The sequence below is a fragment of the Macrosteles quadrilineatus genome, unplaced genomic scaffold (assembly GCF_028750875.1).
Source record: "Macrosteles quadrilineatus isolate MER2022 unplaced genomic scaffold, UCM_ALF_1.0 Scaffold_3__2_contigs__length_128488019, whole genome shotgun sequence".
NCBI lineage: Eukaryota > Metazoa > Arthropoda > Insecta > Hemiptera > Cicadellidae > Macrosteles > Macrosteles quadrilineatus.
Genome location: NW_026542596.1, coordinates 39,408,108 through 39,469,055, shown reverse-complemented (window position 1 = coordinate 39,469,055; position 60,948 = coordinate 39,408,108). Strand labels below are relative to the sequence as shown.

The window sequence follows — 60,948 nt, the reverse complement described above, 5'->3', positions numbered from 1 at the left end:
AGCAACATTTCTAAACATCGCTTCCTTTGGCTGGTGTGAATATTTGACTTACTATGTGTGTTAATGTCTTAAAAATCCATCTTGGAATAATTATTTGATGAAGTTTGTTATTCTCACTATAGGCTATTTAGGAATTTTCATTAATAATATTTTTTTACCAGACCGTCACAATAAGAAGACATATGTAAGATGAAATTAGGATAATAACATAAATTATATTTATTTGTTCAAAGAGTAAGTATATGAGAAATTAAAATTGCTTTCTATAAGTCCATTGCACTTTATCAATAAACGGTATGTAAAAAATGTTTTTCTATCTCTACATTCAGAACCTTTTAGTATGCTAGATAAAAAAAATGGATCTTTGCTTGAAAATCCAATTATTAAACTGATTTATAATTCATACACGGTTTATAATCCTCTTTGTGTGGTTAAAATTTTGTAACGAGTTTAGTATCATATGGTTATATAATAGTAAGTAACTCACTTACATTCAATTGAAAATATATGTTAGTAAATAGTAATAGGACAACTTCTTTAAAAATGAAGCCAGTAAAAATTGAAAAGGTGATTTACCTCATACTTGTAAAATTTGTAAGTGAATGTGACCACTGGCTCAATAAATGTCAATGAAGTAGGTTTAGGGGAAAATAATAGTGTTGGTTACAATGTAAGACACAATTTTATTCTTCATCGTCTTATTTTACAAAATGTATAACAACTGGCATTACTACTGGTACGTATTAAAACTTCCGAACCATGACTCTTTTCACTCCAGCCATAAGTGAAGTCGAATTCGAACGAGATATCGAGTAGTTTAGGCTGAAACACAATATCATATATCACATATCGCATATCAAATATCTTAGAACAAATATCATATATCAAATATCACACAGCAAAAGAGTTGGCATTTGACATTCACAACAAATGCTTTGTAAAAATTAATAATGTCTTGCTAGTTACTTAACCAAAATAAATGTTTGTGAAACATAAAAATTGTGGGATATTAATATCCTTTTTATGGCCATTTGGTTACTATCAGACCCCATTACCATTAAAGTAATCCCTCATGTAGGGATTACATTTTTTATTATTATGGGGTAAAATTTTTAGTTAAATTAACATAATAGTCAAATAAATACAATAGTTTGGTAAAGATGAAGCTTACAGTATATTATGCAGTTTTTGAGTCTGAGCAGGCAGTATTTGATTTTTATTTCGTATCCAATAAGAACAAAAGCATGTAATTTTGACATATTAGACCATGGTGTAGTTCAGAGAGGCTATGTAAACATTTTGTTTGCTTGGCTTGTAAACACTAAATTTATTGATAAGGGAAAAATCATAGTTTTTTTTTTAATTGAACTTATTGAAAAATATCATACCCATAAAAACTTACTGTTTCCATCTTAAAGCTTTTTTAAAGTACTAAAAACAGAATACAAATTAATTACCAATACGAAACAAACAACAAACACATGCAATGTTAAAAATAATTTAAAAGAACAACTAAATAAAAATAAATGCAATAAAAGTAACACACAATGTTTCACAATTGAATTACATAAATTATTTGCAGAAGTAGTTTAAAAATGAAGTAAGAAAATAATAATCATTTGTATACTTTTTAATATAAAAGTCCACTAGATGGATGTAGTAAAGGATAGTGGACAAGTACACGGCTCAAACATTAGAATTTCTTGTCAAACGTAAGCAACATTTATGGGTGTCTGACCTATCAAAACCCATTCATCTATTTTAACACATAAACATTACATTCATGCAAAAAAACACACGTATTTTTACAGACATTTCCATCTTCATAACAAAAATAAAATATTTACTATTATTAAAATATGGCCTCTTCTAATACAATGCTTCGGCGAGACAAAAGTGGCAACACCGCATTCACGGCCTACCGAAACAGCTGTTGCACTAATTCATAATGGAGCATATGTGCAAAGTTTAGGCTTACACGGTTGTAATTACATGTTATTGCCGTAGCAATCGGTCGGCCGGTGAGACGCTGCCACACATCAACACCGGCCTTGTATTAGAGGAGGTTATGGTTAAATACATGCAGTAGGCCTAGGTTACATTCATGCTAACACCAACGTAAAATATCTGCTTTAAGATATTAACTACACAATTTGGTTAAAAGTTACAAAAAACAGGTGAGGTGACTGGTATGATGATTGACATTTTTGTAGAATAACATAAAAAGCTTAAGTCAGTTTCATCACATTGATAAATATTTATTGGTTTCATTTCTGGTTAAGAGTCTGAAAATATCAAGTCTTAGTAGTTTTACAGCTAAAAATGCATTTCTTATCAAATTTAAACCCATACAAGAAAATAGTGTGCGGTTGAAATGATTTAAGCAGGAAAGCTTGTCTATGTGCTGCTAGTACAGGATTATATTTGTTTTAATTGTAGGATTTTTTACCTAGGTACTAGAAAACGATTACTTTTAAAATTCAACATGACCTTAGTAGTCATAAAACTTAAAACCGTTAAAATTAAGACTAAATAATCAAGTAAAGGCAATGCAGCTTCTTTAAGTAAACCGAGGAACTCAAAATTAAATAAAACTATATACACATATGTACAACCAGTAAAACATACAAAAAACTTACGTGAACAAATCTGTACTCATCACAGAAATTAGTAAGTGCACTATTTACAGTATGTACAGTACTATGGTAAACAAAATTTGTGGAAAAATTGATGAGGCGAAACAATAGATATTGAGTTAAATCTTTAAAAACCAGTGTAAAATAATCGTTTGGATCCGTTCAAAACCCCCAATTTTAAAGCAATTGGAAAACACTTAAGTTGTATTTACCTTGTTATATTTAGAAAAAAAATAAAGTGGTATAACGTAATACTAAAAAAAGTTTAAAAACTACGACAAGAAATCAAATTGTTTTTAAACCGTAAAAAGATCTTTGTCAATCATCACTTTTGTCACCTCACCTCTTTTTTTGAGCAGATTCGTTGTCGGATTCGGTGATCTTTGATATATCGTTAGACTTGGTTCTCTGCTACCATGCCCCAGCCCAGAGGGTTGTCCAATATGGCGGCCACCATGGGCCCGCTGTACTTAGGCTCCGCTGCAACACACCGCATACTCACCATAGGCCTGTTTTTGATAGGCCTTATAGGCTTAGGTAATTGATAGGTTATATATAACTGTTCCATTAACTGGGGAAGCTCTGAGTGTTCGCCAATTTCTTATATTTCTGATTGCAGTTGATACTTGGACTCATCGTTTGGACATTCTGTCAAACATGATATGAGATGAGGAACAATGAGACGCAGTGAATCCGTTTAAAGATGAAAAGTATGCATCTAAAAGTAATTTAGTAAAATATCTAAAGTAAAAAAAAGGTTTCCCACGCACACCCTAAACATGATCTTTAAAATCTTAAAATCTTTGCTCTTAAGTGTCACAAAAAATAAATACATGTCTGTTGACACTTTCAAATTATTTATCGTACTTATTGAACGTTAAAAATCTACTAGAAAGGATGCCTGAATGAGATAAATTACTTAATGAAAATTGAAATGCAAAATTATTTGAAGGTTGGCAAAAGTGTTGATTATTTAAAGACTTTTGCAAAAACTGTTACTGACTCACTGCAAACATGTTAGTACCACACAGCACTTGTTGAATACCTGGAGCCTCTGGAGCTGGGGCTGGAGCAGGCTCGGGAGCAGGGGCTGCATCAGCAGGGGTGGGGGTAGCTTCAGCAGGAGCCTCCGTGGCAGGCGCTTCAGCAGGAGGGGCAGGTGCTTCTGCAGGTGCGGGAGTATCAGCAGCAGGAGCGGCTTCGGCTGGCGCAGCCGCGGCTTCTGCAGGAGGTGCGTCAGCAGGTGGCGCTGCAGCATCGGCTGGTGGCGCTGGAGCTGCCTCAGCAGGTGCATCAGCGGCAGGTGCGGGTGTTGCGTCAGCAGGTGGGGGAGCAGCGCCATCTGCAGGAGCCACAGGAGCACCCTCTGCCGGTGCCACTGGTGCAGGGGCCACACCCTCTGCTGGTGGCGCCCCTTCAGCTGGTAGGGGTGCTGAGCCATCAGCTGGGGGTGCTTCTCCTAGGGCTGCAATAGTGTCACAAACTGTGTCATTCATGTTATTCGTTGAAGATATGGTAACAAATTAAATTTGTTTGGAAAATGAAGTGAGAACATCGACATCGAAATAGTTAGTTTGAATAAACTGGCTCTCTGAACTTACTGTATAAGTTTGATGATGACATCTGCGTTAGTTTGTGGACATGCATCTCCATATTTAAAAAATCCAGACCAACCTAGCAATACGATGTCTAAGGGGGTTATCATGCCATCTAAGTCCATACCCCAATCTGACTAAAATACAGTTGCTGCCATGAATAGCATTATGGTTAATCCTTATGTGTATAATACGTGATAACACTACTTCTCCGTTAATAAAAGATGGATTTTTACAAACGATGTGTCAAAATTAAGTATTTTTTGGGTAGACGCCCCCAGCAATTGCTGTAATGAAAGTCTTCGGGCTTCGCCCCACAGGCCATCAAATTCCCAATATATTTCTTATACTAAACAAACGAATAATTTGTACTGATTACAGCTGTTCATAGTAAACACATTATACACAAAAGAACGTTCGTTTTCAGAATGAGTTCGTTATCAGTTTCGATAATTGGAGTGGAACAAGCGTTCGTTTTCAGAGTGAGTTCGTTTTCAGTTTCGATAACTGGACTGGAGTGATTGATTACATTATCTTTAAGTTGCTTTTAAGTCATCGGACATTTTTACCGTTATTCGTTTTGAAATAACACCTGTAATACTTGCAACTGCTCGAATTCGAGCAACAGGTGCACTAGTATTCTGTAATGCTGATACCCACTGAACAGTTTCGAATATGGTTAAACACCAAGCATTAATTTCTCGACTAATGTAAACAAATATTTTCTCCATATCTTAACTTTTCTCCATGTTTTAACATGGGGAATTTAAAGGCCACTGGGGCAGAGCCCTGATGTCATTTTTTAAACGCTTTTTATTGCACACTTTTATAGTAATACACGATTAATTATGTAATCGCCTTTCTTCGGACTATCATCAACTGTTTTTTGACCCAAATCATTTACTAATAGACCTATGATCTGGGAAAACTATGTTTTATTTGTGATCTTCAAAAGTAGGCCTACATCAAATAAAAAATAAATTAACTGAATAAGAAAAGATTTTGCAAGTTCCAGATCAAACTCAATGGTTTCAAAAACATGCACATGAGCACATAGAGCAGTTGTTTTACTCTTCTATTCAGTTTTTTATTTGTTGCTTACCAAGACCGCCCAAATCTAAACTCTGAGATCTCTTGATGGACGCCTCCACTACGGGTTTCAGGTATCCAGGAGGTACTTGTTGTACAGTGTCTATCATTTTCTTGACTAACTCCTCCACTGTCAGTGGGCAGGCGGTTGTAATTGCTTCCTTCAGGTACTGCCACAATTCTGGAAACCAAGGTGATACATGGGTTAAATAAACGCGATCAGCGATCTGACACATACTTTCTCCCTCAAGCTTGTTTACCTTTATCATTGGTAAGCGGTAGGAGTAACTGTGATATTTTATGGTTAAATCGCGAAAGTTTCAATAACTTCTTAACTGTAATTTTATGGCGTTTTGTTTAGAGTTGAAAGGGCTATAACATAACAAATATGTGAATCATATTAGTTTAGGTCGTATTTGTGAAGATTATGGAGGTAATATTTCGCTATTTAATGGAACTTTATGTGAAATTCACGTTAAAAATCAAAATTTTAAAGAAATAAAAAAGGCTCCTAGAGATGCCATAGATTTGTACCCACATACCAAATGTCTGTAACTCTGTACTCATCCAAACACACAAACAAGCACACACAAACACTCACATTATTAAATTAGAAAGACACTTTTCTTGGTTCATGGGGACCCAAAATGGATCCCCCCAAATCTCAAACTCGAAAGTTTTGACGAAATCAATACTTTCTCCTTATACTAGGTTTACATTTTTTCCGTATAGGAGGAGAAAGCGAGGATAAAAGAATTAAACAGCGTTTTTAATATTTTACAGGATTTTTGTACCGAATCTTAGAAACCCTATCTATTATATAGTATTTATTTACTCCCTACGAAGTAGTTACTTATTAGCTAAATGCATAGGTTGGATTCTAAATGATTTCAAGTACCGTAATACTCGAAAAATATTATAAAGAGTATAGTTTGGCAAATTTAATCTTACTGGCCAATAGTGTACTAATTGGTAGTGAAATAATAATAAAAATAACATTAGTTGGTTTCAGTATATTGAAAAATATTGATGGTAAATTAATGGTAAATTAAATAATGTAAAGATTTTTAAGTAAAATTTCCACAAAAGTTTCAAGTATGAAATTTGAAAATTCAAGCAAGGTTAAAAGTTATTTGGTTAATTAAAAGTATACACGTATGTCTGAATATATTTTGTACATAATTTGTCGTTGTAAAAATTTTGAATTCGTCCCCAGGTATAAAAACGTCTTTTGCATAAATATTGTCATTGAATCTGTTATTTATAACGTGACATTAATATAACGATTGTTCAAACATACCCTCCTCGGTGTGTTCTGGTTCTGGGGGTGGGGGTGGTGGCTCTACAGGTTCTGGTGGTGGTGCCTCGACTGGTGGCGCTCCTTCTGCTGGTGGCGCACCTTCGGCAGGTGGTGGGGCGCCTTCCACTGGGGGTTCTCCCTCGGCAGGTGGCGCTCCTAGAATAAGGGAAAATTTTAATTTTTTTTTACTTAACAAAAGGTTGACACTATCATAGGTTACAATCTTTCTCTGCCGAGATTAGCTTTATAAAAATAAATATAAATTGATAAACATTGAAGTGAGTAGATTAGAGTTATCGCCTCTCTGCTATATTTATTGCTTTATGGTAGATTTCCATATAAAGAAACATGCAAGTAAAAAAAAAAAAAAAAAAAACTATTCTACAGAAATGAAGAAGTTGTCTCTACATAAACACAAACTGAAGCTCAATATTTTGTTGCAGTATTTATGAACGACTTTTGAATCTGCAAATTAGACGCTTTTACATGAATAATTTCAGAAAATACGACTTCAAAAACTTCCTTATATTTTTACGCTAATGCTGTGGACATTTACAAGAACTTGCTCTTACCAATAATAAAAGAAATATACATAGTAGTGGTATAATAAATTTATTGAGCTTTCATCAAAACCCATCTTCAGCCTTTGGTAACAACATATCAGGTAAATAAACTATGATTTTTTATGTTTGTTTATAAATTAACATATGTTTGAATTATTTTAAAATTAAGTTAGTAGGAAACAAATTTGTTCTATATTATGTAGATATCACAGTTAACTTATTATTGTTTTACCGATATTAATTTTGTTCGTGAACTTAATGTTAACTTAGGCACGAGCCCGGGATTGTTTTTTACATTACTTCAGGCTAAACCTATGGGTTGTAGCATTATCACTTAGATAAAATCCATTGGTGATTTGATGGGATTGGGACCCGGGACCTCAGGGACCGAAGTCCCGCGCTCTAACCACTAGACCAGCTCACTCTCCAGCTTGTATGCTATGTATGTTAAGGGTTGTTTCACTATACCCTCTGCAGGTTTCTCTCCCTCGGCCGCAGGTGGCGCTCCTTCTACTGGTGCGGCGCCGTCTACTGGCGCTGGCGCAACCTCGGCGCCCTCTCCCGCCGCAGCCTTCTCCTCTGCCACCTTCTTTTCCTCTGCCTCCTAGATATTGTGTACATTAGTTAAATACAGTATTTATATTCATCTGCAGTGGTGTTTTATTTATTTTAGTGGCAAAACTGATATTGTCTTATTCTTTAATGCGATTTATGTCTACAGCGCTTTAGTTTATTGTCTAGAATAAATATAACTATGCGATAAACTTAATGGGACTTGAATGAAATATATACGTGCAAGGGAAAAAAGAATGTATTCTTTACAGATTTTGTGTTTTTTGTAGTTGGCATAACAATATCAATCCCAAAAAAACTTAAATTTTTTTGATTATTTTGTTATCAATAAACCGCAAAGAAACATATTTTATAATATCTTACTTGGTTTTGACACAGGAAGAAAGCGGAACTAGCTGCAAACTTGTTCAAAGTACTATGGTGTTGTTTCATCTAAGTATTTTAGACAATTATTACATTTTCCAGGACTTGAAAAAATACATGGACCCTTTTTGTTAAATGGAAATTAAATAACGTACACGAGGCACAGTTGTTTGTGAAGTAAGCATCCAATTAAGTGGCAATGACCAAAGTCAATAACCTAATGCTTTGGGTATTTTATGTCCAAAAACATTTCTTACTGCGAAGCAAAACAGCCAAAGTTATCCTTCTGTTCCAGTTCAATTAAATTAATTTACTCACCACCCTACAGCAATTCTCACCCTTTTCTTTTTCTGGAAAGAAAATAAAGTTGTTAAGTAGGCTAAAACAATTTAAAATTACCTTTTTTAGTTCAATGTTTACAAAAGTAAAAGGTATTTGCGTAATATAAAGCTGAGTTTTGCATTTAAGGAAACTTTTTTTGCAGGTAATGTGATGCCCAAAACCCAATAAATAAATATAATTGTAATAATAATATGAATATTTACTGTTTCAATATAATTATTGTTCTTAATAAATTAATACATTACTTTTTACTTAGCTTCAAATGTAAAAGAATTCTTTGGAAAATTTACCTCTTCATCCTTCAGGATAAAGTCTGGCTTCTTGACCATCTTCAATTGGTTTCTGAAGTTGTATTCTGCTGCTTTCCTCTGAAGCTTAGCGAATTTATTTTCATACTTGGACACCTTCTTTAATACTGGCTTTTGGCTGTAATGATATAAGCACACATTAATTGTTTCTCATGAAACATTTAACAAATTTGAACTCATTAAACTAAAACGTTCAATTTTTGAATACATTGATGAATACAATTCTATAACAAATTGACGTAGGAAGGACCAAACAATTTACCTCCTATCGACACATTTAAAAAATTTCTCAACGCTCTTAAAACAAAGGATTTTAAACGTTAAAATTATGAGTAATTCCTAGAAATGGGTCCTTCTACTTGTATCGAAGAAGACACCGCTTGCTCATATTGTTATTAATTTCTAATATATCACGTTAAATAACTTTGTGTACAATTTTTTAATGTGCTGGTAAGATGGGTTGATACAAGAAAATCCATCTTATGGAATAATATGCTATATAAAAAACACATTGTTCAAGAGAAAGTTAAAGTGATGTACTTTTTGTTGGTTATTTTTGGAAATGATGATAACTGTTATATGGAATGCTGTAAAAAATATAAAAAAAATAATAAGAGCCAACACAAAATATTACTTGACTGTGTTAAATTTAGTCTTTCATTTCAGTTTAAAGCTTCCAGCAATAGACTCAGTACTAAGCCGAGAGAAAGTAATATAACTTAAAATATTTACTATTACACTTTCTAAACAACAAAACGAGACAGCAGGTTTTCATCGAATTCTTCCAAGAAATTCAATTCAGCGATTTTTTCTATTGTAAACGTAATGCGCAGTTTATATTTGTTGTTTGTTATATAATAAGTGTTTTATATAATCGAAGCTTCAAGCGTCTTAAATCAATAATAACTCATTTTCCTGTCAAACAGTTATAGTACAATATATTGTAAAAAATCCAATTAATGGTTTCGACGAAAAAAATCCAAATAACATATCTTTATTAGGATTTTAGCTTTAAATTTAATATATTATTTAATAGGATTTTATACATGTGGAGATATTACTAAGCTGAATAAAATTAAATACTCACAACTTTCCTCGTAGGTCGTTTACTTGAGAAGTGATTTCTTCAATCTGCAAAATAAACACACAAAAATAATTTGATAAATATAAATAAATTCCATGCTGTTTATACATGTAGTTATACCGTAGATTTTCTCATCATGTTGCGGAACGGTATATACTATGAAACGTTATTTTAAGTAATGCATTCAGAACGTAAAATTATTGTTTCTTAGGGTAACGTAATATAGGGAGTAAATTAAGATTTCGTTGGCTTAGGCCAGTAGAAACTTCATTAATACACTATTCATTATGTATTCATGGAAAGTCAAAGTCATTAAAAGTAAATTTTGAGTTGTTTACATGATATGTACGGATTAGTCTAGAACGAAAATACCTTCTCAATATAATTAGAGGTTTAACCTATTTGATCATTTTTCCATCTAAAGTGCTGTAATATGAAATAATTAAGTCAACCATAATTAATCACAAAGTTAGTAGGGTGGGACTACTTTAATGTACTACGTTAGGGTCTAAAATATTACCTTAAAATATAAACTTCCAACACAAGAATTAAGTTAGTCAGTAGTCAAGCTGAAACATCTGATATCTTGAATCTATCATGTGATTTGATATTTTAAATAGTGATGAAAATCATACAGAACAAAAAAATAAAACAAACGCTTGTGTAGTTTAAGTTTAGAACACTAGTATCAATATTTTTGATAAATTATTATCAATCACCAATTGAGATGGGGACGCCACATAGATATGTACTCTAACCCAAGTATAAGAGATGAGTGAGATGATCTGTTTCACTTCGTTACAGAGCTGTTTCATTAGACAGACCATTTATTTAAAACCCAATGGTCAGGGATAGCTGGGTCCAGTTTGAAACCATCAAAAAGCTACTAACTTTGTTTAGAATAGAACCGGTGACTTTTTGATTGTGAGGTGAGTAGTATAAGCACTCGGCTACCCAGCCAGTATTTTAATGTTTAAGCACATACATCTTAAGTTCCAGCCAATTGACTTCTAAAAACAACCATAAATCATCTAGAAATCATAAAAATTACACTCAGATCTATGTATTGTAGTTTGACAGTAAAACACAAACTTGAAAAGTACTGTACTTTTGGTTTGGGTCAAACTTGGGCTAGTTATACTTCAAATTGAGTTATTTCGACAGAATTGTAGGAGTAATTGTGTGTTTTATGTCGCTTCCACACGTACCACATAAGCTTGGAACATAAATTGTCGTTCGAGTTCCCATTTGGCGCCTTCCAGTCGATAGAGTCTGTTCCAGTATTCCTCACAGACCTCCGCAATGTCCTCTGGAATTGTTAGAAAATGGTTATAACATATTTAAACATTTTAAATTAGATAAGCATTATTTTTGTCTTCGACCATGGTAGAAACAATTCATTCTAACCACATTTCAAGTTGTACCTACAACGTTGGCATGGGAGCTGGAGTAAAATATTGTTACAAGTCAGGAGCCCCGCGCAACAATAGCCAGGCACCGTCTGAAAAGGATTGTTTGTCTACACGGATTTCTCCGAACGTGCCAGTGACAGACAATAGACCCATGTCAACGGACTACCTCAATAGGGGCCCAGAAACTTCTACCGTTCTACGGCGTAAACACCTTTGTCTAGGCTACTAGGGGTCTCCAGAATGTTCCACGGCAAACTTATATCAGGGACCGTCTTCCGGCCCACGGCAGTTGAGTTGAGTTGAGTCTTCCGAGAATCGGCGCAGCAACCGCCCGTCGGTGTTAGTGACCAGTGCTAGTGCTAGTGGCAGTGCCGCAGTGTAGTGATGGTGTAGAGACAGTGTAGTGACACTAGTGACAGTGTAGTGACAGTGTTGTAACAGAAGTAGTGATAAATCCTGTAGAGGCTAGCTGTAAGTAGAAACATTGTAAATTAGTTTAGGCATTAGCTAGGTTTAGATAGGGTTAGTTAGTTGTTAGGTAATTTTAATATTTGTAAATAGAGAATAATACGTGTAAATAAAAAGGTATTATAAAATCGCCAAGTTTTTATTGTAAGAACCTGTCAAGCCCGCAACAATATTCTAAAGTTATAAAGATATATTTAAATATATTTGAATTAATTGACTGGTAATTATAAATTATTTTTCTGAAAAGATTATTTCATTACTTTCAGCTGTAGGAGTTCTCTATTACAGAGGAAGCTCCCTTGCTAATATATCTTTTTCTTTAAAAGTATAAAAACATATTGGGGAGGCCTGACTATTGGGTCACCAAATAATTACACAGGTAACTAAAGGGCATCAGCGATCTAACACATACTTTCCCCCATTAGCTTGTCAAAACCCCTTATAATGGGCAAGGGGTGAGAATAACTATAATGTTTTATGAGTAAACTTTCGAAACGTAATTTTTACAGCATTGGGGGTTGTACATTTTTGCTCAGCGTTGAAAGGGACATAACATATCTAATATTAATTGAAGTTTACAAAAAATCTAACTCGAAAATGTTGATGAAAATACTTTCCCAATGTACTATGTATACGGGGAGAAAGTAAAATCAATCTGTAATGTGTTGTGACTACCGTAGGCCCTGAGGACCGTAGCTCGCGCTCCAACTGTAAGACAAGCCACTATTCCCTTCATTTATACATTTCGACAAAATATTCACTGCTCATGAATTCGTAAAAGATGTTGAATAGTAAGTTAATTAACAACATAACAGTATATGTTAGATACCTTCCATCCCCCATTCAAGGTCCTCTGGTTCTCCGCATCGTTCTTCGATGATCCTCAACCTCTGTTCCGCCTGTCGCTCCTTCTCCTTCTGAATTTCTTCAGTTGCCTTCTTGCGAATGAAAAGCTGTGAAAGATAAAACATAAGTAAAAGTGCTGTTACAGAAACAAACTTTTTTAAAGTGATAAGCTTTTCTTAATATGTCAGAGCTAAGAAGGTTAGAAATAATAGCATTCAAAAAAGGTCATACGTTTTAAAAGGAAGTTAGAGGAGTGGCACTGTTACCTTTGGTAATGTTTGTCACAAACGAAAATGATTTAACAGAAACGCTACGGATGATTGATAAAAAACTTTTTTGTGCCAAGATTCGTTCAAAGAGAATGTGAAAAAAATTTGAAAGTGTTTTAGACATGCGTGATTCCATTTAAGTCTAAATACTATCAAAGAAAATAAAACCATATATGCCCAAGCAAATTTCGGTTGGTAACTTTTTACTAAAATAAACCCGCCAAGACCTGTATTGCAAATCGGGGAAAATGTGCAGCATGACCAAAAACATTTATGAATTATGAACTTTTAATTCAAACTAAAACGTATTGACGATTGTTTACACCAAAAATTTAATAACTTGTCACATATATGCTGAGCAATAAGAAGAACCTTTTCCCAATAATAGAAATAAAAATCTACTATTCTTTTCCAGCTAGTATAAAGGATCTAAATCAGCTAAGAAGTAAGATTTTATAAAGGGCTTCTCAACGGGGAAGATTTTAAGGGCATATAAATGCCTTTCTTATACTAACTCCATACAATTATGGGTAAATATTTTTACAAGAATTAGAAAAAAACTGTCTCAAATTCTTACCCTGAGTTTCTTCTTACGCTCTGGTGTCATGAAGCCCTTCTTGGCCCTCCTAGCCTTGGAAGCTTCCTCCATCTTGGCTCTTAACTCCGCTTTACGCATCTCAATCGCGATCTTCTTGCGCATTTCCTCCTGGAAAACAATAAATCAAGCTTGAAGTAATTATTAAATAACATTCTTAAAACAATTCCAATCAAGAGGTGGAAGTTGGACTAGAATAATCAATACATTTAACAATTAATGAAATTCGTTGAAAATGGAAGAGGATTTGTGGTGAGTAACGCACGTAGCAACAAAATAATTTTATCGCATTCTGGGTGTGTCTTTAGAATCTCATGAAATCAAATCAAATAAGTTTTTTTCTATGAATATGTTTTGTTTAATGTATGTAGTTTTGTTCATTTATTAAAACTTTTTAAATGTTTCTAGTATAAAATTGGATTTTATTGTAAATATTAAATCCTCTACTAAAAGATAATCATTTTGATTTATTTTATAGGTTAATGAATTATGTTTTCTAATGTTTCATTTATATAATAATGAGGCACTTACTTATCTATATCAATAGAACAATAAATATGCTTAATTCGAATCAAGAACAAAGGCTATAATTACCTCTTCCTCCCGTTGTTTTTTCTGAAAACAAAAAAAAATAAAATCAATGAATCTTATGTGTATTCACATTCAATATTCACTATCATCCTAGATCTTAGAATAACGTGATATTCTATTAATGAAATAACATATTTCAAGAGATCCAACAGCAGCGGAGAGCGTTGAGCTTTACTATTTCATTTTAGTTAACCTAAAAAACTAATTCAATATTCTATGACGTATTTTAGCAAAGTCACAGTCACTGCAATATTTTTATTGAATGTTAAATTTTTAAGTATAATTACCATACCAATGAGTACTAAAAATGATACATTTGAATAACCATGTATAAAGTAATAATTTTGGTAACACTTTTAAATACTAAATTTGTATTTGTATTATAAATGCAAAGGTTAGTTAAATTATATCATTTCTTCATTTCACTGCATGGCTACCAAATAGAAAAAGCTGTCAAGGTTACAGTGTAATTTTGCACCGGATATTACATTTCAGTTTGTTGGTTTTGAAAATCCGACAAGATTAAGCCATCATCCCTCCTTGAAATGCATGGAAATTGTGTAATCCTAATAGGATTTTAGGAACCAAGATTGTATTTAGTCTCATGCATAACTTGTATGGTAAAACTACCATTGAAAACCAAAATTTAAAATGTATGATTCATTCTTAAACATATTAACTTGGTTTATCAAAGTTTTGACATAATACTTTCCCTGGTTAACTAATTTCATAATACCGTACATAAATTACTCTGGCTATGATGGCATTAAAATACTTGATTAAATTTTGTAATTTACTTGTATAGTTCTTTTACGTAGTATTCCCAAGTAGAGAAATAAACCTCTTATTTTTTACAATTTAAAATTAATTTAATGCTTGTGCATAGCCTTTTCTTTAGCAATCTGCCTACGCCATTCGCTATAGAATAAAGGAATATCTTTACTTTTATACTAAGACTTACAGAGAGTGTAGTAATAATCTTTTATTAAATTAATTATTGTTACTAAGTAATATTAATGTTACCGCACGATATTATCAAGAACAATTTAACGAGTAATGTATTGATACAGATTACAGAAGAATCTTGGAAAATACTTGAATGTTAAATTTTACTTCAGAGGTTCCATAAAGTTCCAAAAGGTTATAAAATGTATAATTCTTTATTAAGGCTAGATTTAGTAAAACAATTCAATTTTCTCAAAAATAGGTTAAAGATAAATACTTTTCCAATAAACATTCCAGCACCAACTGATTGGTGAAGTTAAAACTAACATTTCCTTAAATATAAATGATGTCGGAGACATTTGTAGAAATGTTATTACAAGTTTGGAGCCAACGATGTTGTTTGCAAGCTAATTATGCTCATTGAAGTATGACAACTCGAACAAAAGAGATGCCAACACATGTAGGAGTCGGGTCACAAACAATGAGAGTAACTCTCGAGCAAAACTTCTAACTGCCAATCGAACTAAGTTGATGGTAATTACCAATGAGTTTGAAACTTACCAACATTGCAGCCAGCTCTTTCTGCAACAAGGGAATCACTGTTAGAGTTTCATTGAAGCCCATTCAAAACTCGGAACTACTTTGGTACTTAATTTTGACATTGGGGTCAGCATATCCTAACTTCGGTTTACATTGGTGTAGTAAGATTTAATAAATTGAATATTGAAAGTTTGTGATTTAACATTTTCTAAAGTTATAATTATTTTAAAGTTATACGCCACAGAGGAGTAAGATACCGTGCTTCTCTGAGAACATACATACGTTAGAATGACGCACGGTTGTTATACATAGTTAACCAAAAGGTCAATAAAATCATTTTGTTAAAAACCAATAATATGTTTTCAAATCCTACTGTTTTACCTGAGTAAAAGTACAACTTCTTACAATTTAAGATATTTAATTTAATTAAGTGATAACAATTTCTAGACTAGACAGTTTCTACACATTGTTTCTAGCAAAATTTATAGACAGCTGAAACAGTGGTAAACAGAATAACAAAAAAATATACGTATGAATATGATGCAAAAGGGAAATAAATCACATTCGTAATAAACAATTAAACACATTTCAGCATTTCAGCTAACACATTTTAAAACGGAGTGTTAATAGTTTTCAAATAATAACCCTTAAAAATAAAATTATGTACATGGTAGAATTCGGTACTTTTTGTATTTAAATGAATCAAATGACACAAAATATAATTCAGCATGACAAATTGACCGATTGAAAACATGTTTATTTAATCATCTAACTAGGCCCATCAAAGTTAGCTTAAAAATCTTTGGGAGAATTGAATGAAAAACAAAAAAAATTAAAGATATTGATTGGATCTCAAAATTATAAATACAATTTAAACTCTCTAAACAAATTTTAATTTCCATCCAAAAAATAACAAATATTGATGTGAACACTAATCCGACTAGAGACAAATTTAAATATCCTTCACAGCGTAGCATCAAGTTCCAAATACAATATGACGACTTCCGTTACCTCGTCTACTGGTGGTGGAGGGGGTCCTGCGGGCACTGGAGGCTCGGCCGGCGCAGCGGGATCAGCGCCTTCAGCAGGTGGCGCCCCATCAGCCGGAGCTCCCTCTCCACCCTCCGCAGGGGGTGCTCCGTCGGCAGGTGGCGCGTCTGCTGGTGGCGCGTCTGACGATGGCTCAGCGGGCGCCTCTGCAGGAGCCTCGGCGGGGGCTTCAGCTGGTGGAGCCTCCTCAGGGGCTGCCTCGGGCGCAGCTTCTTCATCTGCCATGTTCAAGGATTATTTTCTATCTGTAAAAAGAAATTTTGAATTAGGAACTTATAAAATTAGGTGATGTTTAATTTTTGTATCATATAAAGATCAAATACTCATTATAAATCTAAGAAGCATGTATAAGTTGGTATAATCGAGTAAACTCTGAAGAAATAAGAAGTTAATTACAGCTTAAATTTTGTTTATTACTTTAGGCATTATTTTGTCAAGGCAATAACCTAAATACATTATAGTTGTAAAATATTACTCATATTGTAAAAGCTAAGTATTTTTTTTTGTACAACATCTGAACTCTGATCACATTGTAAACTTAATGCACTATTGTTATGATTCCGAAAATCTCAAAATTGTTTTTATATTATTTTGTTGGATAAAAATATTTTCAAGCAATACTTTAGTTTTTCGTGTAACTAGTGGGCGAAGTGGCACTTTACTGCACGTGGAAAGTTTCTCGAGTGTTTTTCCCACAGTTTTTTCCTACAGTCGAGTTTTTCCTACAGTTACTATAAAGCTTATAAAAAAATAGTCTTTCAAACACTGTACAACACATTTTAGGTTAGGTTAAATCCAAACATTGAACGAAATGGGAAATGCTGCACCAGCTGATCGTAGTCGTCACATCTTTAAGTGTTGCCAACTTATTTTCAAGCGTACACGTATTACGTGCCCAATAAAAGCACGCTGTTTTGTGTTGTTTGGTTGGAATACTGGAATGCGGAAAAAGAGTGCGGCTAATTAAGTAAATGCAGCAGTTAGCAACATTCTGAGCTATGATTAGTTCAGGAAATGCAACTTTGTCAGGTGACAGTAGGAAAAAAACAGTATTTAACAACAAAGATTCTGGTTAATGTTAGGTATAAATAAGTTAACAATAGAGAGAAATTAACAAACAATTTCAATATACCGTTACCGATATTATTATAAGGAGCTACATTTAGTTATGTCGATTTCTATATGGTGAACTACTTGGTGAAGATTTTGTTTTTAAACTTCAAGAACTCCATTTAAAAATCCGTTAAGTCGAAATGTTTTTGATTAAAACAACATATGTTGTTCCTCACCTAAAAATATCCTGAAATGAGTACTGAGTATTCCTACTTATATTTTATATTCTAAAAACATTTTCATTCAACCATTTTACTCAAACATTTTCGATATGGGCTGTTTCATCAAAATCCCCACTACAAAATGTCATATGCCATAAAGTGCCATCCATCAAAGTCACATCTTCATATTCTCATCTTAAAGTCACGTTTCCGAAAGAAGCAATGCTCGTGGTAATGACATACAGCATGTTTACTTCCAGAACGATTTCATACCACAAAGTGGCAATCCACTTTTCGTCATCTAATATTAAAATGATTGAAGACATTTTTGGTATGGGTTTTTATGACTTTTGAGGATTGTAAGTTGTAAGATTTGCAAATCTCTTTCAATTTCAAATCTCTGACTTGCAAATACTGTACGTTTTATCTAATCATTTTTAGTCAATGGCTCTAAACGTTCGTTGGAACAATTTACTTCAAAACAAGATTAAGGGCAAATAAATCCAGACTTAAACATTGCTTTGTAACCTAAAAAGGCCTTTTTAGATTACAAAGGATCTTCTTAGGTCATAAACAACATTAAAATAGCATGGTAGCGGTGTCGTAGTGATCGCCTAACAATCAAAAAGTTGCCGGCTCAATAATGAGAAAGTTCAGGCACTTTTTGATGGTTTGAAACTGGACCCAGCTGTCCTAGATTAGCTGTAAAAAACGCCAACGGCCAATGAAACGGCTGATCTTAGTCAGTAACAAAGCTGCAAAAGCATCTAATTTTGTTCTACACTCATTCTTCTTTCACATTTGGGATAAAATAAATAGATGGAATCATTATTTCAACTGGTAATATATAATATTGTGTAAAAACTTAATATTTTAAACGTTAAATTAAGTTATTTCTTCATCAACACAATAGTGCAAATCCTATTGGCGATTGTAAATGAAAATATTTCAAATATAACTTCTCCTAATAAGGATAGGTCCTGTATTTACATGTATTGGTCCCTCCAATTTTGTTTGGACCCAATAGCAAAAAAGAGCCTATTGTTTGAGACTGACTAAGAATAAAATATTTCAGATGAATGTGCCTGATGTGAAAACTGATCAATTTCAATCTAATCTATTTTTCGGTTTTCCCTTTGGGATTTTCCAATACATGCAAAACGTTATTATTAGAGTTTTTGACCATTATTTTTGATACTGAATATTTATAGTAGTTTACGCAACGATCGTGTAAGGCTAGTTGCGTACACTACTTTACCTACGCTCGTTTCTTAATTACTCAAATTAACTACTCATAGCTTCCAAGAGAGGTTATGTTTTTGTTTATAACCTCACATTACTACTGATTGTGATGCAACGATTTATTAGTTGTCCCAATCACTCAATCATTTTATTTTTATTAATTAAATTAGTCTTAACAACTGATAAGTTGACGTTCAAAGTATTACAGTTTTACTTCTTTCTCTCAATCCTTGAATATCATTGGTCCGTTACTCGTGTTGTAAAGTAAAACAACAACACTTAAGTAAGAAAACAATGCTGTTAAGTAATTCTTATCAATTCTAAGAACTGAGATGAAACGGCTAGTTTTAAAAACGGTCAAAGGTAAATACTCTTATTTAAATGAAACCAAACCTAAATTTACAGTAGGCCTACACTTTTTTCAACCCTAATACGAAAAACTGTAAATTAGTATTAACTCTTATTACATAAGATTATTTGACACCTTAATGACCCACAACTACCTACTACAATAAACTTCAGTGTTTGTTTGCCTTACTTAGTAACCATAGTATGTCATTCAATCAAACTGTAGCATCAACATTGTTTTATATAATACATAACTCTTTTTGAACCATGATTGAATGTCCCACCTCGAGTGAAAGAGTTCGCTAACCTCAATATCTTTAAAGTTTCCGACTACAATCTTGCCAAACGTAATGTTTGCCTAAAATGTAAAATTTATCATTCTTTCACACTATAATCGGATATTTTAGAGTCTTCATTTGCGGATTTAAAGTAGCAATTTGCATTCCAACAGGTAAAAAATGCTTACCTGTAAATCTGTTTAAACGTCCCCATAATATACAGTACTATACTACAACGAAAACCAAGTATTGAATAAATGTATACTACTGATAACCAGTAATTTATTATATAAAACTCATTTGATTAAAATATTTTTGTATTTTAAAGAAAAACTAATCAATATAAATACGACTGTGTTATTTATGTGTTATTGTTATTTTCTGTAAAGACTTATAAAATCACTAAAACCTTTTAAACATAAGTCTTTTGTAGTAACCTAAAAAACTAAAATTAAAGTAAGACATTTTGAGTTGAAGCTAAAAGCTTAGAACCTTTTTTATAGGTTGTATTTTATTTTACATTAAATAGTCTAATTCAAATCAAATCCTATTTCCTTAGCTGATGAAAGGGGCCAAACCTTCTTCATAAACATGAAAAAATACACAAAGGTATTGTTTGTTTATTTAATGTAGATAAAAACGAAAAAAAAACAGTATTTTCATTAGCAAATTTTAATAAAATATCTTGTTTTGCAGTCATTAAATTCTTATCAGTTTACATACGTGTGATCAAGTACAATGGGACCCAGAGCGTATGATAGATGCGGGCTGTCATGGTGCAGATGTTCAATGTGCAATGTGCATGTAGCCTACCTGCGCGTGTCAACTAATCTAGGCTTTACGTTTCACATACTGTCCATCCTACAACAGAGGCTTACATCCTTGATGTACAACGGTCAGTCAGTCATTTTGACACGAAAATAAATATTCAATAAATATCTGACAAAACTGTTTTTTGTTACATGTGAAAAAAGTGTAGCATTTCCAGAAAGTCTCTATAATGTTTAAAACTTAGGATTCGGTGGCTATTTCAGTCTGTGTGTGTCAATGCGTCAATTCAGCAAAAATATTGAACAATTAAATGCAATGCATTTAATGCAAAATAAAAACTACTTAGTGTACTTTTAGTTGAGTATTTTGCGTCTTATTCCAGGAGGAGTGATATTGTAAAGAAATGAATATTAAAGAATGTTATCATACTCACTACTTTCTTTTTCACTATGTGTTACATTTAATGAAGAGATCGAACACTCTTCCTCCATTATGTTCGGAAGAATATACCGAGTAGAATAACTTGTGTGTAGTGTAAATAAACAATAAACATAAATAAACAAGGTAGTGTAAATATTTGTCTTTGGTTTCGTAAGTGTCTAGCTTTGAGAAACATAAGAAATGTGATCATAAATTAGCAAAAATAAGAAAAATCCTCGAGCCACTCTAGGGTTAGTAACAAATGATATTTTCGTTTTGAAAAGAACGGTCCCATCATGGTCGTGATACTGTTTAACATCAAACATTCACTACATATTATCATTAATTGATGGCTCTTGAACCGCAATCAGATGGGAGTGAACCAGCGAACTTCGTGTTTGAAGGTGAGCACTAAACCTCTCTTCTACTCTAACCAGATTTAAGATGGCTGGACATTCCTCAACAATGACGGCTTTTAAAAATATCAGGAAGTAATAACGTAAAATAATGTCCTGTATATCTTTAACCTAAAGTCAATAACTAAATACTGCCGGATGAACAAATAGTTATAGTTATATATATATATAGATATGCTAGAAGCTGTTAAGAGGACAAAATTTATACACAACTCCTGTTAAGAAGACAGTAACTGTCGCCTTATTAATAAGAGGACAGTCTTCTTAACAGGCTTTTGGTATAACACTCACTGTCTTCTTAACAGCTTTTCACGTGTAAAATTCAGGCTTACCAACTTCTTTGTTGGGAACAAGTTTTCCCATCGATTTTCTGGTAGTCTTTTGTCAAATATTCTTCATAAATCATAAGAATTTAAGTAAAGTTTGACCCAATCGTTTAGTTTAATCGTTGTAAAACTACGTAGATAATAAATATCATCCCCTTTCTTTTAGGCTGGACTAAAATTTCGAATAGATGATATAAATCTAATCCTATGCACGTTTCTATCAACGAAATTCCTAGAAATTCAATCCTACTGCCTTTGTTTTTAAATAAAACGATTATTTAGTATTATAAAAACTTAACAATGAAATATGCTTTTATTAATAATAACTACTACCGTCACTCCCGATTCCATCGTCCTTTTCGCTAATTCTCCCTCAATTAATCAACAGCGCGCACTTGCACGTGCTCTCGCCTACTTCCGCATTTGCATCTATACATAGCTTTCACACGCATAGAGCTAATTCCAAAGATTATTCGTAGAGTATTTACTGGCCTTATTATGGCCAGGTTGTTGTTTTAGAGTAATGTAATAAGAGCAAAAATTGTTGTTCGAGTACAATGTAAAGTGAAATGTAAATTCAATATTTTTTGTGACGCATGGTATCTGGAACGGAACCGAAATTTATTAATAGCTTAATAATTGGCCTTTGCACTATATGCACTGACTTTCGAGTTATACTCTATACTATCTCCTATCCTCAGTGTTCCTCCAGTTGTCGGCGTTGAATTTTTGGGATTACGACGCTCCGAGGTTTAGGCGTGATTTGCCATTGTTGTGGTGGACCGGCGTCACCACTGACGTTATAAATTTATTAGTTTTCCGTGCGTAGTCGGTCGTCACTCATACCTTACAAAAAACACGTTCTAGGACAGTATTTATAATGGAATTAGTTATAAAAATTATTTTCCTGTGCTAAAATTCAATAAAAATGTGTATAAATACGTGCCTAACCAACATCAGTACCCTCATGAGAGAAACCCGATAACGGGTGTATGAGTAAAACTACCGAAAATGCTTATGTGACGTGTGGGTTGGCACTACTGGGGTGATTATGAGAGGTAGAGGAATGCATTAGTTCCGCTTTTAAGTTTATATTTTACTTTATTTTTCATCCGGACATATAAAATGTTACGTTGAGTGTACATTACACACAAGTGTACAAACTTATGTATACTGACTGATATTCAATATTGTTTTTATCAGAATTTGGTCCTACAGACCGTGGTCAATACAGTAAGGTGTAGTGAAAAAGCTAAAAACGGGTTTTCATTTGTTTAAATCCTTTTTTGTCCATACAACAACTTTATTTTTTCATTAAAGCATCTTCGCTAGATATTTCTTACTATGAAAAATCTATAATTGTTTGGTACTGGCTAAGCTTGTATAATATTATATCTATTTCTTCAGTCATGCTTTTAAATAAACAATTAGGTGACAAAAACTTTGTCAATTATTTATTTACAATAAATGTATTGTTTTTATTTTCCCAAAAGATCAGCTGTATATAAATGTTCTAAATGCATATACTAAACTAGCTTTACCCACGGGCTTTGCCCCGTTTAACTTCATAAGTGAGCTCGTTCGCATGGCTCAATCACGTCCTGGTTGAACCCACGGGCTTTGCCCCATTTAACTTCATACGTCCTGGCTGAAGTTCGTTCGCTACGCTCACTCACTTTTAGGTTAGAGCTCGTTCGCTGCGCTCACTTGCCTTCAGGTTAGCTCATTCGCTACGCTAACTCGCCTCCAGGTTGAAGTTTGTTCGCTACGCTCACTCACCTTTTGGTTTCAAATTAGCTGTTGTCATAAATGTAAAAGAAATAATAGTGCTGGTAATCCTTGTATATATAATGCTATTGAACACCATAGGACATAACCAACTTGTTTAATTGAAACACCTGTTAGGATTCATTAATTACATTTAAATATGAGTACTCATATGGTTAATATGGGAAACTCCTGACCCACTGGGGCGGAGCCCAGAGGTCGGAGGGTAAAATCCTTTCTTAGTGAGCGTCTACTACTCAAAAGGAAGATGCCTGCCAAGTTTCAGGTTCCTTGGTCTTATGGTTTCTGAGATTTCGTGATGAGTGAGTGAATGAGTCAGTGGTATTTGAGCTTTATATATGTAGATTTCTAGTTTGCATGAAAAATTAGTGTGTAAGAGATGATCTCACGGATGGACGTCGCCATTTTGACCCGAAAAATCACGTCACCATTGGAGGATTAAATAAGCATGAAAAAATATAATCCAGTTATTATTAAGTTATTATTATATTGCGCAAAGCACGTTGCAACTAGGATTTCACTTTTGTTGTAAACTTTCTTTGATCTTTACCGACTCTCCGCGGATAGCCAAAATTTAGTGGATAACTTGTCTCTCCACTAGTGGATGACAGAAAAAGTCACTGCATTTGGTATGAAAAGCAACAAGTTTCCGCAACTAGTGATAATAGACAATAGACAATAGACAACCATTCTTTATTATTTACACAAACAAAAATGGGTACTGTTTTAAAGAGAAGAAATTAAAAATTAAAAATACGTAGGAAAATATGAAAATGAAATTAAACATGAACTTTAGTGATTGGATTGAAAATTAAATATACAGTCTTTAAACTCTCATTTTTAAAAGTTATTTTTCTGAATAGAAGGGGTGATTTTCAAGCCATTTTCGTAGATGAACTGTATTCCAGGGTCTTGTTTAAGTTCATCAGGCAGATTGTTGAAGTAGAGTTCTCTTTGCATGTAGGTTTCTTCTCTATAAAACTGAGGTGGTGTATCGGGAGTGCGAATTCTGAAGCATTTATTGTGTTGTATTGGTGGTAGTCTCCGAGCTTAGTTTTATTTGTTGAAATTGCAAGTATAATTACCTCACTAATGTACAGTGCTGTTACTGTAAGTATTTTGGGTTCTTTAAAAGCTGTAAGGAGACATCTCAATTACGTGAATAGATTAAGCAATGACTTTGAAAAACGTATTGGATTACAATAATAGCTCCTCTCAATATTGCAAGCAGAGAACTGCATTTTCCACCTAGTACATACAAAGTAATGCAAGATATCTTAAAAGAAATATTTGCAATGAATTAAGCATAATGGCGGAAAATAATAATAACAATGCACTGTAGCACATAATCAACACGGAAAATCGATCAATCAAAAAATATTGTAATCTACACATATCTTTCTACATCCATCATTTCTAACTTTACAAAATCTCCGAAACTAGTCGACGAAACTAGTCGAAACTCTTGTCGTAAGTATACATATATAATGTTAAAACTATAACTGCCCAAGGATAATAGCGCAAGTTTAAATTAAAAAAGCGTATGACTGAAACTAATTGATTTGGTAACTGATGACGTTGTTTAGACCAATCAGGAAACGACACTCCTTTACTGCGTAAATGTCTAGCAAAGTGTGTACCTCTGTACTTTCGTCTAATCATTTACAGTGATTTATTCTTTACATGGTTCTAAATTCATAGTTTGACTTTTCGTAGGCCTGGCTTTGTCTGTGTTTGTCTGTGTTGGCTATGTGCTTAAGAATGGTTTTACATAGCTGTTATCACTGGTTATACAGTAGTGTACTTGCACATATTCCCGCCATTTTATGCAATTTATAATTCAATCCCGTGCTTTTATCGAGAGCGTTGAGAAAAGACGTGGAAAAGATTAATATTGATCATTAAATATACTGTACTGTACGAAATAATTAAACATCCACTACAGATTTTAGGGACTATACTCAATGTTTCCACTTAAAACAAACTAATGCAAAATTTACTTTTTGTATTAAATTAGCTTATTTTCTTGAAATGTAGTAAACATGTTTATGTTTAATTACATTAAGAACTGTATTTCGGCTAAATAAATTTACAACAAAACGCATTAGGGAATATTTGCAAATGTCAAATAAGAAACCAATATAGTTCAGCTTCGCATCAAAGTTAAAATTGACTTTTGGTTTATCAGAGTAAAAATGTTTTAATAGGGCAAACTTAATGTCATACAACAATCCTTTACCCTATCTAGGTTTATTCCGAAAACTTAAAAAGCATCCATGCAATTAAAAAAGTAGTCGTCTTGGATAAAATTAATAGCATTACCATGTAGCTATATAACTACCATATAACTAAAATATCAATGGGGGCATGATAAGACTCTAACGTGAATGGGCAGAATATGTGTTAATCGCCACAAGTGATATTTGCCACCACTCTAGGATTTGTGTCATTTGCCACCACTGTATATCTGACTGGGTGAGCCCTCAGCCCCAACCCTGGTCTTCATTTATCCAGAAAGAATTCATCGTCCAGGATTCATATTTTTGTATGTCATAAGATACTAGTCAAAGGTCCCCACATAATGTTTTCTCTAAATCGGATAGTTTCTGAGATGGCAATGGTGGCACATTCAAATTCATCCCCCTGTATATTCGCAAAATACTAAACACTTAAACTGAGGGGTTTCAAGATTTTAATGGGATTTAGTCTTATTGATGCGTCATATACTGTGACAAATGCTATTTTTGTATTATTTATCTAATCTCAGGCCATGTAAGGAACATTCAAATAGTTTAAAATACCTTAACATAGATAGGCATATACTGTTTAACTTGTGATTATGTGAAGTTTGGACTCAAAATTTGCGTTCTTCTTAGCCGAACAAGATGGTAAAATTAATTTTCACAATTCACAGTTGTAACTGGAGTTATAACCATTTATTTAATATACAAAAAATTATAAGTACAACTACATGGTTGTGACACATAGAAACGGTCAGGCAAGAATTCCGGCAACTGACCTTACTGGTGGCAAGACACTGGTGGCAAATAGTAGGACATCGAATGGGTAAATCAGAATGTTTAACCAAAAAGGTTTATCAGTCGAAGGAAGACAGAAGTTTCTTCATAGTTTTACCCGATCGTTGTTAAATCTAATTCCCTGATTTATGGCCCTCCCCGGTACATGAGGGGTGCAGATCAATCGAGTAGGTTAAAGAAATACAGACGGTGCTGAATGGGGAAGAAAGTGAAAGTAGTCTCGGCGAGAAGGTGCGAACTGCCCCGACGTTCCTAGAAGGATATGGATGAGGTACTACACAGGGTGTATCAAGTCAGGTGTCCACTATTGATTTCAGACAAACCGTTTGTCTCACAGTCATGAAATGACTAAACAAACCCCAAGGTATAACCTTTGACTATTAATACAACAATATCTTTAATGTTTTTTATACATAATGTACCAAACCCAGAGGTTATCTCGTTCAAATATCACAATTATTGTCAAATGGGTGAGTCAGAATTTGGATCTCTTCATTAGCTTAAAAATGGCAGCTGTTTATATGCAAAAATGTGTAATATTTTGAATACGGCATAACTCACGACAGTTGAAACATATGTGTTAATAATTTTCTATCTATATAAATAAAATTAGAGTTTCGTCTGTACATTTCTCAGAATCATAAACTTTTAGGTTATTTTTACGTTTTATACATCAAAGAAACCGAAACAAGTCTTATCTAAATTTCTGTCTGTCTGTCTTCCTGTCTGTCACGGCCCAAGAGCCATTTTACGCGGCCTTCTCCTGAAAAACGAGAGTACCTATTAAGTTCCAAATCATTTTAATGTACTCACTGGATTGGCGAGATTGTCTTTAGCCATTAAAATATGGCGTCACTACTTTGTAAATAAAATGACGGACGTTTAAAACCCCAATTTTGTGTGATCTTTTGTAAAGTTTTCTCCCAATTTTTTGTGTTAAAGTTTTGGGAATTTAAATATTTTTTTTCGCCGTCACGAGATCGAGACCTTTAATTTGAGCCCTCTCCCGTCGTTATACGACTTCCCAGTTGCCTACAATTTTGATGCAAAGAATCGGCTTACGTAATTAGCATATACATGGTGTCAAAAGAAATAGCAAAACTTTATACTTTTATTATATATTCATAAGCCCCTATTCCCATGGTCCGATCGTGCTAGATAGTGAACTCGTTCAAAGAAAAATGTGGGTTTACACGTTCATACCAAATTTAATCAAAATCGGATCATTTTTGCTAGAGTTATCCTGCTAACGGACAGGCCTTTTGGTAACTCTAGGTTAAACATTGAAAAGGGTTGTGTGATACAACATTCACATAAGTGTATATTATATTTTTTATTTACTCTTTAAAATGAATGTAATATTCTTGCCTTGATTTTGTCATTGCGAACACGATTGTCAATCTTGCTCTATACATTTATGAAATTTATTATCATAATTGTCATTACTTTGACTCCAAACTGTGTATAAAGTGCGATTGTATACTGTTGGGAATGAATATTATATGAGTTGAAAATAAAACACCATCTAGCCGTATATAAGTTACCTCTGAAGAAGTCTGTTTTATATTGTAAATGGTACCAACTGCATAGACTTAACACGTCCGTAACAAGTTTAGTATAAGGCAACCGAATGACCCAAAAATGGCCTACATTTGTAACAAATCTCTATCCCTATATCCTATAGCCTTATTTTTATTTTGATAAGTGTTTTGTGCGGACAATGATAAAAAAAAATTGCTGAAAGAAACGGCTCCAACGATTTTTTAAACTTTTGAAGTTCATTGTTGGTGATGGTCTGGTCAGTTACTAAATGTTTATTGCAAACATTTTCCATTATAATTAAAACATACATTACAACACTTTTTGGGATCTGCAATCTGAAGCTGTACTCAAAGTGCACACATCACGTTTTATACTGTATGTTTTCAACTAATATCTTACTGTTAAAAATCTTAGCCAAAACATGTATCTGAATTTACATTATTGGAACAATACGATTTGGTAACTGCGCAGTTTGTAGACTACCCTCGACTAAGCTATATGCGCAACACGACCAATCGGGTAATCCCTGAATTATAAGAACGACATGCGCAGCTCAACACCTTACACGACTTTCACACGACGCGGCGCCCGCCGGATCCGGCGTAGGGCTATGGGAGTATGTGAGTCCTTTCACACCATGTCCGGCGCGCGCCGCGCGGCGAATTCGCCGCACGGCGCGCGAGTACATGACGCCTCTTTCACACGAAGCGGCGCGCACCGTACGGCGTCCGCCGCGCGGCGCTGCGCCGGACAAGCGTGTGTCTTCACACTAGTACGGTTTCGTGCGGCGCGCGCCGTTCGGCACTCCTAAATATGTATTATTTTCTGTTCAGTTGTGGCTTTTAAATGAATACTCCACTTAAAAGTTCAAATAAAATGAATGGGCTAATTTTAAATTTAATAAACTAGTGCACCTGTTGCTCGAATTTGAGCAATTGCAAAATATTAAAGGAGTTTTTAACGAATAATTGTCACAATTTCCGTTGACGTGTGAGAGTCAACTCAAAGATAATGTAACTAATCACTCCACTCCAGTTATCAAAACTGGAAACGAACTCACTCTGAAAACGAACGCTCACTCCACTCCATCTATCGAAACTGAAAACGAAAACTCGTGTGTGTATCATGTGTGTACTATGAACCGCTGTAATTAATACAAATTATTTGTCTGTTTAACCTCAGAGTAATTTAACTAAACAAAATCTTGTCTTCATAAGATATACATTGGGATTTTGATGGCCTGAGGGGCAAAGCCCGAGGACTTTTACTACAGGAATTGGTGAAAGGGGGCATCTACACAAACAATACTTAATTTTGACACATCGTTTGTAAAAATCCGACCATTATTAACGGAGGAGTAGTATTTCGTAGAAATCGCCTTCACGTATTATATATAAGTATTCGTCATATATGAAAATATTGTATTCTAGAAGTTAAAAAAATGGTTCATTGCGTATAAATTACTAAATTATTAATTTAATACTAAATATTCTCCTCTAGTTATTAAAAGAAAAATTTTGTTTTGATACTTTAAGTTGGCCAATTTGCATGGGATGAACATAAAAATATATGTTTTGTAATAACTTAATATATATTATTAATAAATATATTATTTTCCGATACAACGATATATAATTTCTTAATTAACTGTTGCACCCTCTTGGTCAGGTAGTTTGCCTAAATTGAGACAGCGTAGGGGTTGGGCCGTGCGGCGCGCGCCGCACCGTGTGAAAGCTCCCATAAGAACCAATGCACCTTTACCGAATTGTGCGGCGTGGACGCCGCGCGGCGCTGTCGTCCGGCTCAAGGTGCATCCGGCGGTAACTCGCGCGCCGTGCGGCGAATTCGCCGCGCGGCGCGCGCCGGACATAGTGTGAAAGGACTCATATACTCCCATAGCCCTACGCCGGATCCGGCGGGCGCCGCACGGCGCGCGCCGCGTCGTGTGAAAGAGGCGTGAGACCTACGCTATACACCCTATATGGGATTGAAAACCCTCTTCATAGACGTAATATTCACCAATTGATTGGATGTAAAATGAATATTTTAGCTATAATTAATAAATAAATAAATTAATTAATTATATGTTAGCTATTAATAATTACTAGCGTACATGTTGCTCGAATTCGAGCAATTACAATGTATTACAGGAGTTATTTTAAAACGAATAACAGTCATATTTACAATGAGTTTAAAAAAGTCAACTCAAAGATTACCGGTGTGTAACTCAGACCATGTTTATCTTCGTTATTGATAAACCTAAGCATTCCGGCCGGTTTCCTCCTTCTCTAAATGCCTCGCTGTAACTTACATGCAACACAGATCATTGATAGAGGGCTAATTGAGAACGAAAAGTCGTTTTGGGGTAGTGTTTGTTATATATTTTCTATTTGCATTCCTCAACAATCATATGTTATTTTAAATATTTATTATTCCTGATGTTTTTACTATTGTATTTATCAAAACATTGTTCTCAATACAAGACTCATTACAACACCATCTTGAAATATTTTATTCAAATATTAATTATCTAATATTACTTCAAGTATTTTAAAGTGGCGACGAGATAAAAAAAAAACAAAATGGACCAGGAACAGTTTCAAATATTTCTACAAACACTTACAACAGCTCTTCAAGGTATGTTTGATTCACAACCATCAAGGAATTTAACACTGATTTCAAATTTTGACCAGTTTGACTGTACACAAGAAACGTTTTCTCAATACAAAGAGAGATTTGAAAACTACTTAAAGTTGAAAAACGTTTTCTCAGACAAAGATCTCTGTGCCCAGATATTTATTAACAGTCTAGGCTCTTCTGGCTACGACTTGTTGTCTACATTATCGTTGCCAAGAAAGGTAAATGAGCTGAAGTACGAAGAGCTTACTGCCTTAATGACAAATCACTTTCCTGCTCAAAACGAAATTGTCGAACAACACAAATTCTTTTCTCGGGTACAAAAGTCTGATGAGTCTATTTCCAGTTATGTCATGTCCCTCAAAAAGCAAATTTCGACTTGTAATGTGGCCTGTTCTACTTGTAACGCTTCTGTTTCTGACCTATTCCTCAGGGCACAATTCATACGAGGAATTAGGGATTCTTCCATAAGGGAGAACCTTCTTCAACAGAAGGATCTAACTTTTGACTCTGCTGTAACACGAGCTTTAGCGATTGAAGCTTCAAAGCTGCATTCCAATGCCATACACGAGTTTTCACAGCAGTCACAACCGTATTACAGCAACGTAGGCGTCAACAAGTTGGCAGGACATTCGAAAAGGCACCGATCGTCAGCTAGATTCAAACATCGTTCGTCAGGCGAGAGCAGCAGTCGTTCTTCCGACAGCAGTCGCAACAGCTCAATTTCTTCTGCTACACTACAAGGACATTGTCGGCGCAAAGAACAAGTTGATTTAATTGCTCTTGGCTTGAATGGCGTTTGTCTTCGGTGTGGCAAGAACAATCATACGTCACATCAATGCAGACTGCACAGATCTCGAGTCCGCTGTAATGCCTGTAACAAAAATGGCCACATTTCGAAGGTATGTATCAAGTCCCTACTATCTAAGCAAAGTGGTTCAAAATCAATCAAAAACTTAAATCTAGATAATGATAACCAGTTCGTGGAGTCAGATGTTGATGATATATATGGCGTAGGTCAAGTTGGAAACATTCATGACATACACCTGTCAGACACTGATAAGTTTATAACGACAGTTCTTATTAATGACCGGCCTCAAAAATTCGAGGTTGATTCAGGTTGCGCCCACACTCTACTTCCTAGAGGAGACTTAAAGCGTTTAAACATTTCAATGGACACTTTAACCCCAACATCTGTCAAATTTCGCTCTTACACAGGGGAGCTATTTTCTCCGCTGGGCATTGCTTCAGTACGCGTGAAAAGCAATGGGACATCAACCGTCGAACAGTTATTTGTTGTTCCTGACGGATACAGTCCTCTTTTGGGTCGAACATGGATACGACACTTGCAAATCAACCTAAGTAAGAAGAAATCAGAAAAGGATCGAAATCATCCACAGAAGACACATGTGTCAGAAAAAACTAGCTGGAAAAAGTCTTCAACCAAAAAGAAAGAATTTATTGAAAACATTGAAAATGCAGACTTGACATTTTTTCCTCCGTTCAACACTACCAGTTATTCGCCTACCAGTCATTCATCCACCAGTCATGCATCAACCAGTCATCAACCAGACACAAGTACATCTGTATATTATCGACCAACACCTTCACAACGACATACATCAAGAAAGATCAAACGACCGACACGATACACGACTTGAACACTTCCTCAGTGCGGAAGAATCTGTTATATATTTTCTATTTGCATTCCTCAACAATCATATGTTATTTTAAATATTTATTATTCCTGATGTTTTTACTATTGTATTTATCAAAACATTGTTCTCAATACAAGACTCATTACAACACCATCTTGAAATATTTTATTCAAATATGAATTATCTAATATTACTTCAAGTATTTTAAAGTGTTAGGGCGCATTTATAATCTAATAGTTGAGATTGTCCAGGGTCAGGTGCTGACTGTGATGAGTTAAGCCTATTACGCGCCACTGTTCTGTGGCCAGGTCCAAATTCACCAACATTTTTGGGGTCGTTTCTAATGTCCAAATTCACCAACTTTCTACCTTTAGCAGGGACGATATTTCTCCCGGCGGGCGGGGAAGGAATTCCCTCCGAATAGTTTGCCATCGCCTGCTCCGTCTCGTCTCGGCGAGAGTGTACTGTAACCTAACCTAACCTAACTTAACCTAACCTAACCTAACCTAACTTAACCTAACCTAACCTAGCCTAACCAAACCAAACCTAACCTAACCTAACCTAACCTAAAGCTGCCTGAAACAATCACAGCTTAAACAGTATAGGGCTAAGCAGTACACTCTCGCCGAGACGAGACGGAGCAGGCGAGGGCAAACTATTCGGAATTCCTTCCCCGCCCGCCGGGAGAAATATCGTACCTGCTCCAGGAAGAAAGTTGGTGAATTTGAACATTAGAAACGAACCCAAAAATGTTGGTGAATTTGGACGTAGCCCTGTTCTGTAGCTGCGGTCGTTATCACGATTACGCCTCTTGTCTATGATTCGTTTTCGTCGCATCGGAGGCATTAAAAAAAAAAAAAAACAACAACAAATAAACAAATTATAGGTACACAAAACCCAAATGCACAAATTTAAGTTAGAATCATGCTAACGCGATCCGTCATAGCGACACAAAACAACCATAAATACACAAATTTAAGATAAAACCATACTAACACGATCCGTCTTGGGGGTTATGTTTACACAAACTCAAATAGTAAAGAAATGTACTCAATGCATTTCATTGAATCTATATAAATAAAATTAGAGTTTTGTCTGTACTTTGCTTAGAATTATATACTTTTAGGTTATTTTTACGTTTTATACATTAAAGAAGCAGAAACGAGTCTTATCTCTATTTCTGTCTGTCTGTCTGTCTGTCTGTCTTTCCCTTTGTCTGTAACACTCAAGATGGCATTTTACGCAATCTTCTCCGTGAAAACCAGAGTACCTATCAAGATCCAAGTCATTTTAATGTATTCACTGGATTGGCGAGAGTGTCTTTAGTGATTTAAATATAGCCTCACTACTTTGTAAATAAAATTACGGACGTTCAAAAATGCAGTTTTGTGCGATTTTTGTCAAATTTTCGTTCAATTTTTATCACATAATTGTCTATTAAATAACGAACAGCTGTTCGGATCAAGATTATTTTTTCTAGCTGTCAATGATATGTTTACAAATGTTGTTTACAAATACCGCAACCATTTCGAATCACGTTTTGAAAGCAAATCCCAACCAAGTGAGATTAAAAACGTTTTTCTTACATAACGGATTTAATTAATCGCAAGTGCAATAATATAGTCTAATAGTGTAACCGTAAATGAAATTAAATAACTAGACATCGTCCAAAACGGAACCAGAAATTCTTTGAGTATAAAATGTTTCTTGAGTTTTGACAACGAGAAAGAAGACCTTGAATCCGTGTTGTATAGGGCTGGACACTGAAATGATCGTCGCCAATAGCTTACAAAAAAGGTTTCCACTCATTGACGGCGCTTCAATGGCGGTTGTGTAAAGTGTAAAGTAAAAAATCACAACTGCAGTGGGTGATTGTAACAGAGGAAGTGCTAAACTCGCTTTTCCAATGTGTCACTTTCTGTTTCTACTCACCGTGTGATGCAATCGCTGGACCATACAGCCAATAGGCCCATAGCTCATATCTTGGGTACGTAAGCCTACATATTTATTCATAACAACCTTTTTGACGACGATCCTTGATACCGGTACTTTTCCATAGATTACATGGCCTACCTACTTAAGAAATATAATTACAAATGACCAAAACCCCAACATTGTGTGATTTTCGTCACATTTCCTTCTAATGTTAATAGATATACTAATCATTGTTTAGAGAATGCGTAATCTATTAAATAACAAAAAGTTGTTTGGGTAAGGTTGTTTTTTTTTTCAAACTGACACCGATAAGTTTACGCTATAACTTTTTACGAGAAAATCCAAAAGCAAGAGATCAATAGCCTCGGGACTAGATATTAATGTATTTAATTGGTCGGATGTACTATAGTTCTTAGGTAGGTAGGTTCTTACGTAGGTACTGGTTCTTTTCCTTAGAACCGTTGGTAGCTGCTAGAATCATTTTTACGTAGGTACCAACACATCACTGTAGTTTACAAATTAGTTATCGTTGGTGTTGCACCTTATTTATTAGAGCCGTCCGTATTCAATTTAAGTGATGTCTTAACTCTGTATAAGTTTTGCTTTTTCTGTCTGGATTCCAAATCTTAGCTTACCCGGTATGCTAAGAAAATGATAACGTATTTGAGTAAAACATTTGTTGGGCAAACCATCATGAAGTGTTTACGCCTTTATATTGTTTTTGTATCAATAGTTCGTGGCCTTTTTTGGATTGTTGTGTGTATGTCTGTTGGTAACGCATTAATGTCCTTATTTCTCATTGTTTCACGGAATGGACAAGAGCACCTTTGATACTGAAAATGTCAACCGGAATAAAGTGTTAAATGGTGAGGTTGAGGTAGTACTTTAAATACGTTTAAGTTAACCGATGTGGAAAGTAACTTTCAATTATAGGCCTACTTTAGGGCTACGCTTCATGGATCTATAAAACATTTTTTAGTTTAATCATTGGACATATGGACCGTAACGATCCGGGTGACATTTAATTGCGAAGCATTTTTGGCTTGAACTGTCAGATACTGTATTTGCGAAGGTTTATATATAATAGTTTTGCCAGCATATCTGCAAATATGCAAACTAACTGCTGTTTTTAATCTTAATATAAGAAGGTTTCAACTGACTACTATAAGATCCCCGTGCGTAGAACGGGCACACAGCTATTTGAAAAATAAATAACAGTAATTAAATTATACAGCTGATCAAAATGTAAACAATTATGTTCTTCATAAGGATAACATGGGAACTTTAAAAGCCACTGGGGTAGAGCCCAAGGGACTTTTTCAAAAATGTAAGGTCAGTTTGCAAATCTACACGACACGCTCTTTCCAATGAGACGTCAATGGATAAAATCGGTTAAGAAATGGCGGAGGAGTTCAACCGACAAAGTTTCATGTAGCGTATTAATTATATAGATTATGTTTAGTTAATATATGAAATACGCTATACAAGTAAAATGAATTTCAAAACTGGAGGTGAAACTTAAACAAGAACTTTATGCAAGAAGTTTAACACGTCCGTGCGAAGAGTGAATACGTATGACAGATTCCGAAATTCGCAGTACACAATTATTTAACAATACTTTATTAGTGGTTTTCATGACCTTTACGTTACACTTGTGTGCTGCGATCACAGATTTTACCTTTTTATACAGCAACATACTGCAAATGTGCTGTAATCTCTATTTTGGAAAAAATTAAGCCTGCAAATATTTTACTTATACAATTTTAGTAGGCCATATTTTGTATGTTATTTTTAGTTTTGATATTAGAATGAACTGTTTTTTACGTAATTTGTTTTGTAAATAATATAAACGATGTTTATGTTAACGATGATTAATTTGATGTAAATATGTATTATGTAATATGATTCTACAACTATTAATGTTTTGTTAAAAACCGCCAATTTTGTCTCACTTGCCCTGGAATTTTGAAACTTTTGTACGTAGAGTTATTAAATTTAAAGTCTATGTTGAAGTATGAAGTTTTATGAATATTCCTATACTACTTGATCTAATTTTGTATTGCAATTTATAAAAACATGCAAAACATAGAAGTATTTCAGAATTTTTTTCCAATTTGAGGTGTTTAGCAAACTGTTTTATAAAACAGAGATTACAGCTAATTTGTGGTTGTACACCTATAGCAATCTGTGGTTATTTACAAAACTAACATTTTTCAACTCCGTACTCAAGTACAATGACTGGCGGTGGCAAATAGTGATTGGAAATTATGTATAATCCTTGACTTTGTCCTCCACCCCCTTATAACTCTGTCAACAATGGTTCAATTGCCTTATTTCAAAGTGACAAGACACGTACACTTAATTGGAATTTCCATCGTCTGGGGATTAATCTAAGTTTTTTACAGCTGCATTTCTAATATTATTGTTCTACAAAAGATTGCCTGAACGAAGAGAAGGTAAAACAGCTAGTACATAATCATATATTTTACACCAGTGGGGTTAGACTGATGTAACCTTCTCTGCATGTAAGATTTGCGTGTACTGTACTAGTTATGTTTAGTCAAAGGCTTAATACAACAGGAGCCGAGAGGAAACGAAGGTTTTAGGAAGTGGGAGGCTCGATTGGGTGCACACACCACACCAACTATCTATCTCTGAGTTATATAGAATATTATTTTATTACCATACCACATTTATCGTCTTATTCCATTCCATTGTGTTGACGGAGGTATGCGTAGGTAGCTGGTGCCTAAACTAACCAGTTAGGCATAGCTTTCTACAACACTGGTTTATTGTTAAAAATAAGAAAGTGATAGTAAAAAATAATGCGTTTCTAGCTCTTTCAAATACAGTAGCTTTTCTATTAACACAAGCAGTGTCATTATGTTCCATCATAAATAATTGAATAGATTTCCAGTTTAACACTTATTTAAACAGTTAGTTATTTTTCGCTGATTTCGTTTTACTATAGCAATTAACTAAACTAGGCCTATATTATTTTTTTTTTGGTCAAAACAGTATTTTTGTAAATTGGAGAAATGTGTACCGTACTTAAAATCATTTAAACGACCTAAACAAATAATAACCCTTCGATATTAGGTTGGTCCAAAGTTCATCAAGCTCGAATTAACTTCCAAGCTCCTTATAACAATACATTTATGTTACGTTTCGAACACCTCTGCCTTTCTTGTATAAAAAAGTAGTATAATCGATATTCAAGAGAGCCAACCACTTCAATATATCTGTGTATCTAAAATGAAAGAGTCTGCTTAAATAATGTAATTGAAAAACTAGTCATGTGACAAACCAAATAGGCCTAACACTGCCTTTCCCGCCTAAAACCAGTAGTGCAATCTATATTCAAGAGGTAGTTCCCATCTTTTAGATTTCTAGGTGGTAATAGAATCTGCTCGAATAAAAAAAGACTGTTCATGAAACATGTAAAATAATACTAGGCCCACTGTTAATACTACTGTTGAAGAACACTATGCAATCGATGGAGAGCTGGGCCATCCATTGATAGCATTGCGAGTGCAAATTTCAAGTAATATACAGACAATTGAAAACCAATCTATAATCATTTACAGACCAGTGCATTTCCGACCATTTCCGATCACGTTTTGTAAGAAAATCCAAAACCAAGTGAGGGTAAAAACGTGGTGCCTTACATAACGGATTAAATAGATCGTAAATGCAATAATGTGTAACTGTAAATTAAATTAAATTTCTAGGCAACAGTCAAGTCGTTAACCGGAGATTCTGTGTGTCTGTAACAAATCAAATTCAACTTGAGTTTTGATAACCGGGAAAAGACCCTGAAAAGAGCTGTGTACGAAGTTTTGCCTGCATATCTGAAAAAATGCACACTAAATATGCAAACGAACTGCTGTTCTGATTATAAGAAGTTTTCAACTGACAAAATGAACCCGTCCGTAGAACGGGCACACAGTTAGTTGTAACATATACCCTATTACTAGAGCAATACTTAGAGCAATTCTTGTATATATCTCGTATCTCGGAAACGGCTCTGCGACAAGTAGACAAGTAGAGTGTAATTGAAATTGCGATAATACAGTTAATTACAAAATGCTCATGGAATAAACTATGCTTTATTTAAGAAATCCAAAATGATCAAACTGATTTTCCCCCGAGCACCACTCTGTCAACCAAATATAAACATTTAATTAGGATGGGACATTTATTGTAGCACTAATATAATTCAAGTTACAGCTCAAGCGTTCAATGATCAGTATGGAACATAATTCAAACTTCTACGCAAAACTCTGGAAGACACAATTACATTTTCTTACCGCGAAGTACTCTGTAACCTTTTCCGGGAGGCAGCAGGTGTTCAAATAGTTTCAACCCTCGGCAATCCGAAACGGACCTGATGGCATTTCCCGTCCTTCGTAGGATTGTTGTTGATGGGTTTATGAAAGTATTATAATTTTCTAAAGCGTTTGTATATCTACCTGATTGACACATGTTCTTTGTACTAGTGAATGACCAGGAAAAACCTGTTGTGTGCAACCTTATTAACTAGGATTGCTTTCACAGCAGTGAAATCCAGTTGAGTGGAGCGATCACGTTTCATGGTTTTTAATAAAGCAATAAATAATTTAAAAATGTTTATAGATATAATAAAAAATACAACTGTTTCATCAATTTAACTTATAAGTTTCGCTCAGAACTATCAACATCTATAACAAGTTTCATACGTAAAGTTGTGGACACTACATACATAACCTTAGTATTGGTATTTTTTGTGTTTGCTTGCTAATGTCATCTGTGGAATCCACAGTTCTGGTTGAACCCGACATTGAAACTAAACCAATGAACATTTTCTCAATATCGACCAGATTTTGCAATTCAAGCAGAAAAAATCCTGCACGCATCCATGTAATTAGCAGATGTAACTTTTTAAAGACTTGCCTGCTTTAAGACAATTGGACAAATAGTCGTCACCATACATTATATGAGGGTTGTTTTATTTAATTGTGTACATTTAACATACATGTAATTGTGAAAAGCATTAGTTTTCTGTTCGTGCGTTTCGGGTGCTTATTGCTCGTCTTCATTTTTTACACATATCAGGCAGTTTTTCAGAGTGCGTTCTGAAATTTTCCCTTCCCATTCCGGTGGCGCATCGTCAAAAACTACAAAACATCATTTTATTCACTTTGAGAGTTTTAGTTCAATATTAGTGTATCTTGTTTAAAGACTCTACGTTTTTTAATAGTCGTAATCCCCCTTTCTTAGTAATACAAAGGTAATATACCCCAAGGGTATTGGGTAATCAATGCTAAATAGTATTTAAAGGAGTGTCCTTTGCCTTTTTGTCCTTGGGTGCTAGGCACGAACTCGAAATTGTTTCAGGCATTACTTCAGGCTAGACCTAAGGGTTGTAGGGGGGTATTATCACTTAGAAAAAATCCATTTTTGACTTGGCAGGATTTGAACCCGGGATCTCAGGGACTGAAGTCCCGCGCTCTAACCACTACACCAGCACTAACCCAGTCCTTTGCCTTAGTAATTAGTATTTAATAATGCCTTATAATTTATTAGTTAATACTATTTAGCAATTTGCTAACGTACTCTAGATTGTTTGTCATAAAGCATAATTTTATGTCACATTCCTTTGTTTAAATTTTCGAAAACTATAATGGCATCTGACAGTTCATAAGACCTATGCTAAAAATATAAAAATTCCATTTAATGCTTATAACGAAAACTAATTTAACAATTTTTGAGGAAGACCTAGGAGCGGTTTTTTAAATCATTGTGCGCAAACGTTACTCGTATTATAGTATAGATACGACACACTCAAAACTAATCCTGTGGGAAGCCAGGGAGGGAATGAGGGATAACTGATCAGCTGATCTCGTGAGTACCCAGATGGCCAGATCCCAGGGTACAGTACTTACACTACCAACTGCTAATGTAACTATATAGTTGTGGTAGCACTGCAGGTCGGCGATTTGGCGCGCGCGGGAAAATGAATAATTTGGGAGCATGCCCTTGACAATGGTAGGATATCTAGGTGTTTAAATATTCCTCTTAGCTCTCTGTTTTTTCGTACCTCAACCTCCGTTACTTCAAATGGCCCGTATATTTTCTCTGCACTCTATTTCTCAGACTCAGCAATACGGGTTTTGGTTCTTTGGTCAGTGCCCAAGTTTCTGAACCATTTATGGTATCAAATGAATCCAATTTGGTATCTACTGACAACATGCAGCTTATTGGAGAGTTTTCTAGTGACCTACTACAACTGTTGACATTTGAATTACTAACCAAAAATTTGGTTTGCCAAAATAGTCCTGACATAATTAAAAATCGTCCATACCTATCCTTTAAATCAATTTCACTGCATAAATTTCTAAATAAATTAGTAAACAAAGAAAAGTAAAAACAATAACAGATCGTTTGTTTTGAAACAGATGTTTAGTTGAAACAACATTCGTTTGAAAAAAATTGCTTGTCATCTGTAGAAGGAATTTGAAAAAGTAAACACGCTAGTAAGCTAGTGACGTAATTAGTTTACTATCCATACCATTATCCGTTCTTATCTGTGATAATTACCCACCCTCATTGAATCTATGTGCTGTACATCATAATTTCCCATATTCCTTTATCCAAACTATACGATAATTAGTTAAAAATTAAAAGATATATTTTGCCTACATCAGCGCACCCATACGTAGCCAACCAAGTCACACATGAACACACGCCAAACAACAATTTAGATTTGACAAAAGGATAGGCCTACTTTCAGTATCCTAGGTCAATGATAAAATCGTGATTAATCTCTGTCGTACATTTGTCTATCTCTGAATAAATCTCGTAAAGTAATTCATATAGGCTTTTCTTTTATTTGAAGACTCGTGGGCAGAGCCTCGATTTGTATACGGCAAAGGGCTTCCTTATCTCTACTGTCTACTTAATCCCTATTAATCTTACTTATTTCCTATACTCAATGACCAAATTAAATAACCCCCTAATTCCATAGAATATTTTTATATCCATCCAGCTGTTAGTTCAAACAAATTATAATGCACTAAAACAAACCCAAGAGTTTAAAGACTGCTATAAAAAATAAATTAGTTTATCAAGTATTTGCAATGAATATTAAAATAATCTGTCATCCCCTTACGAAATAAATGTATGTAATTATTAAAGCATTACACATAGTATAAATTAGTCAATCCTGCGTATAATATATCATTTCTATCAAAATGCTGAATTTGTGTCACAAACTCTGAATGTTTACAGCTGTTACGTTAAACAAATGGTTTTATACAAAAAGCCAATCTAGAATGTAGGCGTCTGCTGCTACACTTTTTTTAAAATTTAAACTTAATTTCCTAAAACCTAAAACCCTAAACTAAAATTATGGCTTCGACATTCCCTAGTTCTCAAAATTATCTTTCTTTCAACACAAAAATTATGAATATCCGTCAATTGGTTGATTCAGAATCGTGAAATAAAAATAACCTTGTTACGTTTTAATATTATAAATAGATACTTTCCATTAATTGGTGACCATACATAGTAGGTATTTTAAGCCAAGTATTAATGGAGATGAGTGAAGGATGAGTGGCGCGATCTTGTAGTCTAGTTAGTGACTATACAAATTTCATTTAGTGCGTTACGTTATATGAAAGACCCATGGTTTGAAAAGATCAAAATCACTCATAGACCGGCCCACTGATGAGATGAGATGAGGTTCTATTACTTATAAATAAGTATGCACAGTGTTCAAAAAAGGTGGGGACAAATTTTACGTAGTGATTCCTAGTCGCAATAAAGAGAAAATGAGGTACTGTATGACATTTTTTCCAAAATCGCTTCGTTAACCTGATATTTACCATTTTGTATTTTTTACATAAAGATTTTTATTTTGGAATTATTTTAACGGATCTTAATGAAACTTAGTATGGTTGTTATGGTAAAAGAGACCCATGTTAGAAAAAAGATCATCTTGATTCGATTCAAAACTTAAAAATGGCGGCCATTTTGATTATTAACTTACTAATAATGGGTGGGTTTATCAAAAAATGACAAGTACTTTTATTCGGCATTTTTAATTTCCTATCAAACGATACCAAGTTTAGAAAGATCGGATGATAAATAGTTTGAAAAATATTAAGATTTTTAGTTGTAAAATAGAGCTTCTGCTTTCTTCTATCCCATTTTACAGCTAAAATCGTAATATTACAAATATTTATCAACTGATATTTTTGAGCTTTGTATCGGTTGATAGGGAATTAAAAATGCCAAATAAAGGTACTCTAAACATTCTTTCATAAAAGACCCTAAAAACGTGATTGGTGACAGCCACTACCTCAGAAGGATTTGTATTTTCCTACGCAAATCATTTAAAAATTTATCATTGGCCTTATGAGTTTTCTAAGTAACTATATAGGTTGAATAAAATACCTATTGTAACATGTGTTCATGTTGAGCCATCCGCAGTATTCTAGCAAATTACAAAATACAGTACAAAGGGAACCATCGGTTTTAACTATTGAGCAAAGATTAGACGATATAGGGAAATAGTTCTGACCAAATACTAATTATTTAAATTACTGTAGCCTTCTTTCATAAAAACTTAATTCCAAAAGTACCAAATTCTTTTATTTTCGTTTAGTTACTAAATTTTACGTTACAGATTTGTTAATATTTCAGCAAACAGTTGTCTATGGATTGTAATTACAATGTTTTCCTAGAATTATAAAAATTGTTTCTAATAAATATTTGTCGGCTTATGACGACTTTTACGTAGACCTTAACATTTTTTAGGTGTCTACAGTCTGGACAATTTTACCCTTGTTCGCAATCTGGACTGTTCGCTATTAGGACTCAACCAAAAGAAAACCAAAATGTTTGAGTATGCCAATATAAGAAAATCTAACAAAATTTCAAATAACGTATTTTTAGGAGTTTGAAGTTTGGGAGCTAATAATGGCTGACCTTGACTCAGCCCTTATTGACAGTATCGGTGATCAGTGCTACAAATCATTAACTCATTAACTACATTAATTAATTCAATTATATCACAAAAAAACATTATACTCTTTCAGTAAACGTTTTTTATTACAATTTTATATACTGTGTTAGGTTATTGACACAATTCTAAATTTAAGCTTCCCAGTCCTATAAAACACTGATTCATGGCCTTCTTCCCGGTTATCAAAACTCAAGTTCAGTACAATTTGAAACATGCAGAATTCCCAGTTTTTCGAGACGGTTGTTAGTTAAATAATTTAATTTATACACACTTTCGTAGTGGGGATCAATTAAATTTGTAAATAAGACACACGAGATAAGAGACAACAATATCGTTGTCTCTTGGTTGTGGATTTGGTTACAAAACGTGATCGGAAATAATTTCCCTTTTTTAACATTTAATTTAAATACATCAGTGACAGTTGGAAAAAATATCCTCATCCAAACATGTGTACGTTGTTTTATAGATGACGTATTCTCTAAAAAATATTATTGGTAGCCTATTTAATAAATTACATAATGTAGTTAAACTATATATTAAACATGTAAAACTTTGGGAGAAAACGTTGAAAAAGTCGCACCAAATTAGGTTTTTGAATGTTCGTTAGTTTATTTCTAAAGTATTGAAGGTTAAAGACATACGATGCATAATACGATGATAAAATACGATGCAAGGTAAATCAATTTAACTATTCGTCCATATGTTTAGTTGTAAACAAAGGGAATTGAGATTGATCTAATGTCAACAGATAGCGCTGCCGTCCCCAAAATTTAGCCCTTAACTATACTTACGTAAAGCCCTTTCTTAATGTTCTGAGACGTATTTGCACATCTACATGAAAATGCCTTTAATTTGATACCTCAAACATTAAAATCCATCAGGCCGTTATCGAGTCATGACTGTGAAAAGAAAAATGCTTGCGTATATGAGTTATAAACATTAACGGCGTTTAAAAATACTACTGTTTGAAAGATTTCGAAGTAGGATATAAATACCAATGGATGAATTAGAGAGAAGTAAATAAAAATATTATAGGGAATGGTTGAGAAAAAGGAATAGAAATAAGAAAGGGCCATGGGAAATAGTTCGAAGGATCAGAAGGTATATGTTAAGAAAGAGAAAAATGAGTGAGAGTTGTATTTTTGTCTTTTTTTATTTTTGTATTTTGTATATTTGTGACGTTGTATTTTTAAAATACAACATATGTGAAAAATAGAGAATAATTTAACTTGATTAAGAACATATGTTTGAAGGCAAATACATTCAAGTAGTCAATTAAACCAAAGAGTATGAAATATACATAAACATGAAGTTTACTGAACTACTGTAACGAAATAGTTATAGCAAAACGTATTCGTAATACGCTGTTTCCTTCTTCTTCTTAAGCTACATTTGCCTGAAAACCTACAGTTTCTGTTTTAGGACTGTTCTCTTCGGCCTTGTCGTATATAGGCATACATGGTGAATCACGTAAGGTGTTCACTATTGATTACAGAAAAACCTTTGATCGTACAAAGATGAAGTGGAAATGTTTGACAATAAAAACCCAACAATCACCTTAAACATATTGTTCTCAATACAAACGTTGCAGAGGGCCCAAAATGCAGAGGAATGACAATGCGACATGTATGTCGACTATCTCAAGCGGCATTGTTTATCAAGCGTAAAACTGTATCCTAATAACTACGATTTTGGGGCTGGGGTTATTAGGACTAATAAGGCCATTCATAAATTATGACAAAGGACAGAACTCGTAATCCTAGTCCTAAACAGGCTGTAAAGAGCAGGTAGACGGACGGGCGTTCCAATAAGACTGCGCTGTACGAGCACGTAATCGTCAATGGACAGCAGAAGAGACAGTGGTGGGCACTATTACAGTCACATAACTCCCCCCCCCCCAAACCATAAAGCTAAATACCAGTGGTGAAACATTTAGCAATGCATTAGTTATACAGACGTTGGCCTTTGTGTAGATTACTTATAAAATATATGAATACAACTGTTACCCAACATTTGACACATGGAGTCTATTTAGGCTACTTACCTAAAACCAAGCAAAAGTAAAAAAAAAAAAAATGAATACAGTAGTTTGATATTTTTATAAAAGAAATCATAAACACTAATCTGCACAGCTACGAAACATTGAATTTGGAAGTTGATTTTATGTATGGAATCTTGTGAAAATACTTTTTTTTTGTACTACAAAAAAAAACTAACAAAAACAGATTAACAATAAAAAGATTAAAAAAGATTAACAATAAACAGATTTTCGACAAAGCCATACCACAACGTCAGTTGACAAAGTGTAAAACTTTTGCAAACCATCAAAATAATTGGTAATAAATTATACAATAGTAAACAGTATGTATTCTTAAAGTGGCAACTCCTTTAGATTGCAACTTTTAGCCCGGAAACGCATTGTTTCCCATGTCCGATTACGACTGTGCGCAGTGAGCACCGCGGTGGTAGGGTAGGAGTGGCAGGCCGGCAGTTGAGAGTCGGCGGGAAACAAGAGATCCCATCCCAGTCCCCACGTCATCAGCCGCCACGCAACGTATGTTGGCACGCCTGAGGCTGTTAAGGCGACAGTAACTGTCGTCTTATTCGTACTGTCGCCTTAACAGCTTCTAGTATGTTTATATATATATATATATATATATATATATATATACTGTATATATATATATATACTGTATATATATATATTTAATACTATTACTTTCATATACTATATACCTTGTGAATAATAAAAAATCTATAACTTAGCTGGATTTCCTTTTTTGCAGATGTACAACATCTAGGCGCTTGAATGAAAATTATCATTAGGGGGTATAAATAAATGTTTGGTATATGAAAAAAATATACCAAAAAAGTTTATGGTATGCAAACATATACGTTTCGTGTTATTTTTATAATATAGTAAAAAAACGAATATGGTAAAACATAATATGGTAAAAATATTGACACCATAAAATAAGAAAAAAAATATTTAAATTAATCTATCACAATACACTTTTAAGTGGAATAAACTTAATTCCCAAATAAAATAATACTGCTCAGTATCTGTTTTTATAAATCAAGTTAGTTTAGTGATATTGGACTGAGGTCAGCTTGGCTTTTGTGGGATGAGTTCCAAAATTATTAAACGAGTTTGATTGAATGTGGCTTCCCCGATAACCCTCGCTAGTTAGGCAATGCAATTAGCGTTGAATCTTGAGTTTTATCCATTAGCTTTCTACAAAACTCTATATATGAGTTATCAGATCTAAATAAAGATAGCAATTAAAAATATAACGATAGATTTGATAAAATACTGTAAGATATTGGTTTCTTTGGATTTCATGCGATGCTTAACTGACAATCAATATATCTTTGTTTTTATTTTCATAGTAACGAGTAAATATATAAGTTCAGTATGCTAGTTTTGAATCTTGTAACAAAAAAGTCCTGGAATAAATTTTATGTCAGTTGATGTATGAACACTAAAAAATTCAAACAATAACCTAATTAATTAAAACTTGAATTATCTAGGGTATTTGCTATTTACTTAGTTTCTAAGCCCAAAAAAATATCACTTAGCGGAAAAAACATTGTAAAAACCAAGTACAGTTTAATATACAATTGTGTCGTGATAGTGCATAATAATTAATAATAGAAATTATAAAATGAAAAAATTAAACTCCATACACTAGGTTCCTGCAAATAATATATCGTTGTATAATAGTTTCATTGTTTATTTTGAGTAGACAATAATTGAAAAGAAAATCTTTGAATTACCAAGATATGCTATTAGGCTTACACCTTTTGTAAAATTCTAAAGAAATTCTACACATGTGAGATTGCATTTCGTAATAATATAAATCATTCATTAGGATCAACACAAAGGGACGTTTGTGCTATGTTAAGGATAGGTTTGTTCTGAAAGGAAAGATATTTATTTCAAATACCACGCCTTTGAATGTAGTTTGAAGCTTTTTTTCAAATCATCCAGAACAATACTATTAATATTATTGTATCTGGTATATTATATAGCTAATGATCAGTTAAAATTGAGTTAAAATACCTACAATAATATTTTTTCCCTGAGTTGTTTTTCATATTGACAAGTTATTGGCTCGTATGTAGCCTACGTCAACTACCATTTCAATTGACGTCACACACATGTTTTGAATTTGTCATTTACTGACAGGCTAAGTAGGTGCATCCATTTATCAAGTAATCTAGTGTAATTACTGTCATAACATGTACTAGATAACTTCAAAAAATTTCAAAATGTTGAGGTAGAAAAATATTTGTTTATTGAGGTCATACAGATGTTTTGAATTTCTCATCTGTACTGACAGGCTAAGTAGTTGCATCAATTTATCAAGTGTAATTACCGTCATAACGTGTGCTAGATAACTTCAAACACTTTAAAATGTTGAGGTCCAACAAAATATTCTTTGCATTGAGAAACATACAAAATATGTACGTACATTTGCACCTAAAATACCCCACCACAGAAAACATGGAGACTAATAAAATTTATATTTGCATGATTGGATTTTAACATTAATTTTTCCTTTAAAATTGATTTCAAATGTAAATAACATTAGGTTTAATGAGTTCTTAGGTTTGCTGACACAGGGAATGTTTTATATGTTTTTTTAGTGAAATTGTAATAGCGTGCCATGGTATAAATAATTACTAGCTGTTGTTCTGTCGTACAAACGGGAATAAAGTACCAATTTGGTTAAATCGGGGTTTTATCCGAACTGCGGATTTAGAACTTTTTTTATCTGTCTACGAATTGGCCAAATATGAGGTACATACCTTTACGTCAACAGTTCTAATGTGGTAGTCAAACTCACAGCATGTTTCGCCTATTCAGGCATCGTCTGGTGAACTCATAACAAAATGAATTTTAATACGAATTTGCATCTCTAGAAGTTTTTCGTAGAGGAAAGGCCCTACCCCTGTTCTTGTTATTTTTAAACATCGACCTTTTGGTATCATTAACAGTTAGCCTAATGGGCAATGGCATCTGTCTCTAGTAACGACCTCGCTTGGAATCCAACCAGCAACCTTCAGGATTGAAGGGAAGCACTTAAACAACTCAGCTACCTAATCAATTGAGTCAGAACTTTATTGAGATGCAGATGAAAACATTACTACACACGCATTAACTTACGAATTCTGAGGTAATTTTTGACGCGAAAAGCATGTAGTAAACAGAGTAAACAGATATCACGTGGCAACCTAAGTTTTAACCAACTATACACATATATATGGATGTAAAAAAAATTCTTTAATTGCCATCTGTTTTGATGTAAACAAAATGTAAACTTGTAAAAGTTCAGATGACTGACAACATAATTAAACACAAACTATGAAATGTCAAAAGCCTATAGGACGAAGGGCTTTACTGGGATACCATACAAACCGGCAAAAGGCACATTTAGAGGACAAGTGCTTTTTAATACCAAATATGCCTATATAAATAAATATTTAGAGGTCGATTTGCTGCACACACAAATTCAACAAATTATTTTAATTATATAGATTGTACTACTCTTAGTATAATTTTAATGAGCCAACATTTATTTCAGTTTAATATAATATTTTGTACTGGATCTAAAGCGCCTCTCATTTGCTCAAGGTCAAGTTTGGAAAACGATGATCAAAAGGTAATTTTTGCCCACTCTACAGTAACCTTCATCATACTGAACCATTCATTAAAAGATTAATTCACAAAACGCAAATTTCATATATTGTTAATCTTTACAATAGCTATTATTGGTATGGTCACGATGTAGCGAACAGATATACGAAAAGTCGTTTTTATTTATTTTTGAATTTCTACGTTACATTTGTTTAGATATAATAAGTATGTCTACTCCAACACAACATTATGGTTTATTAGTGAAGTTTTTTTTTCATTTTAATGTGTCTGAAAGTCAATAAAGTATGGTAACTGTATAACATAATTTTAATACCATAAAAAGATCATAAATAAACAAAATTTTTATCAATATGAACAACTTGGTCATGTTAATCGTGACTATTTTCTTAAGCAAAATCAGCGGATGAACTTCTCAACTGTAAAAAGTTGATGCACTTGAATCGAGCAGATCCCTTCCTTTCTAGAGGAAAAATAACTACTTTATTTAGCATCGCAACGCATATACAACATAAATATAAGTTTTTTTCCTGAAGTATGACTTAAACATATCAGTAACAGCTCTAGGAGAGGGGGACAGGCTGGCTTGGCACAGTGGTGAAGTTTAATCAAATCCTAGCGGAACTAAAGCTGCCAAACCAGCGTCCTGCCAAGAATCTGAGCGGGGATTTTCACTAATTGATCCTTGATCCGAGGTAAACCTAGGATTGGCAAGCTGGGATACTGATGCGACTTCTGTCTCATTATCTGTCACTAATGCACATAGAATTGTTTAAAACTGTTACACACATAATGGTGTAGAATTGCCAAACTGGGATTCCAATGTGATTTATCTGTCATTAATGTATATGAAATTGGTTACATTCTTTTTCGTAAAATAAAAAGACACGTTTATTTAGTGGTATTTAATATGTTGCTAGAAACCTTATATATTAAAACGAAGGAGCTTTTGAACGTACATTCAGAATCAGCCACTTAACGTATTTTCATGAGTCTTCTGTTTAAAAAAGATAATATTGAGACGAAGGGAATGTGGAAACCATAATTAAAATTTTGGGTTTCTGTTTTTAAATCGAAATTTATAAATTGAAATTTAATTTTGCAAAAGTCCAGCAGGTGACGATAACATTTTAAGATTGTTTCGGTGCAATTTAGTTTAACGAACAGCGGGTTTCTTTTTGCAAACTGTTACTGTATTATTTACTTTTAAGTTGTTTGCAAAATATTTACCGTTGGTTATTTTTATGACCACACTAAGTGACTGTAAAAAGTGACCACATGGCTCTTTTTCCTGCCGTAAGGGATTTACGTTTCCGAAAAGTGTGTTACAGTATTTTGAGCAAATCCCATAATGTTTCATGTAATGTATTGTCGTAATTATAATTTGTGTGAACATAATAATACTATTACATATTACAATAACATAAAAAATACTATAAAGATTTGAAGTAATGTTTTAAATAATAGACATTATAAAAGGTTGGTAACATGTTGATAGTTAGTCTTTCTTAATGTTTAATGTTATAACGTAGTTATGTCAAAATCTTGGATGTAAATTGAATTTCAAATTTGTAAAGTCGTGCTATCTTGGTCTCTAGAAAAACTGTTTTAGTCCAAATGGCTCAAGATAAACCACAGTAAATTTATACTATAACTATACCATAATTAATTAACCGCGTACTACCATTTTGTTCAGAGACAGACCAGTGACACCAAAAAAGCTTATTATGTTTGGGAATAGTCCTATGAAATAATATATATGAAACCGTTCAAGATAACGAAGGTTGGAGGATACGAAAAACAGAAGGTTGAGGTAAAACATCTAAACACCATTTTACTTAAAAATATATGATGGTGGAGGCCAAAAGTAGGTGCTAATTTAGACAGGCCACGTGAGGGAGAGAGAATATAATTAGCTCGTTAAAATTGTATTCCAATGAGAACTACTAGGCAGGCACACACTTGAAAGACCAAAAATGAGGTATAAAGACCAAGTAGACCTATCTAAAGACATCTCCAGAGTGGAGTCTGCATTAGTTGAGGCAGGTAGAAGAGAATGTAGGCGATTCTATGACGAGGCCAAAAACCTCATAAGGTTTTTCCGAGGGTTAAAAGCCTTGGAGGTAAGTAGATACAATGGGAGGTGGTGTGTAGATACTTATAACCAGTATGGAAATCATCCGAATCGGGAGATGATTTCCATGCTTTAACCCGATTCTACTGATCGGTGAATTCGCTGTCTCATTGTAAGCGAAAAATGGGGTTATCTCACATTCTTACAGCAGTGATGTTTTAGTGAATTCAACTAAAACTTTGTTAATGTTATTTTTTTGAAATGTAAAGAAGAAAATGTAATTTGTAAAATTTAAATTAAATTAGTAATGTTTTAATATTCCTCGAAGAGATCATGCACGCAATTAAAATAATAAGGCACGCAATGCAAATAAAAGGGATATGATGAGAAATTATAGTTTTCACCCGTATCAACTATTAAATATATTACGGATTTTGAAGTCACGAAGTGATGTTGACTGCTAGTTATTCACTAAAGAAATTTATTCCCACGTGAAAAATTGCGTACACGATTTTTTATATATTTTTTCGATTGGACACTCCAATCATCATCAGACCCAATAGGCGAATTTCGCCTATTGTTTTGTATGTATACTATAGAACGTGAAAGAAAAAAAATAGAACCAAAAAATTAAGCAAATTAAGAAAGACATGAACATAGTGGAAATGTAAACGGGTTTTGTTGATCACAATTCATTTCTAGAAATTTGCTCTGGACGTAATAGGTACGGAATATATTCGCCTATGGAATCGACAATAAATCATTTACGGAAAAGCTGCTATTATTTAAAATTTCAGATTTAAATGTATAGACTATTCATATCTAAAAAAGACAGATAATTACTATCGTAGATTTAATAAAGAGCTAAGGTTTTTTTATACAACAATCTACATCACAAATCTGAATTGAATTATTCTGACATTACGTTGTTAAAAAATATTGCTTTCTTTGCAATTAACTACAGTAGCTAGTTATATAAACCATAAATTGAATAATATGTAATCTCTTGGGAAGTTTCACTGTCTTAACTTCTAGTAAACTGTCAGAAGAAATATCTAACAATTCCTTCTTCATTTGTTCATAAACAACAGTTGATATGAAACAAATGGATTCTAATGAAGAGATTAACAAATGTAATATATTTTTACGATTTAGCTAGTTTAAAATCGTAGTAAAAATAAAAAAATGTCTGTAGAGGATAATTTTGCAACTATGTTTAACAAAGTGGTGTCAAACTAAACTTTAGAATCCCTTCTTTCAATTGAGTTTTACCTCATTTTTTTTCTTGATGATAGGTTGTACATTTTTTTTTCATTTATAGAGTTTCAAAAATGTAATAATAATTTAGAATCACTCTGTATTTTCAGACTATTAATGTTGAACATAACCTTAACCTAGTAAAAATATCATTGTTTTCATAATAATGACAAATATTGATTTTAATTTTCACCAACCAATAATCGACTAATATAAGGCTTTGCCTTCAATTTCATAAAACAAACATTCATGTGGCATGTGCTGGTAAGAAATCTCATTTAGACAGCATTTTGGTGAAAACATAACTCAATTATCTAAATTCATTTCAAAAATTCTCATGCAATAAAAAAGTAAAAAAAAAATCACATTAAATAGTAGGGTTGTTTCAATTTGTAAATATCACATACCTGGTTATACCCGGAAGGGACTATTCATGTACAGGCATATATTAAGGTAATGGGAGTGCAGCTATGGTTCAACTGAAGCTAAGCCCAGTGTCAGACCTAACCTTGCATGACGTCATGAGGACCTTGGGCCCCGTCCATTGGCGAGCCCTTGCTGTCTTTCTTCACAAGTTATTTTCGATTGTTGACTTACGCGTTGTTTCATTGGGCAGTCCTTTGATCAGCTGACGCATCAAAATTGGTTCATATGTTTAGTTAATGCGTGGGAGTTGTAATAAAATATGTTTTCAGGTTATGACATGTTGGTTGATTTTATGATTGTTGAGGAACTGAGACGAGGATTAGATTATGGCTGCACAAAAATAAAGTGTACTAAAGATTAGGTGTACTTCAAATTATGATGACTTTTATAGTTTACATGGTTGTGCATTTTTATCTCTTAGATGTAATACTAGAGGTGGTAAGAGGTGTTTCGTGATACAAAACAACTGCCATACATGCGCTGTAGGGTGAAAGTAGCTATCTTCGTCCTAGAATAAGAAAGAATAAGTTGGTCGAGTCCATTATGTTACAGCTGTAAAATCTTTTTGTAGATAAAAAAAGACTCTAGAATAAAAAAAATAATATTCTATTATCATATAATTATAAAAAATTAAATTGTGGTTATCTTAGTGTTAAAGTTGTGCAATTCACTCGTGCACCCCTTTAGATATTTAGACAGATAAGTTGTGAAAGAATTTCAGTTATAAAATATAAAATTTATCGTTTTGTTGTTGGAGTAGTACAAATAACATGTAATAACAGCACATGTTCGTATTTACTAGAAATACATGAAGAAACCCTTTGATAGACCCTATAGACTAAATATTAGTACGATGACATAAAAAACTGTTTTGCGAAGTAATTGTAGTTCAGCAGTTTTTTTCATAGTTATTGGCACAAAATTAGGCCTAGGCCTATACAAGATAAACTCTGGAAAGTATACTACACTGATATTTTCGTGTAGAAAATTCAAGCCAAATAGTTTTAACTCATTGTTTTGAATATCACACGCATACATTAATGTCAAACAAAAAAGTAAAATTTTTTCCGATGTCAATACATCTTAGAAGAATTACTTATTCACTATTTCTGTGAGACTAGTTAGTCAAACTGTTTCATTAAAAGCTAGGAAATACTTTTGACATTTAATGGAATAAATAATGGTTAAATGAAATAAATTTTGTAAGTATCACATTTTAGAAGCGAATAAGGATTGATGACCACAATGAAGAACAATGGGCAACGTATTTTGTCACTAATTATTAAATTCTTAGAAGTTACCTCATACTACAACACCAATATATTGAACTATCCCACATTCGTTATTCTTGTATTTATTCATACTTATACTCAATATTCTTAAACTACCCAGTTTATCAATATTTATTATTTTTCCAAACAAATTATAAACAAGTTTATTGAATACAAATGTAAATAGCAATTAGTTTTTCGTGTTGTAGTCAATAGCCAATCAGCTGATATTGTACTTGTCAGCTGTTCAACAAACAGCATTTAACAGAAAACAAAGCAATTGACTCTGAATATATCTCTTCTGCAATTGAGAATCCGAGTTTTCCTACGTAAAAGTGACTATTGATAAACATCTAAAGCAATTAATAAACAAGCTAGAAAGTTTTAATTACATCTATAATATGCCTACCACCTGCACATTTATAACAGTGTTGTTCCATTAAGTACAAGGACTACAATTTGATTAGGATTATCTTTCGTTTCTCCACATAATACATTTGCCTTCAGAATATGGGTTGTTGTGTATTTTAAAATAAGGGGCAATTCCAAAGTGAGGCTGCAGGGGCTAAATACCCATATTTTATTAAATATTCATTTCGTAGAATCAAATTAATACTCAACTTATAAGAAGTTATTAAATTCCAAATAAGGTTTTCTGAATGTTGAAAGCTATATCCTCCACAATTTGTGACAAATATTGCATCAACATTGGAAAGTTGGTAAAAGTTGTACAAATATTATAAATTTGGTAATTTCTGAAAACATTTCTAATCAATAATTCTATTGAATTACAGTTTAATATTAATTTTTAATAATAATATATGAATCTTATTGAAGAGTGATTATTACAAAGCCTTTCTAATATTTAGCTTTTGTTTTGTGGTTATTTTATATCCTAACCATGGTATAGATTTTTTTAACATTCAGAAAGTGTGTGGGCGCTATATAAATTACAGCGTGTTACTAAAATTCTAAGTTTCTAATAGAAATACAAACCTATGATGCATTATACATAACTAATAAACAAAAGTAAACAGTGCACAGGTATGGGTAAATACTGTATACCACATCAACCTCTTAGCCCTTTCTTCACAGCCATGAATACAAGCCTGAATTGCTTTAACCACAAATGCTCCTGTTGATCGTTTGTTGGTCGACCTACGATAAAAGCTTTGGTCTTAAAGCAACTTTTGGGGTTATAATGGCCTCTGCAAGAGCTCACTCAAATAGACTCTTTAATGGAAATGCAGGCATACTCTGCTCTTAATGGCGATACTTTGAAAACCTGTAAAAGTTGTTTAGTGCACTAACGTTGACTCTAGTAAGCCCTGTTAGAGGAAATAATGATATTATGGAAGTTGAAATTTGGACTGATGTGGCGTCAACTTAGCCACATCTGTGATGCCTTTTGGTCTATACTTTATTTAATACTAGCAGAGTACCCGTCCTTCGTACGGGGTTTGCATACAGGTGTAAAATGCTTATTGGAGTTATTCTCCAACTTAGCGTTTGTAGTGGGGGAGGACACAATTTTATCAAATTTGCTTCTTTAAATTTACGGTATACTATAGTATTACACATATACCATAGCCACAATGTTCTACCACTTCACCTAAACAATAGAGAAAAATAAATGATAAAAAATTTGCAAAATATCACAAATTAATCATGCAATTATAAAAACATAAACATAACTGTAAACAATACTACTTTGACAGTTCTCATTGCCTCTCACAGTTTTTTGTCGCTGCTTAATTCATTTTAGCTGTTTTCATAACTGCAAAACAATAATAGTGCTGCACCCTGATGGTAAATCTTGTAACTTTTTAATACTTTTGCATATCATAGAACCAACTTTTTTAGTTAAAACAGATGACTAAATTCTTTAATACCCTTTAAATATGAATGCTCATAAGGTTAACATGGGGAACTACAGAGCCACTGGGGTGGAGCCCGAAAGGATTTTTGAGATATAAATATGCCTATATGTTAATCGGGAATATGAGCTAGCATCATGCCAAATTTCAGCCCAATCCGTCCAGTAGTTAATGCGTGATTGAACTTCAAACAAACAAACAAATAAACAAACAAACAAACAATCAAACAAAGACACAAACTTTCACATTTATAATTTTATATATTTTTGAGATTTATTATGTAACAGCTGTTGCTAGATTGTTAAAAATGTTCAGTTTTGACTATGTTATGATTCAGCACACTTCTTCATTAGTTTGTAAATAAAACTTATAAAATATTTGTTCACATAGTGGTAATATTATTTCATTCAGATTAAACGTTGGTAAAAGTAGTCTCTTTTGTTTTCAAAGTTTCATTATATATTAATTGTTGGTTTTAAGGTCAGTAGCATTTGTAGTAGGGATATTAAATGATCTTGTGCAAAATTGGTTCAAACACCTAAATATTGTCGGGGTATGCCGGGATTTGAACCCGTTTAAATCACACCCAAGTGCGAGACTTTTACTAATAGCCGAACAGCCCATATAGTGTTGAATATACAAAATATAGTGTTGAAAATAATTGTTATAATTTATTATCAGATAAAATAAAAAATGTTGTAATAAAAATATATGGGATGCAAGAAGAGGCGCATAAACTCGTAAATATGGGTTCAAAGTTTCATCTCGTTTATACTTTCCAATAATGTACCCATGTTTATATTAAGTGCAGTGTCAATATTAAATACTAATTCTGTTTATATTTAACACCATGTTGTTTATATTCAGTGTTTGTGTTGTACGATTAAAAATTTGAATCATTTTTGACCCTAAAATGTGTGGGATATACAATACATATTTTAAAAATAATATAAATATAGCAAATTGAAATCTTTTCTATTAACTGACCTAGTTATTGTTTTATGAAAACTACCTAACATGTTTCAGCAGATGAATGATATCGCTATTACAATTGGAATTCCATCACGAAAACAAAATTGATTCATGGTAGGCCTATAAATAGAAACACCTTTCTATAAACACTCTCATTACTTTAAAATTACAATTCACATAATAAATTGTGACTCAACTTTGAAGAAGAATAAATAAACGTGGAATTAATGTCGGTCAAGACGATATCTCAGGAAGAAGAAGTGGAGGCGTTTGGCGCGAAATTGGTTGTCAGAAAAATGCGTCTTTCCGTGATCTACTTGCAAACTTTCCCTTCGACTTGGGACGAGAAAGAAACATGTTCTGAAACAATATTACTCTTTAACTTTTAGTATCTTCAGAATACTTTAAGGGATGAAATTTTATCTCGAAGTTACACTGAAGTGCTACATTAACGTCTTGAGGCACAATTTTACCCATGATTTAAGAACAACTTGAAGATAAGTCTTGAAGATTAGTACTTTAGTTGAGCAACTTTGAGTTGATGTTGCCATAAAAACTATGGGAAGGAGTTTAAGCATAAGAACTTTTGAGAAGTAAACATTTACGAGTACTTAAAAAATGTATGTTTTCTTTATTTAAAATAATTGATGACTATACTTTAATGATGGAAAGAAAAATGCAGGTACTCTTGTATAACTTTATTTTTATTATTTTTATCCTGTAGTGGTATTTTACATAAATTCAATGTCACATGGCCTAATACGTAAAGTAATGTAGATAGGGTTTATTTAACGTAAACATATCCACAACATAAAACGTTGGTATAACTGCAACAAAACTAAAGGCTTTATAGTTTTGAGTATACTGTACAGTTTTTCATAGGTATTTTTTAATTCAGCTAAGGTTTTGTGTTTGGTTTTTCCGGAATTTCCAGGTAAAGACAAGAAACACAATTACACGACCACAGTCTTGACAGTGTAATGCAATTAGAGTGAAATTCGGTTATCCTTTCACTCCAAACAGTTTTACCTTTCATGTTTAATTTCGTCTCCTATTTTTCAAGCACTTGATAACAATAGTCCTTGAGACTCTGCGTCACATATCTTCATACTCCAAACTGCCTGAAATAATTATAAATCCAAAACTTAGTAAAATAAATTGAAAGAAGAAGTTATAAAAATAATTTTCTGGCTATCTTGAAGTTTTAACAATAACCATCTCTAGTATCTTAGTAATATCTTAATTTTTCTTCATCCCCGAACCGAGTCTAAGTAAAGCACAAGTTATAATTAATCATAAATAGGGTTTGGTTGTTAGAATTTTCATTATCTGATTGAACATAACATCTATTCTCCGTTTCAGTTATAGTAGCAAGCATTACTTACCGAACATTCTGTGTTCATCGAAACACTGACAGCATTAATTTTGCTGTTAACCCTTAAAATATAAAAATCTATATCTTATTAAGACCTATTTTCATTTAAAATTATAGTAAAAAATCACCAGCCGTATCAAAATTGCGGCCATTTAAAATATTTGATGCGAAATTTCACAAAAACCGTTAACTTAAAAAAAAGTATGTAGTTTTCAATGATACCTTATTAGTTAAGAATGAATAAATAATGACAGAGAAATGTTTTTGTCGTGATCAATGCAATAACACTATATACATGTGTCAAGAGAGTTACGGGACACCCTGTATATAGTATAATAATATGTTGAAGCTATATTAAAAGTATTTGTATAAACAAAGTTTATTGAAATATAACAGATATTGGACATGCGGGCTTTTCCTCGTTTAATATTCATCGCAGAAACAATATTCTCGTTATTTATTTACATTTTAGCCTGTCGAGAGTAGATAATATCTAGCTTAATTAAAATCAATATAATCAACATTAATATTATTTCATGCATACCACGATGCTTTACTTTATTAGGAATGTTTTAGTGAATTTGGAAACGCTGAATTACAAAATTAATAACATTCGGAAACGTGGGTATTGGGGAATTTCCAAACTTAATCTGTAAAATTATTAAAGTTTGAGCAGCACAAGTACTCGTATCATTCCCAACCATTGAAACTACACAATCTTTGGCAATTGTGTGCTATCCGTGCAAAAGACAAGACGATGATTTAGTACATATGATATACAAAACGAACCTGTGTACATTAACGCCTGATTATTCCTCTTCAAACACTAGAATGAATGAATGAATAAATGAATGAATGAATGAGTATATAGTTTATTCCAAAAAACATTGGCTAGAAACTGTACTTATAAAATATATATATATATATAAGACAGAGACTTTTGTCACAAAAAATACATAAGAGTTTTAATAGCCTAAAAATTTTACAACAAAACAAAGGAACTAGCAGACATAGGCAGTGCTACCTGTGCGTATAGAAACAAAAGGGGAATTATTGATTTTGTGGAATGGCAATTAAAAAGACAATAGGTCTTTATTATTAGTGAAATAAGTAATGGCATTTCCACGAACACAGTGCTGGTGAGCTAGCGCTTTAATAGATTTTCGTGGTGGCCAGGAGAGAGATAGAGAGAGAGAGAGTGTGTGTGTGTGTGTGTTTGTTTACGTGTGTAATGTGGGTAGTGAAGAGAGTGGAGAGTGATGAGTGGATTGTGGGGTAATGAGTGGAGTGGAGAGTAGTAAATTCGACTGCGGACAGTCCAAAGTGCCAATGTTAGTCAATGCAAAGGTCGGATCAAGTGCGCCGGTAAGTCCGCCGTGATAATAGAAACTGCCTCGTCGATATTTAAACTGAATAGGAAATGATTGACGCGGAATTTAAATACCTTTAAAGAGTCACATTCAAATATATTTAAATCCCTGAAAATGATACATAATGTTACGTTAGACTAAGTGTGAAACATAGTATGATTTAGTCGTAGAAAAGGTATAATTCACTTGAATTGTGGTGATTCCAACTTTTGAAAACTTTCATGGGGTCACCAAGGTACCGGGTTCAAATCCTGCCAATCACCAATATTTACCTAAATGATAATGCCGCAAACTGCCTAAAATAATGCGTAGAACGATTTAGTAAGCCTGGATTACACTATCATGTAGCGCGACATGCAAGTTGATGCAAACTGTACCTGCTTTCAAGTTAAGGTTTAAAATCACATACCTTTGCAAGGGACACTTGTTTAGGGTCCAGTCAGAGCATTTTTTCATCTGATGCCAAATGTCGGATTACATAGAAAACGTTTTGCCCGTAGTGAGAGATGCAGTCAAGATTATTATTAGATAACATTTCGTTCTCGCACCCTAGGATGGGGTACAGATGTGGTACAGAAAGTATAATGGAGATTCTCACCCCTGTTTGCAGGTCTAGTATCTTCTGCTGAGAACCGACGACTAGAGCAGAGGCTTTGTACAGGACGATGGTGTGAGGTCTTTTGGTGTGGTCCCTTGCGTGGTCCTTAGCTTCTCCAAACTCCTTAGACACCCAGTAAATGTCATCGCCAAGTGCTGTCAGTGAGTAGGTAAATCTGTAAAATATAAGAGAACATCTGATCTTGACTCATGTTTTCAACATAAAATTTTTCTTTGAACGTACATATACTGAAAAAGGAAGAATTTGAACACAGGAAATTGGAAAGGGAAGAAAAAGGTATGAGGTGAAGGGAGACTGACAAATAAAAGGAGCATTTTAATGTATTTTATTTACATACAAGACAAAAATAGTAGAAGTACAAAATTCAATATAAATCAGACAAAAGACTTGATTTTACATCTCAAACGTAATTTCCCTTAAATCGATAACCTATATTTAGAATTTTCCAACCTATTTTTATTTTCTTTTGACGATTTTCATGAACTTTGTACTTAGTTTTAACGACAATAAAGCATTTCATTTAATTTCATTTCATTTATACACACATTTTCGTCCTTAGCTGTTTAAATTAAAATACACGTTTTTGAACGTGTAAATGCATTTTACACAAAATACAAACAAAATATAATACAGTATATTTTTTAATATATAGTATATTATTTTAATATAGTATATTTATTTTATAATATAGTATATTGTATATAATATAGTGATTATGTTAGGTCAATAGGATTAATTGACCTTGTTATTTTGGTTTTTGAGAAAATATTTGTAGTTTTTTTTTTACCTTAAATGGCTT

General features: G+C 33.4%; 2 protein-coding genes across 4 annotated transcripts in view; both read right to left on the bottom strand.

Annotated features, from left to right (window-relative positions):
* Positions 1-663: 663 nt before the first annotated feature.
* Positions 664-52,774, bottom strand: LOC128989880 (tropomyosin-1, isoforms 33/34-like). 3 transcript variants are annotated; one of them, XM_054411981.1, is made up of 16 exons: positions 52,647-52,774; positions 16,531-16,814; positions 15,541-15,561; positions 14,038-14,058; positions 13,426-13,554; positions 12,563-12,686; positions 11,062-11,162; positions 9,857-9,900; positions 8,752-8,887; positions 8,458-8,469; positions 7,652-7,787; positions 6,621-6,776; positions 5,334-5,501; positions 3,682-4,101; positions 2,980-3,116; positions 664-822 (listed from the first exon to the last, which is right to left on the bottom strand). In XM_054411981.1, the coding sequence occupies exons 2-15, from the start codon at positions 16,792-16,794 to the stop codon at positions 3,031-3,033; spliced, it is 1,818 nt and encodes a 605-aa protein (XP_054267956.1). In that variant the 5' UTR covers positions 16,795-16,814; positions 52,647-52,774; the 3' UTR covers positions 664-822; positions 2,980-3,030. The 3 variants fall into 3 exon arrangements, with proteins under 3 accessions (XP_054267956.1, XP_054267958.1, XP_054267957.1); XM_054411983.1 differs by lacking the exon at positions 2,980-3,116; XM_054411982.1 differs by lacking the exon at positions 8,458-8,469.
* Positions 52,775-57,647: 4,873 nt separating this feature from the next.
* Positions 57,648-60,948, bottom strand: part of LOC128991074 (low-density lipoprotein receptor-related protein 5-like) — a 13,841-nt gene continuing 10,540 nt past the window's right edge. Inside the window, exons 5-6 of the mRNA XM_054413800.1 lie at positions 60,129-60,303; positions 57,648-57,906 (exon numbers count right to left, since the gene is read on the bottom strand). Coding sequence (XP_054269775.1) covers positions 57,844-57,906; positions 60,129-60,303 — 238 coding nt within the window. The 3' untranslated portion in view covers positions 57,648-57,843. The remainder of the gene's footprint in view (positions 57,907-60,128; positions 60,304-60,948) is intronic.

Coding starts and splice junctions, on each gene's coding strand:
- LOC128989880 (XM_054411981.1), bottom strand. CDS start 16,794: ATGGCAGATGAAGAAGCTGCGCCCGAGGCAGCCCCTGAGGAGGCTCCA. Junction 15,562..16,530: donor CTCCACCACCAGTAGACGAG/GTAACGGAAGTC, acceptor CCCTTGTTGCAG/AAAGAGCTGGCTGCAATGTT. Junction 3,117..3,681: donor CCCAGCTCCAGAGGCTCCAG/GTATTCAACAAG, acceptor GGTGTGTTGCAG/CGGAGCCTAAGTACAGCGGG.